Consider the following 72089-nt stretch of genomic DNA (forward strand, 5'->3'; position numbering starts at 1 on the left):
TCCTTTGGATACCACAGGCCGACATCAGGTGTTCCTTTTAGATACTTCAATATCCTCTTTGCGGCTGTGTAGTGGGATTGTTTTGGATTTGCTTGGAATCTCCCACACACACCGACTGCAAATAGAATGTCCGGTCTACTCACTGTTATGTATAGGAGAGAACCGATGATCCCCGGTATGCGATCTAATCTACCGATTGGCCCTCATCATTCCTTTCCAATTTAATCGATGAGCTCATTGGAGTAGCCGCTGAGGAGCATGTGTCCATCCCAAACTTCTTTAGAAGCTCCTTGGTGTATTTGGGTTGACTTATGAAAGTTCCTTCTTCGAGTTGTTTAACCTGAAGACCTAGGAAGAAACTTAATTCTCCCATCATACTCATTTCAAACTTGTTAGTCATCAGGGTTGAAAACTTATCACACAATTTAGGATCGGTTGAACCGAAAATAATGTCATCTACATAGATTTGAACAAGTAGGATATGTTCATTCTTTTCAAATTTAAACAACGTTTTATCCACCGAACCGATGGTGAAATCATGTGCGATCAAAAATGCGGTTAGTGTGTCATACCAGGCTCTAGGTGCTTGCTTTAAATCGTATAAAGCTTTGTTTAGCCGGTATACATGGTTTGGAAATTCAGCACTTTTAAAACCGGGTGGTTGTTCAACATACACCTCTTCACGTAGGTCACCGTTCAAAAATGCACTTTTAACATCCATTTGAAAAACCTTAAAGTTTTTGAAAGCAGCAAAGGCTAGAAAAATCCTAATGGCTTCAATCCTAGCTACAGGGGCAAATGATTCTTCAAAATCAATGCCTTCTTCCTGTTTGTAACCTTGTGCCACTAATCTGGCTTTGTTCCTCGTGACCAAACCGTCCTCATTGAGTTTGTTTCTAAATACCCATCTTGTTCCTATGACCGGGTGATCTTTCGGTCTAGGGATTAGGTACCAGACCTTGTTACTCTCAAACTGGTTTAGCTCTTCTTGCATTCCCAAGATCCAATCCGGATCTGACAATGCTTCATCTATTCTTTTCGGCTCAATCTGGGATATAAAAGCGGAATTAAAGTATTCCTCCAGCATTTGACGCCTAGTTCGAACAGGTTTTGAAGGGTCACCTATAATTTGCTCAGGAGGATGTTTAGTATTTCTTTTGAGGTTCAGTTCAGGGATGTCTACCAAATCACTGTTTACTTGATCAAGGCTAGACATATCGGTAGGCTGAACATGATTGTCAGACCGACCGACTTCCCTGGATTGGACCGAGGTGTCAGCTTCTTGTTGTGGAACAGCTTGATCAGGCTGGGTTTCAATATGACCCATTTGGTCATGGACAAACCGCCTGAAGACCGGAGTTTCATCTTCACTGTCAGAGTGGATATTGTTGTTTTCCAATCTGTTGTGTAGATCAAAGCATGATGCAGTGTTACTTTCAACCGATTCATCGAAAACCACGTGAAGTGATTCCTCCATGGTTAAAGTTCTATTGTTGTATACTCTATATGCCTTACTTACTGCCGAATAACCTAGCATGATTCCAGTATCGATTTTTGCATCAAAAGCAGAAAGATATGTTTTACCATTTATATGAATATAACATTTACAACCGAAAATCTTGAGGTACTTAAGGTTGGGAACCCTGTTAAAATAAACCTCATACGGTGTTTTGTTATGAAATTTGTTAATCAGAGACCGGTTTTGTGTATGACATGCAGTGTTGATAGCCTCAGCCCAAAATTTCTGGGTAATGCCCGAATCGGCTATCATGGACCGTGCAGCTTCCTTGAGAGTCCGGTTTCTTCTCTCGGCCAGGCCATTATGTTGAGGAGTCCTAGCACTAGACAACTCGTGTCTAATGCCGGATTCATCAAGAAATGCGGTTAAAGTACTATTGGTGAATTCGGTACCCCGATCACTTCTAATGCTATTAATGCGAGTTGATTTTTCATTTTGCAAATGTTTAAGCAGTGTGATCAGGTTTGATGCGGTTTCTCGTTTGGATGGTAAAAATATTACCCATGTAAATCTAGAATAGTCATCAATAACTACCATGGTGTACAGCATACCTCCTAGGCTAACGACCTGAATTGGTCCAAATAAATCCATGTGTAAGAGATCTAAGCATCGGCTAGATTGGATATTTCCTTTACTCTTAAAGGTTGATTTAGTCTGTTTACCCATTTGACATGCTGAACAAACCTTATCCTTGTTAAATACTATGTCAGGAATACCTTCTACTAGCTTTTTACCGCGAATGTAGTTTAAGGTTTTTATGTTTAGCTGGTTTAGTCTCTTATGCCATAACCAGGTTTGATCAGTCTTAACTATCATGCATATAGGATGTTCTACCTTAGTTTTCCAGTCTACATTGTAAATATTACCTAGCCTATTTCCGGTTAGTAATATAACACCTTGAGAGTTCTTAACTAAGCATGCATGTTTAAGGAATTCTACTGTGTATCCAGCATCACACATTTGACTAATGCTTAGCAGGTTAAAACGTAGGTTTTCAACTAAAAGTACGTTATCAATAGTTAAGTTACCATGGACAATCTTACCCTTGCCCACAGTTCTACCTTTTGAATTGTCACCGAAAGTGATTAGTGCACCGGTTTGTATTCTGATGTCGGTTAGCAAGTTGTTATTTCCGGTCATATGCCTGGAGTAACCGCTATCCAAGTACCATTCGGAATTTCCTAGCCGTTTCATTAAATCCTGCAAAATGTACATATTTACAACTATTTGGTACCCACATTCACTTGGGTCCACATGCGATTAGTCCCTTAGGTATCCAAACCTTCACAAACCGGACAGCCTTCTTTGCTAAGGTTTTAACCGTCCTTTTGGCATTCGGTTTTGGGTATCTCGGTTTTTCTACAAAGGTCTTAAATGGTGGTGATCTTTGGTTTGACCTGTGCGGTTCAGGATTGGCTTTCATATATTTGAGGATTTCGGCTTTTCGTTTCACAGGATCAAGCCATTTCTCAGAGTCGGTTGGACCAACATAGTCGTATTTTAGCTTTTCTTCCCTATAGTATGCGGTCAACTCTTCTTCAGCGGTCCAGGAGCTTTTAAGGAATCATATAAGAGGGAGGTTACTTCTTGTAAACCTTACTTTCTCTACGGGTTTTTGGTCTTTGGAGCTATCCTCTGTGTATCCTAGGCCAAACTTGCAACGGGGATGTCTGTAATGACTACACATTTTCTTTACTATATCACTAGATCTCTTATATGCAGCCATCTTATATTGGAGTCGGGCATTTTCTTCTTCGGTTAGTTCTCTAGCTGGTTCACTAGACTGTTCGGTACTAAGTGGTGGTTCGGTTTCTAACTCGGTTTCTATGCTAGGGATTTCATCAGGTTCTATGACCTCTGGTTCGGTTATAATAGGTACCTCTAGATCTGTTGGAATGGGTACTATAGGGTCGGTTTTAAGTTTGAGTTGCTTAGGTAACATGGCTAGTAGGTTCTTATACTCTTCTACCATGTCATTCAATGCATTATATAACTCTTCTTTAGTAAATTCTTCGCAAGGAGAGTCAAATACCTGTTCCTCATTTGCCATGAGACATGTGAGTTCATCATGACTGTCACTGTGAGCCCATAAGCTTCCTCCATCATCGGCTATCAATTCTTTCGGTACCTCACTCCCTTCACCGGTTTGTTGATAATTGTTTCGGTTATCTTGGTTATCCGGTTTCCGGGTATCCCTCCTCGGTTTCCTGCATTCCCACTTAAAGTGTCCCAAACAGTTACAGTTATAACACCTTACATTGGATTTATCACCATAGTTGTAGTTTGTCGGTTGACTTCTTTTCATGAACCTCCCAAACTTCTGTGCAAGCATAGCCATGGCATCCTCGGTTAACTGTTCGGCGGTTCTGATCGGTGCATGTGCAGGAGCAACCGGTTCTGTGGATGTGATCAGTGCTCTGGTTGAGGTTGAGGCCGAGACTTCTTCTTCAGTCCTAGACCTCATTTCGAACTCATATGCCTTAAGATCTTCGAATACATCATGCAGCTTCATCTTGTTTAGGCAGTTTGATTCCCTCATCACCATTGTCTTTATGTCCCATGCACTTGGAAGAGATCTTAAAGCTTTCATGATAACCTCCTTGTTGTCATACCTCTTTCCAAGTGTTTCTAGCTCATCTAACACACCAGTGAACCGGTCACTGTACTCTTTCATAGTTTCTCCCGGTTTCATCTTGATGCTTTCAAACTTCTGAGTAGCCACCATTATCTTGTTTTCCTTTGTTCTTTCATTTCCTTCAAAGATCTGAATAACCGTGTCCCATGTCTCCTTTGCGGTATTGCAGTCTCTGATCTTGCAGTATGTATTTCTGTCTACACTGTTGGAGATCTGGTTTCTAGCGTGGTTATCCAGGTTGTTTCTTCTCCTATCTTTAGCTGTCCATTCCTTTCTGTCCTTATCAATGATTATCGGTCCTTCGGCCAGAATGGACTCCATCTCATCATCCAAAGTGATTAAGTGTAGGTGCATGCGTGCCTTCCAGTTGGCAAAGTCATCACCTTCTAGCATTGGAGGCCTATCCTGAAACATGCTTGCTTGAGTATTGAAACTAACTGCTCTGATACCAATTGTTAGGATCTAGGACGCCGCTGGAGGACCGGGGTTAGACCGGTTAGCGGTTCTCACTCAAGGGTGGTGGTTAATCCGGTTAGAGATTAACACCGGGGTTTCAATACTACACAAACTGTCACAAACCCTTGAACTAGGTTCAAGCGCGGAAGATGTTTGTTTCAGGTTGAAGCAGCACACTAATGTGATAGGCAGATCCGGTTTCGAATGATGATAGTTAAATAGAAAGATGGGTCGGTTTCGGTAACCTGGTGATTCGGCTTGGATAGAGTTAAGTAGGTTAGAGCGGTACGGATCGGTTAGATAATGGAACCGACAGAAAGTAAATGACAAGACAAGTTTTATGGATGTTCGGAGATAAAACTCCTACGTCACCCCTTCCTCTCGAAACCGCGAGAAGGATATTCACTAAGGAATACAAGTACAATCCGATCAAGACTTATTTCCTGCTTGATAACACTCTTACAATTTGCACCGAAATTGCAAAAACACACACTTCAACTTTAGCACTTAGACTTTTCTAGAGAGAGAACACACTCTTGTCACTTGTGGATTAAATGCTCTTAGAATCTCTTGTTATCCCACTTGTCCCGCATTTACTCTTCTTCAACTGCCCCTTTTATACATGAAATATGTCAACGGTCATATTTCACTTCCTTGAATCTGATTGGCTGAGCAGAGGTGCAGAGGTTCAGTGATTCAGACCCTGCGGTCATCTTTTCAGACCTGACGGTCAACCTCAGACCTGGCGGTCAATCTCACAGACTTGACAGTCTGTTCTTCCGGTATGTAAGACAAACCTGCTAGGTTTGTCTTTTACTCAATATGGACACTGTCTGTTAGACAGTTGTCTGTACTTGGAAGATCTCCTTTCTGACTTATCCCGAAGTGGAAAGATCCTGTAGGACTGTCTTCTACAGTCTGCAGACTTTCCTCAGACTTGTATGGATATGGAAATGTTCAGTCTGTTCCTTTGGTATCATCCTCAATAAATACCCGAATTGTCTTCTTGTACTTGGTCGGTCCTTTGTCTTTAACCGGATGACTTTCGGTGTGATTGATTTAACCGGACATCTTCCGGTTACTCTTCTGCCTTGTGGCTGATCGGTTGTCTGATGTTTCCGGTTTTGAGCTTTGGCCGATCCTTTCTTTGTGCGGTCATGTTCCAAGTGTTCTTGGTCGGTTTCATAGCTTGACCGGCTAGTCTACTTAGCCGGTTCTTTTGTTTGACCGGTCCGGTTCCTTGTTCCTGCATAAAAGGTTTATTTATGTTAAGTTCTGTGAACCGGTCTAATTTTATCTAACAGCCGGAAATTTTCAATTCCATATCTTGCTTTGAACTTTCCAAGCCAACCAATAGAAAAAGTAAAGTCTGGAGCATCCACTAGATACATATCTTTCATGAACTTTTTCGCCTTCTCGATGATTAGTTCACCTGTCATATTCACATGTTCTTGATATTGAAGAATCCATTCATAGAGAGATTTTTCCAAGTTAGGAAATTTTGCCGGTTTGTGTCGCTTAACATCGCCTCTTTCGGGAGCAAGTGAGAGATACTCTAAAGACCGTTTAACTGTATTCGATATTGTCGCTTGACTCACCTGCAAACCATAGTTACTATGAACCCATTCTTGCAATTGCTTTTGAGTGAGACTTAGATTATCCTTGTTGTGCTTGTATAATGGTCTTCGAATCTCATCTGTCATTGTTGTTTTTTTCACACCTTTAAGATAGGAAGTCATGTTGTGTGTATGTTTTTTTGTGTTAACCTACAATATGTTGATCTTGTTTATATAGAAAATATTTTTAATGTCCATAAAGTGATACATTGAAAACAAGAAGCATAATAAGGTGGGAGATTGAAGGTTTCTTTCAAATTGGGTCATTCATTTGATATACAGTACATGCATTGTATACAATAATTAAGTGAAAGCTTAAATGTGTTTGTAAACTATGTATTTTACTATAAATTAATAAAATATTAATTAATATATAAATTAATAATTATTAATTTATCGATTAATTAATAACTATTTTAATTAATAAATTTTGATCGTCCCAAGTGTATTATTTTATAGAGTTTCTACTATAATCTTTATTTTCTTATAATTACAGATTTAATATTTCCAGTTTCAAACAAGATTTTATAAAGTTTATTCTCTTTCTTTAAGTTGTAATATTAGTTTAAGAACTCATTTATAGTTTTTACCATATGAGGATCGGATATGTCCCGATCCCCAATTCTTAGATTCATAATATAACAAAGACTTTGGGTTTTCAACAATCAATACATACCACTGTTCTTCATCTTTCTTTCTTAAATTCTTGTTTAATTTCTTGATTAAAGTTCAACATGGTAAATTGGTATCAGAGCAGGAGGCGATCATGCACCCTCAAGAACCTTTAGGAAGTGATGATTTATTTGATTTCGACAACGACGATCTTCTTGATGAGCTAGTGTGTTCTCTGAACCCTAATTTCAAAGCTCGTCAAGAACGCACAATTGATGCATTTCAAGTTCCTGTTCAAGTTTTTCACCAATGGTACCATTGAAGCGAGATTGCACAGATCCTCTTTATGTTCATCCTGGCGACATTCCATGAGCAATATTGACTCACACAGTTCTGACCCGCCAGAACTACTTCGAATGGTGTGCCAGCATGCAATTGGCACTTACTGCGAAAATGAAGATGTGTTATATTGATGGATCATTCATAGTTCCGACTGTACCTCAAGATTCTATTCACTGGAAAATGATTGATGCAATGGTCTGATCATGGATAATGAACACAATCGATAAGAAGAAGAGAATTCACTTTTAGAGCACAACTACCTCTTTAGAGCTATGGAATAAAGTGAAAGCGAGGTATGAAGGTAACAATGGTCCAAATTTGTATCAAGTTAAAAAGGATATATGTACAACAAAGTAGGACAATCTTGATTTAGAAGAATATTATTCTAAGGTACGTCTAAACTGGGATGAATTGTTACATCTTGAACCGCATCATGTATGTTCTTGTGATAAATCTCAAATTGAAAATTGTGTGGGATGCAAGTTGGAAAAACTAGTTTGGACTAGGTATGAAAAACATAATTTGTTGTTGTTCTTGATGGGTCTGGATGATTCTTATGAGAATCTAAAGGATATTATTCTAGTTATGGATCCTTTTCCGAGTGTATACAAGGCTTTCACGATGTTTTTAAATGTTGAATCAAGGAATCTGATAAATCGACAACATTAACTGTAACACCTCTAACTCTTACTTTAATTAGACCGAGTGCAGGATATTTTAAAACGTACATACATAAGCGGAAAAACAGAAACTTTTGCGGAAGAGTTATAAACATATAAGTGGCATTACAAAACCCGTCCCTTTAAAAACAGACATGGTCCTTTACATCAAAAACAATTAAAAGATGGTCCCATATTACAAAAACAGTGGTCTTTTAAGTGCTAGACCCTAAAAGTACTATGAACTTCATTTTGTCCCTCCCCCCCACACGCACCTCCCCTGCACCCTGCCCACCCTCCAAGCCTCACTTCATTAAATCAACATAAAGTTATGGTTGTGTACCTACACCACACAAGCATAGTGAGTCTAAAGATCCAACAAACATTTATAAAGAGTACAACAAAGGCTTTAAAAAACTTATTGTATTGATATGTTGGTTTATAAAATAATATTCCCATAGTGATAAAACAGAAACATTTTGAGCACATATTTGACCCTTGACCTTGAGAGCTGATCCTCAAGGTGAGGTATCCATTTTGAGAACATATTTGGAGGACACTCTTCGGAGTCTATCCCTAAAGTCCACAACCTGGTTAGACACATTCTGGGTGGGTAGATTTTCTGAGAGCTCATGTTCAGAAATCAGTCCCATAATAAGCAGCCATAACTTTGGATTCGGACTACCAGAGCTCATGTTGACTAGCCTTCCTCCCATAACCATCATACCTCCATATTCACTATGTTTTCCATAAAAACATATCATAAATTGAAAAACATATTATTCTTTGGGAAAACAGATCATAGCTTTGGAAATTAGATTATCATTTAAAAAAACAGAATATACTTTGGGGAAAACAGATCATAGATTGGAAAATATAATATACTTGGTGAAACAGATCATAGAATATATATGAACTATATAAACTTGTATGGGTTTCTAAAGATGGGTTGAGAAAAGAGCTTGCCCTAGATGATCTTGCTTCTATGTTATGATCTTTCTTCTAAAGGGTGTTATGAACTTGCTCCTAAGTGTGCCTTCAGTTTCTTAGTAGAGAGAAGGAGGAAAAGAATAAAATGAATGAAGGGGTGCCATATATATAGTACTTAATAAGGCTGGTCACCAGCTTGTCATTGGCATGGGTTAATCAAAAAGGGTTGGTCACCTGCTTGTCATCAGCTATGTTTAATATTAGTTTAATAAAAGGGCTGGTCACCTACTTGTCATAGGCATGGGTTAACAAAAGAAGGTTGGTCACTTGCTTGTCATAGGCATGGGTTAATAAAAGAAGGTTGGTCACCTGCTTGTCATCAGCTGGTTGAATAAGTATGGGTTGGAAGCATGAGGTGGCACAAGCATGAGGTGGCACAAGCATGAGGTGGAACAAGCATGAAGTGGCCTAAGCATGAGGTGGTCTAAGCATGAGGTGGCCTAAGCATGAGGTGGCCTAAGTATGAGGTGGCCTAAGTATGAGGTGGCCTAAGCATGAGGTGGCCTAAGCATGAGGTGGCACAAGTATAGGTTGGAACAATATAATCAGTCGGACTCCATCGGTCGAACCTCCTCGGTCGGACCCCCTCGGTCAGACTCCTTCGGTAGGACCCCCTCGTTCGGACCCCTCGGTCGTGACATAGATTTTCCCTCGGCCCTAACATAGATTTGTCTCGGTCCGGACACAGATTTGCCTCGGCCCGAACATAGACTTGCCTCGGCCCATGATTTTGGCTAGGACCGAAGTTACTCGTTTTAAAATGAAATTTTGGGTGTGACATCAACAATCCAGCTTACAATCTGCCATGACAATAAGATATTTCAAAGAAGGTAGTTCAAAAAGATTCAAAGGAAATGATGGCAGGGCCTACAACAATGACAAAAGAAGAAATCTCTCATGTCACTACAATATGAAGGGTCATTCTAAAGAAGGATGTTATAGACTAATTTGTTTTCCAGATTGATGGGATAACAACAAAATGAAGAATGCTGTGAATTCAGTATCATTTGACAACAATGACAAAACAGTCTCTTTATAAGATCAAATGAAGATGATACAGGACATGATGAAAAGCTTAATTGAAGGGAATAATAGACCTGAAGCTAACCTGTATACTAAAAATAAAGAAATCAACTTCGAAGCAGGTAAGTTTTCTAGACTCAATCTTTATTTTATAACTGATATATAATTTACAATGAGTTTAAATATTTCAAAGAAATTATGGTTAATAGATTCAGGGGCTAGTACACATGTTTGCAATAATAAAAAATTGCTTTTTGATATTAAGAAAACAGAACATGAAATTGATTTACTTTTAGCTGATGGATTTAAGAAGACAATAAATGAATCTGGTAGTCTCAAATTAAATGATAGATTGATTCTTAAGGATGTGTTATTTGCTCCAGATTTCAAGTATAATCTAATATCAATTACAAGATTAATTGCAGATGAAAAAGTTAAATGCATATTTTCTGAAAATGGATGTTTTATGTAGGGCCCTGAATTAGATGATATCCTTGAGCTTGACAAACGTGTAGGAAACTTGTATTTATATTCCATAGTTACTGATTTCCTTAAAAATTCTAATAGTGATGTTGAAACTTCATTTTCTACCTTAGATTCTAAAACTGTGCATTATAGATGTGGACACCCTTCTAATGAAGTTCTTAGAATATTGTTTCCTTCTCTTATCAATAATATGGATCATTATGAAACTTGTCAAATTTGTAAATCACATCGTTACCTTTTCATAATAGCACTTCATCTTCTAAAGAAAAATTCGATCTTATTCATATTGATATTTGGGGACCTTGTAAAGAAGAATCATACACTAAAACACCGTTTATTCTTACAATTATAGATGACTACTTTAGATGCACTTGGACTTTTGTAATTTCTGATAAAACTGTTGTTGAAAAAATTCAAACTTTTTATTTAATGATCAAAACTCAATATTTAAAGAACATTAAAATCATTAGAAGTGATAATGGAATTGAATTTGTGAATTCAAAATGCAATATGTTCTTTGAAGAAATGGGCATAATACATCAAAAGACTTGTGTATATTCTCCACAACAAAATGGAATTGTAGAAAGAAAGCACATACATCTAATTGAAGTAGCAAGATCTCTTTTAAAACATTCTAACCTACCGATCAAATTTTGGCCTTTTTATATCCTTACTACAACCTATATAATAAATAGAATGTCAACAAAAGTTTTGAATTTGAAGTCACCATTCTTCATGCTTAATAAGTGTGAAGCTAAATATGATGATTTTAATGTTTTTGGTTGCTTATGTTACATGAGAAATAATTTTCCACAAAAATCAAAATTTGAAGATAAAGACATAAAATGTGTCTTTACTGGATATCCTTCAAATCAGAAAGGGTATACTCTTTATCAGATTGAATCAGGTGATATTGTAGTTTCAAGAGATGTTGTTTTCTTTGAGAATATTCTACCTTTAAAAGAAGATATCAATGATCAATCAAAACTCAATAATATTAAAGAAATTAAGATAACAAATATTAACCTTGACAAAAATGATCAAAATAATGATTCATCTGAAATAATTCAAAAGAAAAGTACAAGAACTAAATATTCTCCAAATTGGATGCAAGACTTTATTGCAAATCATGTTAAATCAAAAGAAAATTTTGATCTAGATTACACTCCACAAACTTATCATTTTTATTCTTTGTACAAAGATCAAGAATATATAAACTCTTTATCTAACTTTGATCTAACCACAACTCCACTGGATTTCAAACAGGCATCTCAAGATCCAAAGTGGATAAAAGTAATGAATGATGAACTAAATGCGCTTGAATTGAATCAAACATGGGAGATAACTAAATGACCCAAAGGCATGAAAGCCATTGGTTGTAAATGGGTCTATAAAAGCAAACTTAATTCTGATGGTACTTTAAACAAATGCAAAGCGCGTTTAGTTGAAAAAGGTTTTAATCAAAAGGATGGTATTGATTTCCATCATTGTTTTGCACCAGTGGCTAAGAGTGTAACTGCAAGATTGTTAATTGCTTTAGCAGCCTCAAATAGATGGATCTTGAATCAAGTTGACATAAATAATGCATTTCTTCATGGAAACTTAGAAGAAGATATTTTTATGAAAATTCCGCAAGGTCTAAACAATGTTGATAACACAAACATGGTCTGTAAATTAAGAAAAAGTCTTTGCGTTTTGAAACAAGCATCAAGGCAATGATATAATGAAATATCTATTTTTTTTATTGATACCGGTTTCACAAAATCACAACATGATCATTGTTTATATTTTAAACAAAATAGTGTGAATATGATTGGTCTAGTAATATATGTTGATGACTTGTTAATAACAGGGAATGACTATGAAAATATCAAAAAGATCAAACATATGATTGATACTAAATTTCCTATCAAAGATCTTAAAAATGCAAAGCTTTTTTTGGGTCTTGAAATTGTACAAAATGATCTTGGTATTTATGTAAACTAAATAAAATATATTCTAGATTTATTACATGATACGGGTCTAATGGGTTGTAAACCCACAAACACGTCAATGATTAAAGGCATAAAATTTGAAGATGAAACTCAAGATATATTATGTGATCCTTCTAAGTATAGAAGGATAATTTGGAGACTTCTATATTTAAACTACACTAGACCAAATATTGCATATGTTGTTCAACAATTATCTCAATTCATGCAAAAATCTCTCTTATGTCATTGGAATGCAGCTTTGTACTTAGTTAAATATTTAAAAGGTACAACATCATTGGGTATTGTTTATCCATATGAAAATGATTCTTCCATAATTGCATATTCTGATTCTAATTGGGGATCTTGTGTTGAAACAAGAAAATCTATAACAGGTTATTATATATGTTTTGGTAAATCAATCATATCTTGGAAAGCCAAGAAACAAGCAACTATTTCTAGATCTTCTGCAAAATTACCTACAGTTTGTGAACTTCAATGAATTTCCTATATTATTAATGACATGAATTTTAAATTAAAGTTACCAATATCTTTATATTGTGATAATAAAGTTGCCATACACATATCTAAGAATCCGATTTTTCACGAAAGAATTAAGTATATTGACATAGATTGTCATGTAGTTAGAAATCAATATTTGGATGGTTTTATTCAACTTTTTCATGTGCAAACAAAGAAACAAGTTGCAAATATTTTCACGAAAGCATTGGATTTTTCTCAATTTCAAGACCTTCGCTCATGCTTATTTCTTCAAGATATTCATTTTGAGGGAGGAGTATTGAGATAAGTTATATATTTAGTTATTAGTTTATACTAATAATCTTTATTTTTTTTATAATTACAGATTTAATATTTTCAGTTTCAAACAAGACTTTATAAAGTTTATTCTCTTTCTTTAAGTTATAATATTAGTTCAAGGACTCATTTATAGTTTTTACCATATGAGGATCGGATATGTCCCGATCCCCAATTCTTAGATTCATAATGTAACAAAGACTTTGGGTTTTCATCAATCAATACATACCACTGTTCTTCATCTTTCTTTCTTGAATTCTTGTTTAATTTCTTGATTAAAGTTCAACACGATTGCTCAAAATGTCCTAAACTAATTACAAAAAGATTCTTCATATATACTATTTGATGCAATTGATAATCTAATTGCTATTGTAATTTGAGCAGTTTTCACGTGTGATGATATTTTGATGTTTATTTGTTAAGTTGTTGGGTATTGAAAAATAGATGGCTAATGCTACTATGTTTATAAGTAGAAATGAAAATAAACCTTATGTTTATAATTGTTTCTTAATAGCCTTATTTGATCATCTATCCAAATAACCAGGCTTTTTAAGTCACAATGAAAATAAATAAAATGGATGGCATTTGGGTGATGATTTGAATGATTCAAGAAGTGATTGTTATTTGGAAATAATCTCAAATAACCCACTTCAAACTAGGCCTAAACCCATTTCAATAGTTTGGAGCATCCGAAAATTTGTAATAAAAAATGGCTTGGTGTGTTTATTTGGGAACTATTTGCTCTGCTCCAAAATATGAATCAATTACACTTGACAGCCATTTGGAAATATCTATAGAAGATTCCCACTAGTTTAGAGATTGCTTCAAAGGGCAATAGATTGGACATGTATTGAGTAGGCAACTCTTTCCAGTTACTTCAAGTGTAGTTCGGTTATTGTAATGCTACATAACACCTTAAAATCCTGATGGTGATTGGTTTTAACAGGTTTGAAGGAATAATTTTTGGGGAGATAATTAGATGGATTTGTAGCTCAATAAGGTAAAAAACTACTGCGAGGACAAATATAATGAACTTTGTGATGCAATTAGCTCAAATATTTGTGCAATTAGTTATCCTTATAATTACTCTATGCTACTAATTCTTCAAATTTTGAGTTGTGTCATGGTAAAAGGCGAAGATGTTAAGGAGAAGACTAACTTCACTTCTGGAAACTTCCATCCACAATGCTTTTAACTCCTCCAACACACATCAAATCAAATCAAATAAATCCATTGGCCAAACCCCAACGATAATTTAAGATCCTTATTTGGGTCCCATAGTGCTAGCTGGAGCTTATAGCCTTTTGGCTCTGAATGATCTGAGAGATAATAAAGGAGCGACAAAGTAGAAGACACGCAAGGGTCGGGGAAGGGGAAGACTACTGGAAGAGGTCATAAGGGTTGTCAGAAAGTGAGAGGGACATTGAAATTTGGGTTTGAAGGTGGCCAAACTCCTCTCAGGCAGCGGTCTGCCAAAACGCGGTTTTAAGAATCCGTTTAGCCTCACCTTTCAGGTCCCTTTGTTTCTTCTTATAAACTTATGTGCTGATGGATGTTGTAATGTAGAAATGATTTATAGCTTGAGTAGTTTGGGTATACATAAGATATATAAAAACATAATATCCTAGTACATCGTAGGTAGTGATGTGTTCTGTAAGTATTGGAAAATGGAAAATGGAAAATGGAAAAAGAGGAATCAAATGAAACATTTCTCCATCATTTGCGAGTTCCAGCTTAAAAACTAATACATTGGTTATCTCTGAAGCTAAAGGTTAAGAATAATCATGTCTTTGGAAAATGTATTGTTAAAAAAAGAATTTGACTCAATTTTCTTCCATTAACAGAATTAGCTCTATTGTAAGAGTGTGTACTTATTGGTCGTAAGACACTTTCAATGTTTTTTTGAGACATGCGGTGATTGGTCGTTTGAAAAGTGAATTCAAGAGGTGATTGTGTGGGTAATCTAGGATTTACCTTTCTCATTCTTGCTAAATATTTGGAAAAGAGTCTTAAGATGCGTTTCTCCATCATTTGTGTTTCAGCTTAAAAGGAGGTCATATGTTGGTTATCTCTAAAGCTACAGATTTAGGAATAATCATGTGTTTGGAAGATATTGTATTGTTAAAAGAAGAATTTGAGAAGATTTTCCTAACCCTTATCAGAACTAGCTCTATTGTAAAGAGTGGGTACTAATTGGTCGTAAATTAGACAGTTTCAATATCTTCTGAAACATTTGGTGATTGTCTTTACGTTTGAAAAGTGAATTAAATGGCAATTGTGTGGGTTATCTAGGATTTACCTTTGTCATTCTTGCTAACTATTTGGAAAGGAGAATGTTAAGATGCCATTGATATAACTGAAAATTTAGTGTTGAATGTTGAAAACTAAATACCAAATGAGTCATGCATCTGAAAAATAAATGTTGAGTTAACCAAATAAGAATATAAAATTTCATGTATTTGTTATGCAAGTTGATTTGATCAAATGTGTAACTATTTTAAGTTGATTAATTTTCAGTGTTAAAGTTGTCTTTTGAATACTTTTACTTGATTAACGAGTTAAGTTATTTTTATACCTTATTGAATTAAGTCAAAATATCTAAGCTTAATTTTAAACTTCATTTGAGCTAAATCTAATTAACTTAATTCAAGTATCAAATTAACTTAATTCAAGTATGCACTTAATTATTTAAATTAAGTGATAAGTTGTGTTATCAAACACTATATTAGTTAAATTTATGATAACATAGTTTCCTTTGTTTAATCTTGTGACCTCGTAGCTTGTTCTTTAGGTGTTCAGCCTGTGGGATTGGGAAAGGTTGCAACACTTATAAATGCAGTGAAGATAGATTCTTCTGAGTTGATTACCATGAAAATCTTGAAGGTAACATAATTTTCTTTTGGTTATGGCATGTTTGTTTTTATGTTCTTTTTTCTGGGAGAGACGAGAGTTTCATAATTATCACAATAATAGGATGCTTTCGCCGTAGGAAAATAGATAAGAGATGGTGTCAAACTGATGGGACGTGGTGCTAAACTTATTCAATGGCCTATTCACTTGGAGATGATTATCTGAAAACTTCTTGTGTGCTTTTTTTTCTTTTGTAACAAAAATGTGAGTTTAATGCAAAACACATGAAAACACCATTCAATCAAGCTTTCTCATCTGGGTGAGTTTTGGTTTCAAAACAGGATGATCTGAAGTTAGTTGGGTCTGGATTTAGAAGTAAATTTGAGTTATTATGATGATCCAAATGTGGTGGTTAAAAAGAGAAAGAAAACAAAGTAATATTGTGTGTAAAGATTTCAAGAGTGACTGAACGGGCAAAAGGTGTTGTTGAGGAAGCTGGTGGAACAGTGATGAAAGTATACTAAAACGAATTAGGGTTTCAAGCACTTATGAAGTCGGAGTGGTTTGAAAAGAAGGGAAGATTGTTGCCTAAAGCGGCCAGACCACCTCATAAGCAGAAAGATAAAGTGGATAGCATAGAAAGACTCCTAGTCCCAACAAAGCCAATTCCTTTTCCACCCAAGGAGAAAAAAGTTGATCATCCAATGGCTAATTGACAATAACAACTTCTTTCTATCAATCAAAGCCTTGTTTCCATTGAGAAACTAGGATGATGAAGTAATGGGATTTTGATTTCTCATCTGAATTACATATTTTCATCGTTTGTATTTAAAAATAAAAAAAATGTGACAACGGATTAAGTATATATAATGCGAAAACATACTTAACCAGGCGCAAAATTTGTCACCTGACGGATGCGAATTCAGAACATCAGGGCGAGTAGAGAAATTTGACGAAATAACCCTGATAATAGGGTTATTTCCAAAAATAACAGGGAAATTAAATTTTGCAAAATTAACCTTTTGCCCCTGGCAAAAGACCAATATACTCCCTCGCAAAAACTTCATTCTTCTCTTCTTTCTCTATCCTTTCTCTCTTCGGCCACTCTACTCCCCTTTCTCTCTTCTTCTCCCTCAGCACGCAATGGCGCAACGAGGCAACGAGAGGACCGCAACGATTCGTCCAAGCAAATGTCTGCTTCTTCTACTTCCCCTCCCGATGTCTGCTATCCCCATCCGTCGAACTATAGACCCCGACGACTTCATCAAACTGCATCTTCAACAAACGCAAATGAGAATTGAGTGTTATCAGTTTGATATTGAGGGTATTGAGTTATCAGTTTGAGTATATTGAGTGTTATCAATTGGGATCGCATTACACAAAATACAAAGTATGATAGAAATAAAATTATAGATTAAAATATATTAGTAAAGTAGTTATAGTGTAGTGGTATTTATTCTCGCTTGTTACACAAGTGATCAGGGTTCGATTTGATCACTTGTATGATAAACAAGAATAATTACAACTACTTTCTTACCTATTTTAATTTATCATTTTATTTCTATCATATTTTGTGTGGACGCAAAGTATATAGTTTGCGCAGGCACAAGATGCATTTGCGTAGGCGCAAGATGCATTTGTGCAGGATGCTATCGTTCAACTAAATTTAGCGTGATGGAATCGTTGGGTGTTACAGTTCGGTGGATGGGGATAACAGACGTCGGGAGGGGAAGTAGAAAAAGTAGACGTTTGCTTGGACGACTCGTTGCGGTTCCCTCGTTGCATCGTTGCACGCTGAGGGAGAAGAAGAGAGAAAGGGAAGTAGAAGGAGATTTTTGCCAGGAGATATATTGGTCTTTTGCTAGGGGCAAAAATCAATTTTGCAAAGTTACTCCCCTGACATTTTGTTCAAATTTTCTTGTGAGTATTCACTCATTATTAATTTCTCTTTGTCCAATTGCCTTTCAAATACTGTAAACAAATATTTCACTTCATAAATGGGAATGAATGTGATTTTAATGAGATTCCAACCTCTTTGTATTCCAAATTTGTGATTTTGAATTATTTAAATAACCCAAAACTTAAATAACACAAAACATCAAAATAATGATGGTTGGTTTCATATAATAAATAAATAAAAATGGATTAGATATGTGACATGCTATTGTCATCTTTTTATTATGGTATTTTTATAATAAAATTGAACATGATATCTTATATAGGGAAATTTGACGAAATGACCCTAATAATAGGCCTAAATGCGGAAAGTGTGAGGGCGTATATTAAATAGCGCTGGTGACCCTATTTTTTTTAATCACAATTATATTCTTACGTAACGCAACTCCAGTTGCGTGACGCAACTCCAGTTGCGTGACGCAACTGAAACCCTATAAAATCATATATTTTTTTCATTTTTGATTCATTTTCTCTCTCATCTCGGTCTTCTCCACCGTAAACCCTAATGGCGGAGAAGACATTCTCTTCTTTTCATCGGCGAAGAACAAATCGAAGAGGCACCATTCCACTATATTTAATGGCGTAGAGCTGCGAAGAACTTCCAACGGCAAACTGCGGCTCCAACGGCGAACGACGACGGCCAAAGATAAAATTTCCACTATATTCGTTATATTCGTTTATATTTTGTGTTGATTTCGTTTACATATGATTGTTTGTGTTTATTTCGTTTATAGAACGTCATTTATTCGCCCTTATTCATTGAATGCAGGTTGGTTGCGTCATGCAGTTGCGTCACGCGGGTGTGTCACGCAGTTGCGTTGCGTCACGCGGGTGCGTCACGCTGGCACATGTCAAAATTATTTGGATTTTATAAAACCCAAATAAACCTCGACGACTATTCCTACTCTCTCTCTCTCTCTCGCACCTACCTCGACGACGCACCTGCCTCGACGACTCTTCCTGCTCGTCTTCGTCTTCTCGTTCATTCATCGACTTCATCAGGTTAGTGTTAGTTATGTTGGTTTTTTTTAGAGTTTAACTTTGTTACGTCTTCCGAAATGGTTTAGGGTTTATGTTAGGGTTTAGGGTTGCGTCTTGCTTACAAATGGTTCATGTATGGTTTATGTTAGGGTTTAGGTTGCGTCTTACTTGTAAATGGTTCATGCATGGTTTATGTTAGGGTTTAGGGTTGCGTCTTTCTTGCAAATGGTTCATGCATGGTTTATGTTAAGGTTTAGGGTAGCGTCTTGCGGTTGCGTCACGCGGGTGACAGTTGTTTCTAGCTATTGACGGTTGATTATCCTTTGTTTATATTCATTGTAAAAGGTTTTCACAAACATTGTTGTTTTTATTATCCCTTTTGTAGATGGAAGACTCCATGGTTTCTAATTTTCTTGGTAAGATTTCATTGAAATATGTCATAGCCCTAAAAAAATATCTGATAGGTTTGTAACGATGGATCTTATGGAGAGGGCTCTAAATTCCCGATGTCAGTATTTATTGAAAGGAGTCCCAGACTTGTTGTTCTCAAGAACAATTTTACATCAGATGCTGCTTCAGAAGGTTAAGTCTAATTCGAATAGGATGATTTTCAACTTGAATGGGGAGGAACATACTTTTGGTATGAAAGAGTACGCTTTGATTATAGGCCTCAACTTCGACAGATTGCCTGAATACAAAGATGAATGCCGAGGTTGTCCATCCTTGCTGATAAAATATTTCAAAAGGAATATGACAGTTCGAATGCATGAGTTGGAATCTTGTTTTATGACATGCACCTATAAGGAAGATGCATGGAAGATCAGGCTGATATGCTTGATTTGCCAATAGCTCTTCTCATTTGACCCAAGACGGATTTTAAATGTCAAAATCATCCATATGGTTGAAGATGTTGAAGATTTCCTCCGATTTCAATGGGGAAAGTTGTCCTTTAGATTCACCATGAGGGGCCTTGACTAGGACATGAAACGCCACAGGTCCTTATATATGTCCAGGAAAGGGAGTGGAGTTACTAATTCTTTTTCTTATAACGTTTATGGGTTTGTACAAGCACTACAAGTGTGGAACTGTGAGGTTATCGAAAACTTTGTCCCTAGATTCGCCACAAGGAAGAATGTTGATGGCCCTTTTTGCCCAAGGATACTATTGTATCAATCCAAAAGGAAGAACACATTTCAGGAGGTACAATCTGCCCTTAATAGCTCTATGTTGTCTACGATGGAAGAGTTCTCCATGGAGAAGAGATTGTACAGTGGGGAGGATTTTAAACAAATTGACAATTCATTCAATGATTTGTTTGAGGGAGTTACTGATGGGGGGAGAAAGAGAAAGGCTGAAGCGGAATCAGATGAAGATGAAGATGTTGATGAAGATCAAGATGAAGAACTTACTACTGTCCAACCTTCCAAGAGGAAGAGAAATGTTGAATATGATGTATCCCCCAGCAAAGCAGCCACCAAGCATCGTAGGCGGCCTCCCCTAGTTCCATTAGTCCTCCATCCGCAACTTCAGAACCTGCATCATCACCAACATCTCTTGTTCGATGTATACGTCATGAGATAAAGAAGGATGTCGAAGAGATAAAGAAAGATGTCGAAGAGATGAAGAAAGATGTAGAAGAGATGAAGAGAGACATAAGAGACATCAAAGTGAATCAACAAAACAACTTTATTCTGTTTGAAAAGATGATTCTCAGTCTGAGCAACCAGTTCGCCAACCATGTCACCAACCAGGTAAGTCGCCAGCCTTTTGAGCTTTCACAGAGAACCATTTGGTTGCTACAATATTAGATAAAAAAATGTTATGTTTGGTTGCTGCGTCATGCGGGTGCGTCACGTAGGTATCCAGAAATAACATTAACACTAACAAGTTCATTCTAAGCTAATGGCTCGTACAGTTGAGATGATGGCTCGTATAGTTAAGATGATGGCTCGTACAGTTGAGATGATGGCTCATGCTGCTGAGATGATGATGGCTCATGCTGCTGAGATGATGATTGCTCATGCTGTTGAGATGATGATGCTCTTACTCTTGTAGTAGATGGTACAGGCATCACTACTTTGCATGTTGCCCTATTGTGTCCTAGACCTGCACATGAGCTGTATCGTCTCGGGACCTTACGGACTTCACCTTGGGATGTCCTACGCTTAGTTTGTGGTCACCCTTTCTTAACCTTTACAGGTGGTTTTAGACACACGCGTTGTTTGATAATATCGGGAACATCCCAATTCTCTTCATCACCAACCGGATAACATGTCTCCGCATATGCATTCAACCAAGATACAGTTGTGTAATATCTATGAGAAGGAAAATAAAACGATTAAAAAATAGGTTAAATAAATTGAATTTTTGAGTTGAATAATACCTTGAGCATAAGTCATAAGAAACCACATTCCGGTGACGGGCAGCCACCAATGCATGCATACAAGGAAAATTAGAGACTTCAAATACCCTACAAGTACAGTCCTTGTCCTTCAAATTGACTTTAAAATGGGACTCATTATCATGCACATATAACTCGAATCGGTTAAGGGATGATATAGTATAGAATCTGGCCTTCTCAAAACCCTCACATAATAACTTTTCATACGTTGGAGATAAAAATTCTTGGTGGTTGGACGCTTTTTCTATTCTATCATTAAACCATACTTGTAATGTTGTTCTTAAAGACTCAGCCATTGCTGAAATGTGATACTTTATGGCTTCCCTGCATTGACTATTAAAATTCTCAGCATAATTGCTTGTGTGTTGATTGTATTGCTTACTGGGGAAATATGCTCTACTCCATCTTTGAAACCCAATTTCTTCAAAATAGGCAGTAATCCTATGATCTTTAACCCTGATCTTGTCAAAAAACCGATTAAAGTGGGGGATAGTGTACGCACGAGAAGTCATACCAAACCCCACATGACAACTATCTGTTTTGAATTTGGCCATAATATTCATATTTATGTGATATGTGCATGCACCGTGGTCTGCTTCTGGAAAAACAACACACAAGACATTGGCGATGATTGGGTGTCTATCGGATACGAAGACGAGATCATCAACTAATCCAATTGCTTCTATAAGTTTTTGCATAAAATAAGTCCAAGAGTTATTATTCTCTGAATCAACAACGCCGAATGCAACAGGATATAGTTGTTCATTCGCATCTAATGCAACAACCACCAATAGTTGACCTTCCACCTTGTGCTTGAGAAAACTAGTATCAACGCACAATACGGGACGACAAAAGGCTTTGAAACCCCTAATTGAGAGACCTAGAAACATGAACATATACTTGAAGTGGCCGAGCTTGTCTGTCTGAATATCTGTTATGGTACCCGGATTATTCTTCTCCAACATGTATAAGTATGAAGGCAATTTTCCATAGGAATCCTCTACCGTTCCTCGCACCGCCATTAAAGTCTCCAAGCCTTATTATAAGTCAAAAATATCCCATAAGCTGATTGCATGTCTTCAATTATTTTCTTAGGTAAGTGGTTATGGTGATGGTCCATGTACTTACTCTTCATGCACTGCCCAATAACCCATGCCGGTGTTTGTATTTTTTCTCCGACCTCGACAAAACTGAGCATTGAGTGTTGTTGATTGAATTTCCGAATCTCAAACATCTCAGAAAACTTACCTTTCACAGCACGCAAGTTCCAATTGCATGTCTCATCCATACATTTCACATACCAAAGATGTTTTCGTGACTTCATCACTTTGAATTCAAAATGATAAGTCATCGCATATTTATATATCGTCAGTTGAAGTTCTTTTTTATTATCAAACAACGCACCGACTTTCAATACGGTTTCACTAGTTAATTCCAATGCAAATGAAGGGTTTGTCGGTGATAGGTCTGTCGGGTCTGTTGATGGGGTACCCATAGATGCTCTTGCACTAGATAGTGTACCCATTGATGGTGTTGCACTAGATGATATATCCATTGATGGTTTTCCACTAGATGGTGTACCCATTGACGCTCTTGCACTAGATGATGTAGGTATTGATGATTGATGCGACGTGCGTGCAATTGCTGGTGCAGGACTAGTAGTAGCTTGGAAGTCACTAACCCGTTCATAATTAAAGTCACTAACCCGTTCATAATTAATCAGTTCATGATGAGCCCGTTCATCTTCTTCTCCTCCTCCTTCATTTTCACTTTCAAATAAAATCTGTTGAGAAACAACTCGAGAAACAACTCCAAGTATAGTTTTTTTAGTAAATAGTCGTAGTGCACTATCTTGACTTGGGTACTTCTCTACTAATGAGACACACAATGGTGATGAAGGTGACGAACTGCAACCCGAAATTAACCGTGTTAAATAGATGCCCACATCATTATCTCGCTCAATAATAACATGGAGAAGTTTTGCAGAAGGATCATACATGACTTCAATCACTAAATCATATGTAGACTTTTGCACGTTAATCGCCTCATAGATGATATCAACTAATTCGGCAAATATAGTACATTGGGGTATATCCATAGTTTTGCATGATTTTGCACAGAAAGACCTAATACCATCAGCTACAATTTTCCACTCTCCATTATACACAATAAATTCGTCAGCAAATACTTCAACTGCAATTGAAAAAAAATGATACTATCAATCGAGAGACACAACCGTAACAATGAAATGCAAGTACTAACTATAAATGGTCTGGTCGCGTGACGCACCTACGTCACGCACCCGGATTCCGCCGCAACTGTGACATTTACTTAATCAATCCCTAATCCCTAAACCCTAACAAACAATGCGTTCAAAGAAAGAAATTAAGGAAGGAGGAAGCATACCCGTAGCAGCAGACATCCTTCCTTCGTTGGGATTCCGACGTCTTCGTCGGGGGTCGTCATCGGGGGTCGTCGTCTTTTTAGAGAGAAGGAGAAGAAGGGGAGAAGGGGAAGTGAAAAGAGAGAACAAGGAAGAAAGAAATGAAAAGAAATGGGAAGAACTGGAAATTTTCTAATTATATAGCAAGGGCATTGTGGACTTTTCACAATGCACTCGGGTGCATCACGCAACTGGAGGATGCGTGATGCAATAGGGGCATTTTCGTCAAAAAAAAAGGGTCACCAACGCTATTTAATTTATGTGCTAACACTTTTCCTATTTAGGTCTATTATTGAGTTCATTTAGTCAAATTTCCTCTTATATGAACTATTTGATATATATATGATTTTTTTAAGAGAGAATTTTTTTTATTATATAATTTCTTTTATTATGATAATTTCTTTTTTAACAGATATTCATCCCATACTCTCCTATATTAAGACATTTATAGGTAGAATGATCAATTTTGATTTTTAAATAAAATTTTATTATCTTGAGTTATCATTGGAATATTCACGTTTTATTATCTATAAGACCATTAAAACAAATATATTTAACTATATCTATTGAAAATAAAAAAAAATTAAAAATAATATATATTATTTTTATATTAAATAAGTTAGAAATTAAATAATAAATTTAAATGTCATACTAGTGGTCCAAAATAAAAAAATAAATAATCTGTTAGTATAATAATAAATTATGATCTAAAATATAAATTATGTTTTAAAAGATTTTTCAAAGAAATAATATTTCAATTTTCAAATAATTCTATATTTATATATATATATATAAATTCCAAAAGTGCCTTGGCGCACCTAGGGCTGCACCAGCTAGCTGTGTGCTTGTACTAGTACTACTACTCTTGTGATTCATAAAATCTATTTGCCGGCGGCTGTGCCGGAAGTCCCTTGTACTAGTACTACATTCATCAGTGGCCACTGTAACTGCAAACCCCCCATAGAGAAGGAATGGCCGCGGCATCAATGGATCTCTCTCTCACAAGCTTTGTCCTACCTAATCGTGCTTCCATTTTCACCTCAAGGAACGCCCGGGTATTTACAATCAGATGCTCTTCTTCTCCTTCTCTCCCCATGGACGCCGCTTCAGCTCTTGGTAAGACTCCATTTTCTCAGACCCATTTCTAGAAATGCCTTCTTTTCCCAATTGCATGACTAATATTGCCTAAGTAAGTTAAATGATGAGAGTTTATGAATTGGTCTCCGTAGGGTTGGCTGAAAAGCCATGGAAGACGGCTGATGCGAGGCTTGTTCTTGAAGATGGTTCAGTCTGGAAGGCCAAGTCTTTTGGTGCTAAAGGAACCCAAGTTGGTGAAGTAGTATTCAATACTTCCTTAACAGGGTATAAACTCTGCCTTCACTGTCTTTGTTTTCTAGCACTTACTTAACTCGTTGATTTTTAATGGTTAATCATGAGAGGCTTTGAAAATCTCTAAAGCTTTGTTTCATTTAACATAGTTATTTTTCTTGGAGTTGAGGAATTCTGTTAACTGAGTAATATATTTTTCTGGATAGTGGAATTTTCCGGTATTAAGGTTTTGGAAGAATCAACATACAGTAGCTACAATTGAGACTTCTCTTGAACAAATCATTTCATCTTCTTTGCTTATGATCTTCTATTGGTTGATCCATGCTTTTTTTTGCAAATTATCTTTGAAACTCAGGGCTGGTTTGATGAAGCCTTATCCCATCATCAATCACTTTATCATACAAATAATCGATTAAACTACTAGAATACTCTTCTTCTATTTTTTTTTTTAATTTTCAAATCATCCACTTATGTGTTTTCACCTACAATTCAAAGGGGCATATTGGACAATACACAAAATACCCGATTATACTGTTTTTTCTTAACTAATCCAACTTTGATGTATTCTCCTTTTGACAAAATAAGTTTTGTCGTTACGACAGTTCATCACCTTCCCGTTTTGATTGATTTGTTGCAGATATCAAGAAATACTTACAGACCCAAGCTATAATGGACAGTTTGTGTTGATGACAAATCCACATATCGGAAACACTGGCATTAATTTTGGTGAGCAATATTGATTTCTTAAATCATTTAGATATAAACTGTTAATCTAATTGTAAACCATGACGTCGCAGATGATGAAGAGTCGAGCAAGTGCTTCCTTGGAGGTTTAGTAATAAGAAGTTTAAGTATCAGGTATTTATATGTATATATATATATATTATTACTTCCTTTCATAATTAATGTTCATCCTAATATCCATTCCAATATAAAATTGTCACATATTATAATCTTGTTATAGTTAAAATCAATTAACATAAAAAAAAAAAATGATTTTTCAGTACTTCAAACTGGAGATGTACGAAACCTCTAGGTGATTACTTGGCCGAGAGGAACATTATGGGAATTTGTAAGTAGTCAATTTTTAAGCCTTCAATATGCTTTGACAGTTTGTCGAGTCAAATAGTTTTAAAATTTTTATGGCTGCTGAATATCTCTATTTATGGGGTGGCTGCTGATGTTCAAAAGATGACGTTGATACACGTGCCATAACATGTAGACTGAGACAAGATGGAAGTCTTATAGGCGTGTTAAGCACTGAAAATGATAAATCGGACGAACAACTTTTGGAGATGTCTCAGAATTGGAATATAGTAGGTAAGGATTTTATTTCTTAATCAAAATGTTAGTAAAGATGTCTCCATTGTGTTTCATGATCATAGAAGATTAAGAGCTTGTTTCCTGTAGTCTTTTTATAAACAAAACCAATTTTGTTTTTTGAAAAGAACCTTGTTTGATGCAAAAGTGAATTATTTTGATAAATGAATAAAATTTTGTATTAATATTTTTCTAAATGTTATAAAAAATAAAGTAAGGGTAATTTGATATTTTGGTTGATGGTTTGAGAAATGATGGGATAAGGGGTTGTTTGGATTAAATCCAAATAGGCCTTCATCAAACAAGACTGAAGTTTTTATGGTGATGATATTCTTGGCTGTTTTCTTCAGGTGTTGATTTAATAAGTGATGTTTCCTGTCGGATTCCTTATGAATGGAAAGACAAAACTGATAATGAGTGGGACTTCAACTCTGTCGGGAGAGATGGAAAAACCTTCCATGTTAGTTTTTCTGTTTTAGCTTCTTTCTTTTTTTCTGTTAAAGTTAATAATCTCTGTGTGCCATTTCAAAAGAACAAGCTAATATAGATTAAGAAATAAATATATTGAACACATCACATAGATTTGAAGCAGACAGGCTTGATCTAATATAATGCGAAAAACTTAAAAAGATTTCACCACTATGTATTGATTGATCTCCTTTGTGCCCTTCACCAACCACAAGCACATCTTTTTTCCATGCCATTAAAGTCATTCTTTACAGCCAGATGTGTCATAAAGTATATAAAAAATCTGCCCCTTGAAATCTTCTTTCCCTTTGTATTTGAGAACGAAAAACATGTTTTGAAGAAAGTCTTTGAATGGTTGGTGCTTCTATCTTCCTAACACCCCTTGAAAACCGACACAAAAGACATATGCAAATCATCGTCTTCTTGTTCCTGACATAGATGACATATTTTTCATTTAACATTCCTTCATTTGGAGCATTTTCTCCTCATTGATAGCTTTATGTTAAACAAGACCAGAAAGAAAGGAGTTATCCTAACCGGAATAATTGGGTTCCAAAGCGTCCTATTGAAACTGGTCTCATTGCGCCTTTGTTAACAAATCACAGAAGCTCTTCACGCTCAAAACATTCCTTTACTCCCTCCATTGTGAACAATGTTTTGAACTAAAAAGAGTCTTTCTGTACCCGAACACTCAAGAAGTGCTGAATAAAACTGAAAATTAAGTAGTTAATGTTGAAAACAGAATTTTAAGTACTTGATCTGTAACTTGGTTTCATAAAATGTGGAACTAATGTCGGAAAGTACTTAAACGTTATTTTTATCTTTATAGTAACATAATTTGATTAATTTTTAAAGGTTAAAGTTGTCTTTTGTTAGATTTTATAATATTACTGAGTTAAATCATTCATAGGTTACAGATATCAACCAGATTTGTAGCTTAATTTGAGTTAAACCTAAACAAGAAGTTATTTAAATAACAATTATCAAATGAACTTAATTCAAATAAGGTGATTATTTAGATTAACGGATAAGTTGTGTTAACTATTGCCTAATATTCCATCCAATTCCCTCTTCCTAACAAAAATATTTAACAATTCCGGAATTTTTTTTCTGTATTAGTGATTGAACTGTAACAGCTTTTTTTTTCTTGCAAATGAAGTTCTAAATTGAACCATTCCATGACAATTGCGGTTCTCTTTTTGAGTATAGGTTATTGCTTATGATTTTGGAATCAAGCACAACATACTTAGGCGGTTAGCTTCATATGGCTGCAACATTACTGTAGTTCCTTCAACATGGTCAGCTGCCGAGACCCTGAAGATGAAACCTGATGGAGTTCTATTTAGCAATGGCCCAGGAGACCCATCTGCAGTTCCCTATGCTGTACAAACAGTCAAAGAAATAGTTGGAAAAGTTCCTGTTTTCGGAATATGCATGGGCCATCAGTTGCTTGGTCAGGCTTTGGGTGGTAAGACCTACAAGATGAAGTTCGGTCACCACGGTGGAAATCATCCTGTCCGTAATCTTCAAAGTGGATGTGTCGAGATCAGTGCCCAGGTAACTTTAAGTTTAGAAAATTACCATTCGGATTTTGTTTGTTTATGTCATTTAAATGACACATAATAGCAATAGTTCTAACAGTTGCATCTTATTTTAAAACCCAAAATATTGGAGGAAATAATAACATAAAAACAATTTTTACTTACCTAGAAGAATTTAAACTTCAGATATTGCAACACCTTCATTAAAGTGGATGATCATTGCAGTGTGATTCTGTGCTAGACTCCTATAGGTAAAGCTATGGTTTCCAAAAAAAAAACTTGACACCTAAGAATGAATCCCGACTAGCATCATTCCCACAAGATGCTCATTACAAACAATTACACCTAACAACATCCATCTCCACTTAGTCAATAACAGTCGCAACAACTATCACAAATTACGGTTATGAAACTGATCATTCAAGTAAAGGGAGATAAATTCCTGTAAATTCCTCTTTTAGAGCTTGTTTGATGTAGGTGGGGTTATTAGAAGGTTATGAAATCAAAATCTTGTTTGATGAAAAAGTAGGTGTTTGTGATTTGGATTAAATTACTGAAATATCTTTTTGTATTAAAAAAACAAGATCATTTTTTAATTTCGTTATTTTTCTTATCATATGATTGATTGAGCTATTAATCTTTTCTAGATTCAGAAATGTGGTGCCATTGGAATAGAATATTCTTGCATTATTGCCTTTTTTAATTGGTTGAATTGTTATAAAATCTCAACATGACCTGAGCAATATCCTCTCAAAGGCAATATCTTTCTAATCCAAGTCGAAAAAAATCCAAATTTTATTTATGTTTTCATATTTGGATTCAACAACATTATTGCCTTTTCTTATTGGTTGAATTGTTATAAACTTTCAACATGACCTGAACAATATCCCTCTCAAAGGCAATATCTTTCTAATCTAAGTTAGAAACAAGTTCAAAATTTTATTTATGTTTTTGTATTTGGATTCAACAACATTATTATTGTATGTTGTGGTTAATGTGCTTAGTAAAACAACAACTAAAGATGGACATGCATGGCTTTTAGACTTGTTAATGTTACATTTCCCATTTGGAAACGCTTATTGTTTCGGTATCTAGATCCATTTGAGTTTTCACAATTATAAATTAACGAGTGTTTTTGCGGACAGAACCATAACTATGCAGTGGACCCCTCATCACTTCCGGAAGGTGTGGAGGTGACACATGTGAATCTCAACGATGGAAGTTGTGCTGGTCTTGCCTCTCCTAAGCTAAAGCTTATGTCACTTCAGTACCATCCTGAAGCGTCTCCAGGACCCCATGATTCTGATTATGGTAAATATTCTTTTACTGTTGCTAAATTTGTGACATGATATTGAATATTTGTTATTCTTTTGTTGTTTTTTTGGCAGTTTTTGCTGAATTCATACAGCTGATGGAAAGAGAGAAGAGCGGTGTATGATCTGGGTTAAAATTGCTGGAAAAACATGGATGAATACTTTAGAAAAGAGTTATGTTGTTGAATTCAATTTTTGTTTTTGTTTTTGTTATTTGGTTATTATGGGATTGGATAAAACTGTAGAAGCAGCCTCTCTGTTGTGGGCCAAATTATGGTAAGTTTTTGGGCAATAAATATAAAATTTATTTATTTTTCAGTATTTTCCCCAATTCAAAAAAAGGAAACACATCCAAATTTCCAATGACAATATTGGTGTTCAGCTCACATATTACCACTACTATAATTTTTGTTTTACTATTATAATAATATATTGAACTTGTGTTTCCCAACTCACCCGATTTTCTAGCCTCTTTGTGTGGTAACTAAAGTTTTATGTACTTTTAGGTCTTGTTCGGATTGGGATTATTGTAATAACTTAGAGGGGAGAAATGAGTAATAATTTTGAGGAGATGAAAATATTTTTGGTAAAATAATAAAATAATAAATAGTAATTTAAAATAAAGGGTATTTTAGTATTTTGGGTAATAAATTGAGTGATGTGATTGATGAGAGGGGGAGTGAAAAAATGTTTAAATGGGTTGGATTATTTAAATAACTCCAACCGAACAAGGCCTTAGATGATAATATTTGTGATCATGTTTGATGGTGATTTTTTTGAAAGTTGTCTGAGTTGGTAATGAATATAACGTAGGAGAAATATAATGTTATAATTTGAATTATATTGTTTTTTTTATGAGTTTTTATTATTTGGTGCGATATTTCACGATTAATTTGATTAGTTGAATCATCTAAAAAAAATTAGATTGAATTTCATTTGATATTATGTGCAATTAAAGATTATGTCTTGACAATTGAAATCCCATAAACTTTGGAAAAAAAAAAAATAATGAAAGAGAACCAGAGTAGTAACAAGAAGATGAAGAATTATGAACATGATGGTTTTGCTTCCTGTTAATTAAATTAGAATAGAAATATCTTGAAGTAATTGTTCCACCTTACCTTTAATGAACATTCTTTTTTTTTCTTTCTTTTATCTCTTTTTTTATTCCTAAGTACAAAATCACGTACTAAGCATGTCTTAAAAAGAGTTTTTTTTTCTTAACATAGACATTATATAACAAAGGAGATGTTACACTGATGCCAATTAACAAAGGAAATACGCAAATAAAATAAAAATAAAATAAAATAAAGACATTAGAAGCAATAAAACATCATAGACAACTTGAGAAACAAACTTTGTTGAACCTAGCTACTCAATGAGCCGTCCACTAATGAGTCGTCCACTAATGAATCAATGAGCCGTCTACTAATGCCATTGGCGTAGATGGTAAGATATGGAATACGACTTTTGTGTAAGATCAAGATAATAAAACTTAAAAGTTCCTAGTAATGAAATGATTGGTCTAGAGTGATGCTGAAAAAAGTATAGTGAGTTAGAATTGAAACTATATATAGTTACAAATGTGGAGTTAATTTCAGTGTTTTGTATATATATATTATTTATTAGTTGTATATTAATTGTTATTATATTAAAGATTAAGTTTAATTAAATTGATCTATTAAATATAAAGTTTAAACACATGCTTAAACATGTATACTAAGTATGAAGTATATTATCCATTGATAAACAAAATAGTAAACGTGTATATTAGAGTTACGTCCACACACAGATAACCGAAGATACGAAAAAACATCTTCATCGAATATTCTTCATTAAGGATTAAAGTACGCCTTCTTCTGCAATTCAGAATATTATTTTAATGAAATAACATTTTATACGTTCCTTGAAGTTTTTGACCGATTACATTATATGATATTTAGCTAGGTCCAAACGCGATTGACATTCTCATTTCAAAAAATATAAATTGCTTGGGGAACATTCTCATATAATTTAAATTTTAATGTGTTTATGTTTTATCCTTGTTTATTAAGTCTACATCATATTGGAAGACCCAAAGTTTAGACCTAAAATATTGATCAACATTAACTTTCTTCCAAACATTTGAGATTAATTAATTAGTTAAACCCAAATCTAATTCTTAAATTCACATCATCATTAGTACATAACCTGTCTCAATATTCATCTTTTATATGAATTCTCATTCCAATTTAGTTTAGAATTAATTTCTCTCCTATTAAAGTCATTATGTTCCTAATATATTAGCAATCTATAATTAATTATTTAATCATATAACAATCATAATAATGAGCAGAATTTAATAGTCCTAGCTATCATAATCCTGCTTAAGTTATTCTGTCACAAATTTAATCAAGGGCTACTATAGAATGACAAACTCTAATTTACAATGGGTTCCTAGATTAAAAGCAAGCCGATCATCGAATGGTTGGGTTTTGCAACAACAAAACCATAGATTTTTTTAAAAATCAAACCCTGCTCTCAAATGAAAAAAGTGATTACACTATGAATGATTGAAATACTTCACAATAAAAGTTTTCCCAACCTCTCTCTCTGGATTAGCCAAAGAACAAGAGAATCAAAAAATCTTAGATTTGTTCACTCTCTCTCAACCTTACTATGTTAAGAGAAAATACCCAAATATGTATTTATATCCTAACCCGTTTTTATAACAGAAAACTCTAAACCGTTTTCATAATAAAAAATCCTGACCCGTTCACTTACCTAGAAGATAAAACCTGACCGCAATGGTAATGAACACCTCAACAATTCTCCCCCTTCCGAGAAATAGGAGAATGTTTCTACAAACATTCATCATTGTGACGCCCCTTTTAGAACTATTCTGGCTTTCGCACAACATATCTAATGATTGCTTCTTGGCAAACTCTTTGTCATCATATCTGAACCGTTCTAATCCGTATTCACTTTCTCCAAACATAACTCTTTCTTCTCGAGCACTGCACAGATCCAATGGTACCTTCTTTTGATGTGTTTTGAACGTGAATGTAAACTTGAATTTTTGCTCACATGTATAACACTTTGCGAGTCACTAAACACCACAAACATGTCTTGTGCTATACCCGTTTCCTTCAATAATTTCTTCATCAATCTCTTTTCCTTACAACATTCAGTAATATCAATATATTTAGCTTCTGTAGTAGACAAAGCAACACATTAATGTAGACGAGACTTCCATGATACATCTCCTCCTTCAAAGGTAAACAAATACCCTGAAGTTGATCTCATTGTGTCAATATTACCACTCATATCTGAATTAGAAAACCCTTTAACATGTGGCTTTCCAGTACCATAACACAAATCATACTTGGAGGTCCCTCAAAGATATCTCATTAGTCACTTAACCACTTCTCAGTGTGCCTTACTAAGATTTGAAAGGAAATGACTAACTACTCCAATTGCATGAGCTATATCCGGTCTTGTGCATACCATTGCATACATCAAACTGTATATTCTGAATCATATGGAACCTTGCACATTTCTTGTCTTTCCTCTTCATCCTTGGGAGATATTGTCTTATTTATTTTCAAGTGTGTAGCCAATGGACAAACAACTGACTTTGCCTTGTCCATATATAATCTTTATAGAATATTCTCAATATATCTCTTGAGACACCCATAAAATTTTCTTCACACGATCACGAATGACCTGTGTTAGATTATAATTTATGAAATGGTTTTGTAATGAATGGATAAAACTAAGTTTTAATTATATATATATATATAATTGTTAAGTCATATCAATTATATAAATATATATAAAGATAATAACAATGTGTTGTAGTACAGTGATAAGTACTTCCGCCTGTCACACTAGTAACCCGGGTTTGAATCTCACCAGGTGCAAATAATAATTAAAATTTTATTATTTCAGGGAAGCGTCCGATTGGATGTCTAAAAAGCGCGTCCGGTTCGGCTGGATGCAAGTTTAGTTGTACGTGTCCGGTTCGGTTGTCTCTACAGTGCATTCAGCTGGATGTCTGGAAATACCGAAGTTGAGAAAAACCGAAAGCGCCTCTAAACTACCGAAGTTGAGCAAAAACCGAAGCTTTCTTCCAACTCATCATCAGGCATCCGAAATGAAGTAAAGGCAGTTGATCTCAACAAATGAATGACTGCCATGTATGTGCTATTATTCAAATTGCCTGTCCACTATCTAGTACACCACGATCTCAGAAATATTCTCTGATGTACTATCCTGGAACACATCCAACGGAAGGAGGACAAGTGTCCATTGAAGAAGATTCGACTGTTATTGTGATTTAAATATACAAGAAGATCAAAGGAAAAAAAAGTAGACTTGGCTCCTAGGGTTCTCTTGAAAATTAAAAACTCTCTCTATACAAGTAGATTTCAAAAGCTCCATGTCTTAGCTCTTTTGTGAGAGGTTGTTTATACCGAAAATCATTGTATCACTTCTTTATATTGTGATTTCTTTGTAAGTTGATAGAGTGTCTATCAACGAGTGTTATGTGCTAGGAGTTCGAAAACAGGTAGTGTCTAAGTCCTGGTTGTTCGATCGAGTTTGTGTAGTGGTTCTATTCAAATAAAATCTTCTAGTGAATATCCTTCTCGAGGTCGAGAAAAAGGGTGACGTATGAGAGTTTGCTCCGAACATCCATAAATAAACTTTGTGTCTTGTGTTCTTTACATTCAGAATCTTCCAACCCTTTATCTGTCGCTTCAAGTCTAAACAAACAGTTTTGTACTTGACTCCGGTCAAGAGTTTGTGAAGACTTGTGAAGAATAAAAATAGAATCTAACCTTTAACAGGGTTATATTTATCTTGAAGTTAAAAAAGCGTACAACATAGTTAGACCCCATCTCTATAGTTGCACTCGATCCTAACAAGTGGTATCAGTGCAGATTCCTATTCTCAAGCAATTAGATATCATCATGTCTTTCTCCAATAAACTTCCAATGTTCTACAATAAAATTATGATGATTGAAAAATTCGTATACAAACACATCTTGCTGCTCAAGATGACGATATGTGGTTCGTTATCACTGATGACCCGATAAAAATTGAGAAGCCAAGATGAAACTGGACAACCGAAGATAAGAGAATGGACAATCTAGATAACGTGGTCAAGAACATTCTATACAAAACTCTTGACAAGAACATGTTTGGAAAGATCAAAGCGTGTTCCACTACCAAGGAGATATGGGAGAAGTTTACCCAACTTTGTGAGGGCAACGAACAAACTAGAGAGAATAAGCTCATGGTTGCCACTCAAAAGTTTGATAGCATCAAGATGCGCCCAGGGGAGTCGATCTTCAAGGAATACCACATCTCAGCTTCTCAAAACCTTCTTGTCCACTAGGTCATAACACTTGTACTTCAATTTTTATCACCATAACCCAAAAATATGCATTGCCTGGTTTTGCATCTATCTTAGACCTCTCATCTTTTGGAACATGCACAAAGGCTCTACAACCAAAAACACGTAAATAGTCATAATTAACATATTTACCTGACTATACGCTTTATGTACACTTATTTATTTTTGGGAAAACGGTTAAAACCATTTCATTAAAATCTCAAAAGTGGGAGGGTCAAGAATCAAAGCTAGACAAACTCTAGCTATGATTAAAAGATGACAATCAAACGACCCTAAAAACCTGATTAGTAGCAATCAAACATACGAAAAATAGAGATTACAAACAAAGATTATAAATTATATTAAATCCTAATTATCCCAATCGGGATTTTTATTTCCATACCAACCTAATGTTTCAACATGTTGTCTTTCTCTTCCCCTTGTCCTTCCCCTTCCCCTTCCCTTTCCTCTTGTAATGAAAGGGGGGTGAACTAAAGAGGTTAATGAATATTGCCTATTCTCTTTCGTATTTTTTCCTTTATATGAACCCGTTCTGATGTGATAAAAAGAATTATTCTTCAGAATTTTTGAGCTCTTCACCTTGTTGTTCTCAACTTGAATTTCGAGATTATTGTATTTATTTTCTTCAACTTCGGCTTTAGAATCCTCAACAATTTTCGATTCCTCTATATCAACCTTGTAATTCTCTTCTTTCTCTAGATTAACTTGAGTATCTTCTTCTCTGTTTTCATCAGCAACCACTTCAACTTGATTTGATTGAGAATCCTTAATTATCTCTTCAACATGATTGGGTTGATGTTCCACCTTCTTCGTACTACTTTCGTCTTGTACAAAAACATTTTTATCTTTTGTTTCTTGATCTTTAACCTCTGTTTCATTTTCCTGCATCTTTACTTTCTGCCTTTATGAATTTTTTGATCTTCTTCCTTAGCCAAATCACAATTTGGGCTTGCATGTTTCATTGTCATACTATTCGGTAGTGTGATTCTAGGATGCACATCAATGCTAATTTTAGCAAATGATAAGTGTTCTCCTCCTTTAATAATTGAGTCCATGTATAATAGTGTACTCAATAAACCTACAAAATGACTAAGAGTTTTTATATTATTCATGTGTGTAGAGATATTCCAAAGTTTGAACCATATATGAGTTGTTTCCTTAGGCTTGCTTAATATGTTCAAATCTTCAGATCATCTTTCCAACTTCATGCAGTTGAATCCAATATATGTATGCCCATTTTTAAGAATTTCATCTAGATTTGATCCCTTCTTAAATTTCAGAAAGTAGAGATCATGTACATTTGCTGAAATTTTCTCCAATCCCTTTTCCTCCCATTGCTTCATAAGTGCCTATTTGGTGACTATGAAGGAAACTCTATTCTTTTCTATGTAGTTTCCCACCACTATATTTTCCCATTCCCTAACACAATTTTCTTCTACTATAATAGGCAATTTAAATTCAATAGGAGAATTTAGTACCTCCACTTTTGTCTGTACATTGCCCAAATAGATTTTCCTTAGTATGCATGATCTTTAGCTTTTTTCTCAATGTTGTTTTTCCAAACTTCGTTGATTTTCCATGTATAATTATTTATGATAGTATAGGTTTTCGATTTAGGAGCATTCATTAACTCCCTCATTTTTGCAATAGACCATTTTACTATCACTTTATATTCATCATTTTTGAATAATTCTAATCTTGGAGATAGTGAATGTTAAGTTGGACTGTTGTGCTTTGTATTTTCTCCTTGCTAAGTATAATCTCTCCTTTTTTAGCATGCATCAGGAGTTTAGTGATTTGGTTTTTTAGTCCAAATAAATTGGCCATTTGATTATACAAACTCCTTATTTCTTCTCCTTGATCCATGCATTATTTTCAAAAGACTTTTGGGCAGCAATTGGGTCTTTGCTGATTTCCTGCACTTTTTTCGTTAATAATTTTTTCAGCTATTTTGTTCATTTCCTTCTCTGTAGTTTCTTTGACTCCTTTAGAAACAAAGTCCTACACTTCTTTGGCTTTGACTCCTTTAAGAACAAAGTCATGCACTTCTTTGGCCTTATTGTTTTCCTTTTACCCATATTCCAATAAGACTTCAGAACAGGGGATCAAAGTCAGAACAACAATCTTGAAACGACCTTATTCAAACCCTAGACGATTTTCCCAATGTGCCGAACGTGTCAAACGTACTTATCGTGTCGAACGTGTCAGACGTGCCGATGATCTTTACTCTGACCATGTTTCCCGTAACCGACTATCAAATCAACTGAATCATGCGACCGAGCAAATTTGCCGAACATGCTGAACGTGTTGATCGTGTCAATCATTCTAATTGTGCCGACGGTCTTGAATCCGACACGATTCTTGATTGAATATGAGAATGAGCTCGTATTTGGGGAAGATTTTCATTCTGCAAACTTATTATTCAATGGCTTGGAGGGAGAACGATTGATCACATACACTGTAGTGCTCATGGCTTCAGTCCAGAAATGCTTAGCTAACTTGGGATGGGAGATCATACTCCTCATCTGTTCTAACATTATTTTGTTCATCCTCTATGTCCTCAATTTTGTTGTGGAGTCTTGGGCACAGTCTGTTTATGTCAAATACCCTACTCTTTGTAATAATCATCAAATGAGCCTATGTACTCTCCCCCCATTATCTGACTGCACCCTCATCAGTTTCCTGTCTGTCTCTTTTTCAACTAGCTTGTGAAAGACCTCGAACCTTCCTACAACTTCATCCTTGGACTTTATAGCATAGACCCAAACCTTCTAGATGCATCGTCTATGAAGGTTACAAAATAAGAAGCATCACCTATGGATGTAATCTTCATAGGACCATATACATCTATATGGACCAACTCAAGAAAATTATTTTTCAATTCCACCTTCGACTTACTGAAGGAGACTCTGTTCTTCTTACCCTTCAAATAGTGCTCACAACATTCAAGATGAGTATCCTTGAAATTAGGTAACTCATTTCTCTTGATTAAAACATTCAACCTTTTTCACTAATATGACCTAGTCTCTTGTGCCACAACTCACAGGATGACTCCATCACGGTAGAATACGCTACATCATAGACAATTTTCAAATTTGTCTTGTATAAGGAACAACATTTCTTACCTCGTGCAACAATCAAGGAACCCTTGCTTAGCTTTCATGCTCCACCACTGAAAACATTACGGTAGCCTCCATCATCAAGTATACCTACAAAAATCAAATTCATTCTCAAACCATGAACATGTCTTACATCTCTCAATGTCAAAAACAACATATGTTTGTCTCAATTCTAACATCACCAAGACCAACTATCTTGGACACACCACTATTTCCCATGCAAACATCACCATGATCACCAGCTTTGTGAGATTGAAAATAACCTTTGTATGGAGTAATATAGAATGAGGCACATGTGTCAACAATCCATGTTGTTTCATTGAAAGACGTGCTAAAACATGAGTCTTAACATTTAAAAGCATATGTCAGCTTACCATCCGAAACAAAAGCAAATGTATCTGCACTCTGTTCTTTCTTTTCTCTAAGTTTCACCATACCCTTTACTTTATCATTTTTCAATTTACAGCACTCGTTTTTTCAATGACCCATTTTGCTACAGTAATGAAAATCACCATCCTTCTTCGGAGCTGTAGACTTCCCATACTCGAACCACTTCTTTATCATTTGATCTTCCTTTATCATTAACCAACATATCAGACTTAGAGGATTTATCCCCTTTTCGATTCTCCTCATCAAGTAAGGAACTGGTGACAAATGTCATGTTGACTTTACAATTTGGTGTTGAGTTGCTGAGAGTGATAATAAGTGTCTCCCAACTTTGTAGGCAAAAAGCCAAGAACTTAAAGTGCTTGCACCTCATCATCAAAGTTTATCTTTATACTACTCAACTGATTCAAAATATTTTGAAATTCATTCAAGTGCTCAGCAATTGATTTATTATCAATGTACTTCAAGTTCACTAGCCTTCGTACTAGTGCTGCTTTATTCCCTGTTGACCTTCCGACGTAGAGAGCTTCAAGTTTGCTCCACACACCATACGTCGTAGTCAAGTTCTCAACATGGTGCACAACATTTACACCAACCCACGAACGAATAAACCTGCACGATTTTCTATATATCTTTTTCCAATCAACCTCTTTTGTACTCTCAAGTGTAACACCCTCATTTTTAATTGCTTCATTCAAATCATCTAAAACTAATATATCACTATTCATCAGTTTCCATTGCCTATAGTTTGTACCATTCAGACTCACCATATTAGGTCTAGATTTCCCCATTATTATAGTCTTAACAACTGACAACCCCCCCCCAACAAAGAAACCAGTTGATATCCTCTTTGAATTTCGTCAGGTAACTAGAAGAACACTTTACTCCAATATTAAAACAGGTAACCAATCAATACTGCTGTGATACAACTATTGGGTTTTGCAATAGAAAAATCACAGATCTTCTTAGAAATCAAATCATGCTCTCAAATGAAAGAAGTGATTACACTAGGAATGATTGGAATACTCCACAATCAAAAGCTCCCCAACATCTCTCTCTAGATCAGCCAAAGAACAAGAGAACTAGAAACCCTAGATCTGTTCACTCTCTCAACCTTACTATGTTAAGAGAAAATATCCAAAAATATATTTATACCTTCACCCGTTTTCATAACCAAAAAATCCTAACCCGTTTTCATAACAAAAAATCCTAACCCGTTTTCATAATAGAAACCCTGACCCGTTTACTTATCTGGAAGATAAAACCCGACCGCAATAAAAAAGAACACTTCAACACGAACCACCTGGAAAAATCGAGGTAAATGGGACATATGTCGGAGGGTTGATGGTAATACAAAGTTGAGCTTGAATGCTTTCAAGGAGCTAGCTTATGCTCTTGGTTGAGTAAAATCGAAAGAGCGAAAGAAGTTGAGGATGAAAAAACTATGTTGAGAGATTATGTATTGTGAGATATAACTCTTCCCACAAAGATTTGTTTGAGATTTTTGAAGCGGTGTCAATTGAAAGACAATTAGTGAGTTTCATTGTATTGATGAAAAGATAATGTAAAATTATCAAAGCAAACAAGCTAAATAATGTGAAAGAAAAGACTACATGGAGGTGTTACATTTATTTATTGTTAATATTAAATAGTGTTAAATTTAACATAAAAAAATAGAAAAGACCAAATGTGACAACACCATCATTGATGAGTAAAGTTATAGTCAAGTGGAATTGAGTACTCTTCTTATCCTTACCTCGAGCATTGACAATTTGGTATGATCTTGTTGAGTAAAGTTAATGAAGTGAGTTGGAATCATCAAATCTTATAGGTTCCTTTGAAGGAAAGATAATTTGACATTATTGTTTTTTAATTATCTATTATTTCATGACAATTTTTGTATTGATTTGTACTTAAATTGATAATTATCTAATAATGTCAATGGAATATGTGAAAGTTCATATGGTCAAAATGTTTCAAGTTCGATCCTTAAATGAGATTTAAGCGTCATTTTTCTAGTTATCTTATTAATTCACGACAATTTTTGTCGTAATTTATAATTATTTTTTCAAACTTATGCGACAATTATGACAATTATGTTTATAGTTATTGATTTTGATAGGGTGTAAATTTTTTATTAATTCATATTTTTGTGAATAACATATGATTTTCGTGAAAAAAAAGTCAAATTAATATTAAGACTAGAAAGAAAAAAAAAATCCATTTAATACCGTTATTATGACATGAGCCTAAATAAACGTCAAACTTCATTCTCTTTGTTTAATAAACATTCAGAACTTTATAAATTTATTGGAGTTTATTGAAAAGTAGCATGAGAAAATCATTAATTAACTAAATTTTCATTCTCAATTGTGCATTAGTTAATCTATTTGCATATTTATATTTTTCCACTACCATTTAATTTTATTATCTCAAAACTTTACATGCAATTAGTTGACTAAACAGTCTATTGAATAAAAAAAAGACAAAATAATCATTAACAAACATTCTCTAAGATACTACAAACTTTGTGCCTTTGTTCATCTGTGAGCTCCTTGGGAAAATCCACCACGAAATGGATCACAAGGTTTCCCCTTCTTCCTAGCTCCTTCGATTTCGGCATCCCTTGCCCGACAATGACCTTCTCGAAACCGGTCTCTATCATCTCGTCGTCGAACTTCAATTTTATCTCCTCTCCTCCTAATAATGCAATCGTGATCATGCATCCAGTGAGGGCATCCACTAGTGGTATTTTGAATTCCATCAACAAATCATCGCCTCCTCGTCTAACATACATTGGGTGCTTCTTCTCCATTATGACTAGAATTATGTCGGCTTGACATGTCCCTAATTTTTCGTTTCCGATCCCTGGAAACGTTAATTTCGTTCCTTTTTTCCATCCTGGTTGCACTTTTATGGTAAGTTGTTCCTCCTCATGTGTCAAGAACCTGAAATAAAATAGTAGTGTTAAATCGTATTTTAAAAGTAACTGTAAAATTATTTGATAATTTTTAATCAGGACATACTTTTAACTGTATAATACCTAACCTAAACTAAAATTTAAAATACAAAAAATCTCAAATAACCCAATGAAAATATCAATATACCATAATTAGATTTTATCCTTATTAGTCTTTTGTATATATCCCTATTAAACATTAAAGATTGATGGATGTATTTCATTGAATCATTCAACCCATCCCTTTTCTGTTAGGTTTTATTCTCATGGTTAGAGAGTCCTAACTTGGTGTGATTTTATTTAAGTCCATATTATATAATGTAAAGAAATATTATTTTTTTTCTAGGTTTTCAGTAAGTTTTACATACCCACCAGAGAATGCAGAGAAAAAACAAATTCATAGTTTGAGGCAGCAGTTTGGAGAAAAAAATTTTTGATAGCTTGTTGGTTATTTATATGACTACGTTATGAATAGTTAAAATCTATATTCTAAAGCTTCTAAGTCAGTCTGATAAAAACCAGAATTACAGAATTAGTATGGTTGGTTGATCTTACTCTTTTTTGTCTTTGTTGTTATTTGTCAAAATTATTGTGTGATTTTGATGCAATTGATTAGACTATAGTTTGGATATATCTAAACTAAACACTTATTTATAAAAAAAAAATTGATGATAGTGAATTGTTAAATGGTCTATATAGATTCGTGGTTTTACTCTCTTTTTTTTTAGATTTTCCAAGCTAAAATTTGTCATTTCAATTTCTTAAGTTTGTTTATCTCTTAGAATTAATTAGGAAAATGTTATGTTTTTAAAAATACATTTTTCAATAATTTCCCTAAATATTATCAATTATGATAGGAAAATATTTTTATTCTTAAGCAATAGTGCATGACATACCATGGATCTTGGTGGGGAGTTTCTACTTTTCTTTTTCTCAAACATCACATCAAATATACTTTTAACTATTTTTTCATCATTATTTTAGTATTTTATGATTTTAATTTTTACTATATAAATTAAACATATCTTTATGAAATTTATAATAATTTGGCTTGGCATGTTATGCCACTTTACAAATACACTTTTATTTCAGTTGTCATTATTCCTACTTTAGTACTTATAAGTTTATACTTTTACCCGACATGAGAAGCTACATATCTAACTAAAACAATTCCAAAAAAAATAATCTAATCGGAAATGAGATGAAAGTAGCTTAGTTCTCATCATCCATCTTCTCATATATCTCTATACTCTTATCTTCTATTCTTCTTATTGAAATTATGATATTACAAGGTCCTTTCAAGTCATTTGGAAATTCTTTTCCAATCAAATAGAGATAATTTTATGTTTGTATTCATATCATCACTAAAGTTTCTCTAATGTGATTTTCTCTCAAAGAAAAAATATTGACAGCTTGGTCTTCCTTAGAGTTCACACATATACTAATATATTGTAGTTGTGAAATTTATGGACCCGTTGTTAATCCGTATACACAATTATATGAACCGTTAGTACTATATATTTAAAGCTTTTTACATCTCTTGTGATTGCTTAACACATGAATTTCAACATTAAACTAACAACTTTCAATTCAATCACTTTCTCAACTATGTCAAGTAAGTTATGTTCCCTCTTCATTCTAGCTACTTTCACTTCTTATGCATTAATTTGGAGGCTTTTTCGTTTAGAGACATTCAACAAGTGTAGAGTAAATATTCTAAACCTTAAACAATGACATGCTTAATAAGTAAAAGGGAGAGAAAGAACAAACCCGATATCGTTAATGGCATCTCTGGATACCGAGATCTTCTTGACGCATCCAAAGCACAATTCCTCGAGAGAGCACTCTAGGGTTTTCTCCATAGCCAATGGTTTTAGCAAACCATTAGAGCTCGAAAACATAATGGGCACGGTACCTTGCCTACTCGTCATACTTCTCGACATAATCTTCTCCTTTACCGGAGGACCTCCTTCATCAATGGAATGCAAATCCGTTAAAGACCCTTTTTGGCTATAATATTTTCTAGACATAGATTTTCCCATGAACCGATGGCTAGATGTTTGACTCAAACTCCGGGGAAGGGAATTTCCCATGGGAAATTTGTCGGACGATGAAACATCCTTATTTGGTAAATCGAATTCGCTGGCGTTTGTGGTTTCTTCCATGTTTTTGTGGCTCACGGCGGCGGTTAAAGGGTTCCGATGATTCCCACTCTTGTTTCTAGAGAGAGAAGATCCATCATCGAGGCTTGAACTTCTCTTAAGAGGAGATAACTTTGATTGTGGGATATTTTCCATTCTTTTGAAAAAGCTTGGCGAAAGAGAAGATTCATCTTTGTTGATGATCTCGGGGAGATTATATTCTTCGTTATGGTTAGATCCCTAAGAGAAATGAATAATTCAAGAAAGTCAATAACGAAAAAACAAAACAAACCCTAATATACTAATAAGAAGATCTAGCTAGAAGATCCAGATGTTTAATTTACCTTGCGTGATTGATGATCATGAGCAGAACGATGTGATTTTCCATGTGAATCATTTTTGTCACGAGAGTGCTTTTTTGAAACAATGGTTTTATAAGCTTTGCAGAAACCTCCAATGGCGAACATTTTGCGGAGGCGCTGGAACGGTGATTTACGGCGGCGATCTGCCAGCTTGGAATATCGGGGAGAGAGAGAAAGAGAGAGAAAGAAAGAAGAAGAGTTTTTTTTTTGATGATTGCCAAATATAGGGAAGTTACGAATTCTAAGGCTTTTATTAGGCAAAATCAAGTTTTTAAAGAAGACGATTAGTTTCTTACCGTTCGTCGTTTATGGGTTTTTAAATTAAGGTCAATTAATTTTAAGGAAAGAATATCAATTAACCTCCTTATTTTCTAAGTGATGATCATTTAAGTCCTCTACTTTGAACACAATCATATCTATATGGTAAATGAATGAATGAGGGACAATTACCTTAGATACCCTCCGCTGTTTCTACCTGAATTATTTTTGACGGCTGGGGTGGGGAGGGAATGATACATGAACACATACTCCGTTGAGAAGACTATTATTAAACATAATTCAATTTATAATATATGTAATTTATTTATTATTTAAAATTTTAATTTATATATATATATATATATATAACCTTGTATATTATATGACTAATGATAAAAGGGAGAGAATTATGTAAAATTATACATGTCAACATATAAATTGAATTTGAACCCATTTAATAATTTTTATTTCTTCAATTTTTTATTATTAAAAAAATATTTAATAATTTTTCTTTTTAATTTTTATTATTATAAAAAAATTAATTATTATGCATGACACTATAATAAGCATTTAAATTATTTCTCTATCTCAATAATTTATTCTCTCATATTTATTAAAAATTTAAAAACTAATTTCTAATAATAAAAATGAATTAAATTAAATAAATAATAATTAATTATATTATATTCAATTAAAAATATTTACTCAGGTTAATTTAGTATATTAAACTAATAAATTACACAATCTAATTAAGTAGATTAAAGAGTACATAAACATACAAAAACTATGTTACTCTTACAAAATTAAACAACATCGTGATATAATCAAAAAAATATTCTTAATCATCAAAAACTAATCATCAAAAACGAGTCTTTTATAATCAACACATTGACCCCCATACTTCATATTTATTGAAAAAATTAGAAATAATATATAATTTAGAGTAAAAATAATATAATTTAATATTAAAAATAATTGTCTAAAATATAATAAATCAATTTTTTTTCTAGGCTTTGTAATCGATCACAATTTGTTCAATAACTAATTATTTTCTATTTGTTGGTGGATGACATCGCGCTCGTACTTTTAGTGGAGAGTGTATTGTTTTTGTATTCAATATTGTCATTGCTTTAAGCTTTTCAACATCGATAGTAATTGGTATCAAATCATAATTATTTTCAGCACTTGAATGCTCAAAATCAATTACAACTAGTTTGTCGTTCGCATCTTTCGAAATATCCACCAAAATAGAACAAAGTCAATTTTTTTTTCAAAATGTCGAATCTCATATATCAATGGAGTGAGTATTGTGCGTCAATAACTGATTTCATTACAACTATGATCATCATATAAATTAGTGATACTTTGGTACCCATGCTTTATATTTTTGCCTTATTTCTCCCTAATATAATTCATAATTAAGAACATCAAGCACCCCATTCATTATCAACACGGAGATCACATGTCTACATAAAATTTCTCGAAACTCAAATAATCGGAATAAACACTTAACTTGACGATCTAATCCAGTGTAATGTACCATAAAACAAACTTTTCGTAGGGGTTCTACTTTCGTCCCCAATACTACTTCAAATATCAAAATTGTTTCTTATTCTTTAACTATTGAGACATTGCAAAATTTAAACAATTTTAATAACGTGTTAGTGTACACACTTTGAAACCGTCTCTCAATATGATATTATTTGAATGATGTTTTAGAATGTACATAATCATCAAAAAAAAAAAAAAAAAAATATGCATTCATATTTTCACTTCTCTAATATATGAACATAACTGTCCAAAATTTATACGTTTTTCATGCAAAGACATTAACCAAATATTATTGTTCAAGTTAAACTCCTTAATTATTTTCTACCCATTCTCATCACATTCATCAACTATAAGGGATCGAGTTATAGACAATGGTTTTTTTATTTAATTATTTTATTTTATATTATGAATGACTACCTAATTTAGTTTCTTTTCTATGTCAAAAACATAAACGACATTGAGAATTTGGAAATACCTCTACAATACTATATGATTATAGTCTTTGGAGCATGTCCAAGCATACACATAAACCAACATTTGAATAACCATATTAAAAAAAAAAGAAACAATTAGATGAGGAAACTAATTAATAAATTTTATATTTATTTTTTTTATATTATTAATATATTTATAATTTAATATATATATATATATTAAATATAATATATATTTTTAAAATACACATTTATATATTTTATTAAGTCTTCCAATTATTACCTATATGAAAAATAGATAAATAAATAAATTAACTATTAATTATATATATATATATATATATATATATATATATATATAATTAATAGAGAAGAGAAATAATTAATTGAATTAAAAATCATAATAATAATTTTATGTTTAATTTTTTATTCTCTTATACATATATTGATCAAATATAATATATATTTTATTGTTTGTATTCATTCTTACTGTTATTATTCTGAAAAATATAATATATATTTTTAAATATATATATATATATTTGTTTAATTTATTTATTTCCTTATTATTACTTTCAAAAATTTATAAATAAATAAATAAATTAACGAACAAAAATATATAAATATTATTTACAAATTAATATATAAAGATAGAAAAATTATTAATTTATAGAAGAAAGAAAATTTCTAATCAACTATAAAAAAAAAATAAATTATTAATAAATATTTTAAATTATACTTACCTTTTCACTCATTCTATGATATTCTTTCTTTATAAATATTTCGTTCTCTATATTACTCATATATACAAACTTTCAAAAAATATATATATATATTTTAGAAGGAACGGTATAAACCGAGATTTTTTCAAACTGTAAAAAGCAAAAATAATATTAAATTTTTTAACCATTGCTACTATGGTAATAAACTTCATTTCAAATTATTAAAAAAGTAATAATAATTAATTTAGAAGAGTAGCGCACACCATTCGAAATTTAAACTGCTACTCGAAGAGATGCCAAATATACCTAAATGATTGAAAACTAAATTAATGTGATTTGAATAATAACGTAGTATTAATTATGGCACAATATATTTTAATTAAAAATAATGTTTTGCCTAATATATTTTATTTTTCTTGATTTTGATCACTTTGACAAAATTGAATCTAGATGTGTGAAAAACTGATGACAATTATGTTAATACACAATTTAACATTTACAAAAGAATAATCTACAAACTAGGTTATTATTTGGCAACATAAGTGAGAGTACAAGGACTTCTTTTTTGTTTATATAAATTGTGGTTAGATAATGCGTTTATGTTGATATGGGCCCCTTACTATATATTAATCTATTCACTTATTATATTTTGCCATCACATGTTGTTGATGTTTGACCTAAATTTTCAATGAGATACATGTTATGACAGATAATATAGATTTAAGTCTACATAAATTAAAGGATGTGAGTGGGTGGATATTTTTGTGTAAACCTATATAGTTGAAAAGTCCATAATTTTTTATGTATTAATTTAATATTTGTTATAAAATTGTGATTGATTGATTTTATATTTTATATTTTCTTAATTTTTTTTTATATATTTAGTTTTACATTTATTCAATTAATATGTCTATAAATTCATTTATCACTCACAATTTATCAACTTTTTTTTTATAATTTTCAACCAACTAATTATTAAAAAATATTCATACAAGGACTCGTCTCATTAAATTAATTATATTATCTTATATTTTTCTAAAATTCTTTTTTATGTCAACCTATCAATCATTTCCACCTAAAATTCAAATTCAAATATCTCTTTCCTGAGTCATGTTAGTCACTAAAAACGAATTTAAAAATTAAAGTTACCTTGAGTTTGAATTTTCTTTTGATCGAGTTGATTTTATAAAAAATAATATAAGCTATATCTTTTGGTATTGTCACCAAATTTTGAAAGATTTGTAGAGTCTGTCAATGTATTTTCTTATTGACGACATGTTTCTTCTTTTTGATATTTATACATTTGTCGGGAAACTCTTTCGGTAAAATCTCATTTTACTAGTGATAGATAAAACATATGGATAAATGAAATTAAAACAAAAAAAATAAAAAATTAGGAGGTATATTACTCTCCTACCATACTAATAAAAAAAATCAGAGTGGGCTAAACACATGTTTTTCAAACACCCATCACCATGCCTTTAATTGCCATTAAAATTAGGGCCTTCAATTTAGAGCTCGTCTTATTTAGGCAAAATTCAATTTTTTTTTGGCTCTTTTATTATTTGACATATTTATTTGAGCATTGCGTAATTGCTATGCTGAATTATCAAACAACAAAAAATTATGTCATTCACTATCACAAAAACTCGAGCAATGTTCATTTACAATATTTCATCACCCACTATATTAAATAAATGATACTCAACAAATTTTTTACTACTTTGCGAGAATTTCGGCATGGAATTATAGCAATGATCCACAAAACCATTATTTTGGCATCACAACTGTAAAAACTTAAGCGTCGTCAATTTGCGACATTTCATTACCTATTTGTTGGAATTTATAGGTCACTATTATAATAAATAATTGTGCAAATATCATATTTTAAATAAATCAAAATAATTTGATCTAATGTGAAATAAAGTTTATAGGCTTATGAGTGTTTGTCATGAATATAAATTGAGGATACTTAAGTAAATATCAAATTTTATGAAATGGCTAAATTAAAAATGTTCAAACCAAAATAACTAACATTATAGTTATTTTGTAACGATATGGTCGAGTTTGATGAGGTACATTTGATGTATAGTCAATTTCATCTTTACGTCCCTATCAACCTAGAGAGTCCCCATCAACCTAGAGAGAAGTACTCATCAATTGGAAGATCTTAAGTCCTCTTATAACTAATCATAGTTTTAATTTCTCAAACAGATAAATTAAGATTTGATTATGCTAGAAATTATATCGGGTGTAGATATATGCAAATTTCTAATTATGTGAGAAATTATATCTTAAAAGCATTTTATTCCAAATACATATATATTTATATATTTTGATTTGTGATAATTTCAAATAAATTTAATGTAAAATACACAAATTTATGATAACAATTATCATGAAAACTAATAAATTTTAGGATGGAAGGAAGAATTATATGAAATTGATATAATATATATTATAAATTTAAGAGAGAATTGAGGAGTATATGTTTATTTTAGGTATTTATAAATTAAGAAAAATATTTTATTGTATTCTTTATATTTTATTTTATATGAAGATTAAAAGAATACAGTCAAATTTATTAAGATTTTTTTTTTGAATTTGGTTGAATGAAAATTTATTATTTATTTAATAAGGGAGTCCATTTATTTTGTTCAATTAATTACGATACTATTTTTATAATAAAATTAAATAAACATGTTATTTATCCAACAAAATTACTTGTTTATTCAGTAAATGACATTTAAACTCAAAATTAATGATATTATAGTTCATTAATTGAATTGATACAAATAATTATCTTTTGCTCAAATTGATAGTATTGTGTAATTCATGTGATTATATTATTTGATTCAAAGATTGATAATTAATTGATCGAATTACATAAATACTTAGTGAGGGTAAACATGTAATAATTATAAAGTCTTATTTATCTGAATAATTAATCTATCCAAAGACAAATTAAATTATTTGACATGTCTTATTATTAATGTTTGATCATTACAACATAATACTATAATGCCCAAATACTTGATATTAATGCTGTTAAGAATTTTGAGACGGGATAAATCATAATTTGAATTTAATTATTACTTAAATTATTAACATCAACATGTTATTATTATAATTTATTATTTTTTTAGTATAGTTGTTGCTACTATATCTACTAATGCTAATTCAGTTTGAAAACAATTTTAATGATTATATAAGAAGTGATAATGTTACATGGCTATAAGGAATTATATTTTCCTTAATTTTCTTACCTTATTGTTTTGGGATTTTCGTGTTTCTCTAGTCAACATTCTTCTGAATTGGAGATTGTACAATTTCACCCGATTCAACTGTCTCTACTTTATATTTCCCATTTCCTTCACCCATTTCCCCTTTCTTACTTTCTCCCACGCTTTCCCTTTCCACTACCTCTTTAGTATTGATTCTTGTTTCCAGGTCAAGTTTCTTTGTTAACTCTTCATTTTCAGCATTTGATTCTAAATTTCTTACAACTCTATCTTCCTTCCAATGTTCTTTAAAATAATGTTCTAAATTTCATTTCTTATCTCGATCCTTCTACTTACTCAATACTGATTCTTTAGTAATCTTTTTCTGCCTTTTAATCTCAGCCTTTTCCTTTTCCAACATTTTCTATTCTTCTTTCTGTTTCTTTTCTATCTCTTTCTCGATATTCTTCTTCCTTTCTTCTTCAATCATTTTCTGGCACTTGTAACAGACATGTTCAAATGTGTTACATTCAAAGTATCTACTCGGCCTCCACTCATATGAGATTCTCATAATTGCGGGTTCGCCTTTTTTGTCTATTATCGTCATCTAGTATGGAAGATTTGATCACGGATGTATCTTAATGCACATCCTAGCTTAAATCATATTCTCACCTTTTTCTGTAGTTGGGTACATGTAGAGTGGACTCACCAATAGGCTCACAAAGTGACTTAATGCTTCAGGGTTATACATGCGAGGAGGGATGTTGCGCAATCGGAACCATATTTGTGCAGTTTCTTTGGGCTTGCTGAAGAGGTTCATACCTTCTGCCCATTTTCAAGTTTCATGCAATTATTCCTAACAAATGTGTCCGTTGATTAGAATACTTTCGAGATTTAATCATTTTTTTAATTTGAGAAAGTACAAGTCATGATGAATGTTTGATGTTAACTTTTCTAGACCATTTCCCCCATTGTTTCATTAGGGTTTTTTTGGTCACTAGAAATGACACATTATTTCTTCCGATGAAATTTCCCACTATGACATTCTTCCATGACTTTACACAGTTTTCCTCAACTTCTTGGGGTAGATTGAATTCAAACAGGGAACTGGTAATTTCAACATTTGACTTAAATATTCCAAGGAAAATCTTTTGCCTTTCCTTAACTGGGTTGTTAACTTTTATTTCCCCTTTGTTCTTCTATCCTATATTCTGTTTTTGTTGTTCATTCTACTCATTACTATGGTTTTTTCATATTTTCTGATATTTACTCTAATTTTGCTATGTTTTCTGATCATTCCCTTGAGTTTTTCTCTATTCTTCAGCTTTATTCCAGACCTGGTCTACATTCCAATTAGAATTGTTCTCGATGAATTAGACTATGGTTTTGGGGCATTTAGAGAACTCTCTCAAAGTTTCAACAGACCAGCTTATCATACTTCTCTTTTTAGGAGATTCCAGTCTTGTAGATAATGCATATTGAGCTGCTCTGTGTACTGTTGACTTTTCTCTTTGCTTAAAATGATTTGGACTTTCTTGTTCAGTATCAATAACTTTGTTATCTGATTTCTAAGCCCTTTCAAGTTGGCCGTATCATTAAAACCGACCATCCATTTCCTCGGGTCTGTTTCTTTACCCAATGCTTTCGCTGCCGTTCTCTATGTTTTTCTTGTTTCTCCCAGATTTTTTGCATTAATTCTTTATCTTTTCAATTATTTCTAGATTACATTCCCCGCTTCTTCGTCTGTGTCAGGTATCACAATAGTCTCAAATTGAAATTGATTCCCATTAGAATCCGAGTTAATAACCTGTGCATTTTTATTTCCTAGACTATTTTTCTGCACCACTCTATCTTTTCCTAGAGCATGTCCTAGACTATCACAATCTAGGCTATCAACATGTATTCCACTAACAGTTCTATTATCATTTACATTCATCTCATGAGTATTATTGGGATTGGTAGAAAATACACCTGGCGTGTTCACTACAAAATTCTTATAATTGCTCTTGCTCACGTTAGTTTGATCTCCACACTTTCCTCCTAACTTTGAAGTTCCATGATTTTCAAGAAGGATATTCGTGAGATTCTCTGCCGAGCCTTTGTGGAGGTTAATTGCATTCGAATTTTCTATCTTAGGATCATGAGAGCATGTGTTGGATTCACCCATTGCCCAATTAAGAGAGTTGGCCGTGCTTGTACCAACTGTTGACAAAGAGTGAATTGTCCGTACTGCTGAAGCTACGATGTTTGCAAAGGTCATATTTAAAGTGGCCGACACGGACAAATTCATGTCAGCAAAGCTTTTAATAACTTTACACTACACATAGGTTTGAAATTTGTAAAATTTCAAGGAAATTGATTTCCTGATGTACTCTAGTCTTGACCGAGAATAGTATCAATTGTCAATCGAGAGTGATTGACGGGGAGATTTAGTAATTTTCAGCGAAACGAATAACCTTCCGACCGAGAGATGAAATCGTGATGCACACAACACACGGATCGTAAAGATTGCACAGATGACACAGTTCGCACGACAACGAACTGTGTGTGATTTATTTGCGACTATGACCAAGGGTTTGTTCAACGACGACTACGACAATATTGTCGGCATATCGTGGTGCACACAACACACTAAATGCATAGATTTCATAGTTCGCACTTCACTTAAGGTTTTGCCGTGCTCAGGATATTAAAACGGGACAAATGATTAAGTATGTAGCCCGCAAACACACTTAATCATTTAACTAGGCGTAGAACTTGTCGCCTGACAGGATCGAACCCAGGAACTTAGGGTTAATATCCACTTCTTATTGCTGCTAGGCTAGAAAAGGGATCAAAATGGGACAATAAATTAAGTATGCAACCCGCAAACATACTTAACCATTTAATCGGGCGCAGAACTTGCCGCCTGACGAGCTCGAACTAGGAACTTAGAGTTAATATCCACATCTTATTACCACTAGGCTAGAAGACGGGATAAAATGGGACAACATATTTAGTATGTAGACCGCAAACACACTTAACCATTATGCTAGGCGTAGAATTTGCCGTTTGAAGGGCTTGAACCCAGGAACTTAGGGTTAGTATCTACCTCTTATTACCGCTAGGCTAAATGAAGGGATATTTAAATGGGATAACAAATTAAGTATGTAGCACGCAAACACACTTAACCAATTAACCAGACGTAGAAATTACTACTTGAAGGGCTCGAACCCAGGAACTTAGGGTTAGTATCCACCTCTTATTGCCGCTAGACTTGAACATGGGATAAAAATGGGACAATAGATTAAGAAAAATGGGAAACGAATTAAGTATGTAGCCCGAAAACACAATTCACCATTTAACCAGGCATAAAACTTGCCGCCTGACGAGCTCAAACCCAGAAACTTAGGGTTAGTATCCACCCTTATTGACGCTAGGTTAGAAGATGGGATAAAATGGGACAACGAATTAAGTATGTAGCCCGCAAACACACTTAACCATTTAACTAGGCGCAAAATTTACCGCCTGACAGGCTCGAACCCAAGAACCTAGAGTTAATATCCACCTCTTATTGCCGCTAGGCTATAAGAAGGGATAAAAATGGGATAATGGATTAAGTATGTAACCCACAAACACTTAACTAGTTAACCAGACACAAAACTTGCCTCATGACGGGCTCGAACCCAGGACCTTAGGCTGAGAATATCCACATCTTGTTTCCGCTAGGCTATAAGAGGGGATAAAAATGGGATAACGAATTAAGCATGTAGCCCGCAAACACACTAAATCATTTAATTTGGCACAGAACTTGTCGCCTGATGGGCTCGAACCCAGGATCTTAGGGTGAATATCCTCCTCTTGTTGCCTATAGGCTAGAAGAGGGGATAAAATGGGACAACATATTAAGTATGTAGGCCAAAAACACATTTAACCATTTAACCAGGCGCAAAACTTGCCGACTGATGAGCTCAAACTCAGGAACTTAGGGTTAGGATTCACCTCTTATTGCCGCTATACTAAAAGAGAGGATATTTTAATGGCACAATGAATGAAGTATGTAGTCTGCAAACACACTTAACCATTTAACTAGACGTAGAACTTGTCGTCTGATGGGATTGAACCTAGGAACTTAGGATTAGTATCCATCTCTTACTGCCGATAGGCTAGAAGAGTGGATAAAAATGGGACAACAGATTATGTATGTAGTCCTAAAACACACTTAGCCATTTAACTAGGCGCAAAGCTTGCCTCCTGACGAGCTCAAACCCAACAACTTAGTGTTAGTATCCACCTCTTGTTGCCGCTAGGCTAGAAGTGGGGATATTTTAATGAAACAACGGATTAAGTATGTTGCCCGCAAACACACTTAACTATTGAACCACACGTAGAAATTGTTGCCTTACGGGCTCGAACCTGGGAACTTAAGGTTAGTATCCACCTCTCATTGCCGCTAGGCTAGAAGAGGGGATAAAAATGGGACAACGAATTATGAAAAATTGGACAACGGATTAAGTATGTAGCCCGAAAACCCACTTAACCATTTAACTAGGCGTAGAACTTGCTGCCTAACAGGCTTGAACCTAGGAACTTAGGGTTAGTATCCACCTCTTATTTTCGCTAGGCTAGAAGAGGGGATAAAATGGGACAATGGATTAAGTATGTAGCCCGCAAACACACTTAACCATTTAACCATTCGCATAACTTGCTGCCTAACGAGCTCAAACCATGAACTTAGGGTTAATATCCACCTCTTATTGCCGCTAGACTAGAAGAGGAGATAAAATGGGACAACAGATTAAGTTTGTAGCCCGCAAAAACACTTAACCAATTAACCAGGCGTAGAACTTATCGCCTGACGGGCTCGAACCCAAGACCTTAGGGTGAGAATATCCACCTCTTGTTTCCGCTAGGCTAGAAGATAGGATAAAAATGGGACAATGGATTAAGCATGTAGTCCGCAAACACATTTAATCATTTAAGTAAACACAAAACTTTTCGCATGACGGGCTCGAACCTAGGATCTTATGGAAAATATTCACCTCTTGTTGCTGCTAGGCTAGAAAAAGGGATAAAAAATACGGTAAAGAATTAAATATATAGTCCGCAAACACATTTAACCATTTAACTAGGCGCATAACTTGCCGCCTGACGTGCTCGAACCCAGGAACTTAGGGTTAGTATCCACCTCTTATTACCACTAGGATAGAAGAAGAGATTAAAAATGGAACAACGGATTAAGTATGTAGCCCACAAACACACTTAACCATTTAACTTGGAACAAAACTTGCCGCCCGACGGGATCGAACCCAGGAAGAGGAAGTAAAGCTAGAACATCTTCTTTTAATTAATGAACTTATTGACATGAAATATTAGAGGGTTAAAATGACTCTATAAATTGAAGAGAGGTTAGAAGAATAGAAGAAATGAATGAAATCACATTATTTGGAATTATTGAAACAAAAGTCAGACAAAGTCAAATAGAGAACGTTGCCTAGGGTTGCTTCAAAGAAGAATGAGAATTTATTCATAACTTTTATGGGGTTAAAAGCAGAATCTAGAAAGGATGGGATAAAAGAAGGGTTGAAGTCAATAAATTTTTTGAAAGCAAACAAGTTATTTTGACAAAGGTTATCATTCTGGTGACAAGGGAAAAAATCTTCTTTACGGTAGTCTATGCAAGCAACTTTGGCACAAAAAGGAAGACACTTTGGAATGATTTAAGAAGAAGCATTACGAACGACGAACTGTGCGTTATTATGAGAGATTTTAACGTTACAAGATTTAACAATAAAAGAGAGCCTGAGACAGACATAACACAAGACATGCCAAATTTCAATGAATGCATTCGAAACATAAGTTACATTGAATCGTCTTCCTCAGGTAATCTATTTTCATGGTCAACGTTAAGAGGGGTGGATAACATGAGAAAGAAAAGAATTGATAGAGGCCCAGTTAATGAAAAATGGGTGGAGTTTTACCCAAGAAGACAAATCTAGGTTTTGCAACCAGGTATCTCTAATCACTTCCCTTTGAAATTCTTTTGGGAGAGGGAGAAAAACAGAAAAGTCCCTTTAAGTTCTTCAACTTCTGGATGAAAGATGAATATTTTAATGAAATTCTTAATAAAACTTGGAACATCAGAATTAATGGAACAAAGATGTTCAGAGTTTGTGAGAAATTAAGATTACTCAAAGGGAAGCTGAATAAACTAGACCGAAATTTTTTTTGTATGATTTCTAAAAGAGTAGAGGAAGCTAGAACAAAATTGGAGGAAATACAAAGCAAGACATTAAGAGCCTCGAATCTATCTTATAACAGGGAAGAGAAAAAAAGGCTCTTACGCGATTTAGAGACCTCTATTCTAAAGAGGAAAATTTTGCTAAACAAAAATCTAGAGAAAATTGGATTTCATTAGGAGACAATAATACTTATTTCTTATATAAAAATGTTAATCAAAGAATTTCAGAAATCAGGTCATAAGGCTCACAAACTCAAATGGAGATGTTTTATAGAGACAAAAGGTCGTTCATGAGGAAATAATAAATTTCTATAAAGAGCTGATTGGAATATAAACGAGCACAATAATAGAGGACAACCAAATATTGCTTCAACAGATTGTGCAAAGGAAAATAAGTGAAGAAAGTGGTAAGCAATTGATTGTAAGAGTTAGTATGGAAGAAGTTAGAAAAGTAGTGTTTACGATGAAAGGGGATAAAACAATGAAAGGAAAAGCCAGATGGTTTCAACGTGAACTTCTTCAAAGAAAACTAGGAAATAGTGGGTAAAGATGTAAGCGAAGGAGTTTTAGAATTCTTCCAAAATCGTCACAGTGGGTAACAGATTGTGCAAAGGAAAATAAGTGAAGCAATGGAACGTCAAAGTGTTGAATTTGATTCCTAAAATTCAATTCCGGAAAAAATTCAGGACTTTCGTCCTATTTCATGCTGCAATGTTATTAACAAAATTATTTCCAAAATTATTTCGCAATGTTTGAAAACAGTTATTGATAAGCTTGTAGGATTAGGGCAATCATCATTTATTCCTAAACGCTCTATTTCTCTTTACATCCTACTCATGTAGAGATTATTGAATGAACATGGCAATAAAAATATATCGACACGTGTGACTTTCAAAATTGACATTAGAAAAGTTTTTGACTCGATCAGATGGGGATCAATCCACGAATTCCTCCTTGCTGCAGGTTTTCCAATCATTTCATTAATTGGATTATGCAATGTGTTTTCACTCCTCAATTTGTTGTGAGCGTGAATGGTATTCATGGAGGATTTTTCAAGGGTGAAAGGGAAGTAAGGCAAGGAGACCCTATATCTCCTTACCTATTCGTCTTAATAATGGAAATTATTGACTGCATTTTTAAAATGCTTCTGAGAAGTCATCATTTCAAATTTCACCCGTACTACAAAGAAGAAGCAATAACCCATATATGTTTTTCAGATGATCTATTGTTTTTTGGATTATGCAGATATTGAATCTGTTAGTATAATCAAAGAAGCTCTAACAATCTTTTTGAGTATTACTAGTTTATACATCAATGAGAACAAAAGTCAGGCTTTCTTTGGAGGGGTTAATAAAGAAAGGAAGGAAAACATATTTAATATTATGGGAATGAAGAAAGGTGAACTACAAGTGAAAATACCATGGAGTACCCCTGTCATCAAAACAGCTCTGATATAATCACTTCAAACAATAGAAAAGGTTAAAAGTTATGTCTTGGGTTGGGCTACGAAAAAATGTCTTATTCTGGTAGAATAGAGCTCGTTAAAAGAGTTATCTTTGGCATTATTGGCTATTGGGAACGATAAATAGTCATCCCAAAGAAAGTAATGGATGAACTCGATAGAATCACGAGAGATTACATATGGTGAACACAAGGCAGATGAGGCAAAAAAGTCAAATGGGAGGATGTTTACACTCTTATAGAAGAAGGCGGACTAAGAATAAAAAGTTGTGTTGAATGAAACAAAGCGCTCACCATCAAGAACTTATGGGAGTTAGAGTAGAAAGAGGACTTCATGTGGGTCAAATGAGTGCATACAAGATTTATGAAAGAAGAGGGAGTATCTGGACACGAAGCATCAATGAAAGAATGGCATGGTCATTGAAGAAGATCCTAAAAACAAGAAAAGATGTGTTTCAAGTTGTGCAAACCACAATTGGAAATGGAAGAGGGATATTATTCTCACATGATCTTTGGCTGGATAATATTCTCATTATATTCAAAGAATAAATTCAAGGAAGCAGAGTTAAAAGAGAATACATCAAGTACTCATTTAGAGACGTTTATGAAGTTAATGTGATTCACTTTTGAGGCGTATTCTAGAAGGTGATAGAATCCTAAACCTAATGAGGTAGAAGAAACTCAATGAAAAAAATGATGTAATAGGCTGGAAAACATAAAGCAATGAGAAGTTAATTACAGGAAAGACATTGGAAATGGTTAGAACAAGAGGACAGGAGGTAGATTGGCATAAATTGGTATGGTCTCCAAAGATTATTCATCGTCACCAATTTATTCTCTGGCTGATATACAAGAAAATTTTGACAACAAAAGACAGAATTCGAAAATACATAAACATTCCTAATATCAACTATGTCCTATGTTCGAGAGTTGAGAAAAGCATAAACCATTTATTTGGGAAATGCTATTTTGTAATAAAAATCTATAGGTGGTATGCTGCCAATATGAACATCATCAACTTTACAAGAACATGGGAAGAAATCCAAGAGTGGATGAATAATAAAGCAAAAAGAAGATCCTTCTATGTAAGTATGTTGAAATGCTACTTTGGAGCAGTAATCTACAATATCTGGAAAAAAGAAATTCAAGAACTCACAGTGGAAGAAGTAGAACTATTGAAGATATTTGGGGAGATATAACTTCAGATGGAAATGCACTCATTCAATCTTGGACAGGAATCGAAAGAAATGAAGAGAATAGAAAGCTCTTTTAGATATTGGATATTTCGTTTGAGAGAGTCACAAGTAGAATCAATGTAAAAATACTATATGCGCTAATTGATTGTTGTTGTTATCTGTAATTCAATTCTTGATTCATTGTCAAATCTAGAAATTGTCTAGAGCTGATCTTAAACTTTTGTATTTTTTCCCTCTTTTGGTTTTTTTTTATTGAAATGGCACTAATCTATTTTCCCGAAAAAATGAAGTGAGAATGTTCTAATCGTTTGAGTCTTATGATCATAAAACATGGAATACCTAAGGCTTTTAGGGTTGTGATATCTGATGTGATCATTAATCCAAAGATTTCATTGCTGAAATTAAATAGTACTTTGAGAAAAGTGATAAATCATAAACTATCACTCTTTTTAAAGAGACTAATTTCAATGAAGTTTAAAGGAAAGTAAAATATAAGGGAGTACATCATGAAAATGTCTCATGTTATTTCTAAGTTGAAAGCACTCAAAATCGAGATCGAGATATCTAGAGACTTAATCATGCACTTGATGCTTATATCTCTTCTTGTTCAATTCAGTCAATTTTATGTCAATTATAACTGTTAAAGGGAGAAATGGACTCTTAATGAGCTCATTTCATTTTGTGTATAAGAAGAAGAGAGATTGAAGAAAAACTAGACTGAAAGTGCTCATTTGGCAAGCACCTCTAAAGAAAAGGGTATAAAGAGGAAAAATAAGGCTGCTAAATATAAAATTTTATCACAAAAAAAACGAACTCAAGCTCAACCTCAATTTAAAATTGATATAAATTATTTCTTTTTTAAGAAGGATGGACATCAAAAGAAAGAATGTCCTAATTACCGTATTTGACTTGCTAAGAAAGGTATATTTTTTAGTCTAATTTGAAATTAATTTAGCTTTAGTACCAAGAAATACTTGGTGGTTAGACTCTGTTGCTACTACTAACATAAGTGTTTCATTGTAGGGTTTCCTAAATTACCGAAGACCAATTGATGTTGAAAGACACATTTATGTGGGAGATGGGAAATCGATAAAAGTGGAAATATGGCATTTTAGATTGTTATTAAATACTGATTACTATTTGGATTCAATATATACTTTGTTGTACCGTCATTTAGACCTAATTTAATTTATGTTGTTTGTATGGACAAATTGGAATATCATTGTTCATTTGGAAGCATAAATTTAACTTTATCTATTAATTCTAAAGTTGTAATCGGTTCACTTATAACTTATGATAATCTTTATTTGCTTGAAATAGTTGCTTCTTATAATAAAACCTTGAATGTGTAATCACATTGTACTAAGCGTATAATAAATAATGAAAACTAAAATTATTTATGGCATAAGCGATTAAGATATAGGAATAGAGTTGAAAGACTTGTTTTTGGAGAAATTTTGGATAAAATTGATTTTTCAGACTTTAATGTATGTGTTGAATGCATTAATTGAAAACAAACTTGTAGACACCACATTTTTACACACTAGATACCTAATAAAAAAAACCCGGCCCGAAATAATACTCATGTTTGTTTATTGAACCGGGAAAATAAAAATAGAAATACCTCGTGGAAAACCGACCTAGAAAAGCTTAAAAGATAACGATCCAAAGGTCGAATATTATAACGACTCTGTTTTTCCAACCCGTGACACGTTCAGGTTGTACGTTTTGAAAAATCTTGAATTTTGAGTGTAATATTACTATTTGCAAATTTGTGCAGAAATTACTCGAAAAGAGGGAAAACAAGAGAACGGGTCAACCGGAGTCAACCAGCCAACCGACGAGTCAACCCGGGTCAAAGAGGGATTAAAAACATGTCAAGAAGAAGTGGGATAGAGTAGACTAGTCTCCTAAAGTGGGAAAAACAAATTATTTGAAAAGTGGGTTATTTGAAAAGGGGGTTATTGGAAAGGAAAATCAAGAATCCTTAAGTTTGAAGTCCCTATGGAGCTTCCATTGGAACCCTAGACTTCATGAATTTATCCCGGCTTCAATACTGGATGAAATTCAATTATCTTGGATGTTTTGAAAATATAAATTAGTCCTATTTCATATGGTGTAGCCCAATCCCCATTGGTGCCCTATATCTAGACGAAATCCGGTCATGAGTGGAAGGTGTTCTTGAAAGGTTTAAACCAAACACCCTTTTACTTTAAAATTCGTAACTTGATCTGTGCTCGATGGTTTTGAATAATTCAAGTTGGGTTGGAAAGATAACTCGCATATCTTTCCAATGCCACAATCCCCGAACCGTGATTCGAAGGTTAAGGCCATTATTCGATCTATACAAGAGAAGAAGTACTACCGATTCAAATCCTGGGAGCTAGTTGAAACTGTGCTGCACTTCCAAAAATCATATCTTTTGAACCAATGATTCATCTTCAGTGTATGAGTTACCGTTGGAAAGAACTTTGACTTTTCTTTCCACCTATACCAAATAGTTCTCTCAGTTTTCCCTGAAGCTCAGTCCAAGTCGCCTGCAGTGAAGGTGATGCGTGAACTGACACGTTTCTGTGAGGCTAGTCTCCTGACCAACGAGGACCATTTCGTGAGAAAAGGAGAAAATGGGGATGTAGGAAATAGTCTTTCCTTTCCAATGGTACTAACCTCATTGTGGGGAAAGCCCTGTGCACAAAGTTATGGGCTATTAAATTTATGAAAGTGAAAACCGCGGGATTGAAAAAATTGAAATGGAGGGGTGACTTCAAAATATCATAACTTTGGATAGAAAGGTCCGTTTTGGTTCATTCAAAAAGGAGATTCACGTTCACGATGTTAAGAATTGACCCTAAAATTTTCACAATTTTCTGAGCAAAAACTAGGCCAGAGAGATTTATTTGGGATGATGGTGCAAATAAAGGGTAAGAAAAACGAGAATAAAAAAAAGCTGAAGAAATATATATATATTTTTTTCCCAAGCGTGCCCTTGAGTTTGTGGCGTATTTTCAATTTAACCCCTGAAGTTAAGAGGGCGATTTTTCAGCTGTAAAGAAGAAAAAATAGATTGTGTTAGACAAAATTAAACCGGTTAAATAGAACTAAACAAAAACAAACTTCCTGTGCAGCATCGGTTAAAGAACCAGGATCGGTCAAGTAATCCAACCGGTCAAGTAATCCAACAGATCAGGAAAACAAGACCGGCTAGAAGACAAGGCAAAAGATGTAACCAAAACCGGAAGTCATCCAGTTAACCTGAAGCTATTAAAAACCTGAAGTCATCCGGTTAACCTAAACAATCGGTGGACATCCTAAACCGAAATGCATCCAACCGGAAAACCGATGAAGAAGCTACTTAGAGAAAGAAGCCAAGAACATCAAACTAAGTACAATCTACAAATAGGTGCAAACAGATACTTTGAGTATCTGCGGAAGATGATACCAAAGGAACATATTGTAATATTGCCATATCCATACAAGTCTGAGGATACTCTGCAGGCTGTAGAAGACCGCCTGAAGAGATCTTTCCCTTCTGGGATAAGTCAGAGGTGCAACCTTCCAGGTGCAGGAAACTGTCCAACCGACCGTTGCTACATTAAGTTAAAGACAAACCTTGCCGGTTTGACCTACGCACTGGAAGCCTAAACCGCCAGGTCTGAAACACTGAACCTCTGTTCAACCAATCAGATTCAAGGAGAAAAAATGTGACCGTTGGCACATTTCACCTATAAAAGAAGGAGCTGAAGAGGAGTAAATGCAGTTACAAGAGTTACCAGTCCTAGTAGTTACAACAACCGAAGCTATAAGTTGCGTTTATCTATCTAAGATTTAAAAGTCTAAGTGTGCATTTGAAGTAAGATTACAATTTCGGTGAGAATTGTGCGAGTGTTTATCGAGCAGCAAATAAGTCTCGATCGGATATTGTGGTTGTGTATTCCTTAGTGAATATCCTTCTCGCGGTTTCGAGAAGAAGGGGTGACGTAGGAGTTTTATCTCCGAACATCCATAAAAACCTGTCTTGTTCTTTACTTTCTGCCGAGTTTACATTCTAACCGATTTATACTAACCGACTCATACCGCCCTAACCGATTAAATATTACCTAAACCAATTTACTGAATCCTAAACCGACCCACTAAACTCCAAACCGACTTTATCCAAATCTGACCTTATTCATCGCGTGTGCGTATTGCTTCAGTCTGAAACAAACCACTTCCGCACTTGAACTCGGTTCAAGGGTTTGTGACAGCCTGTGTAGTATTGAAACCCGGTGTTAATCTCTAACCGGATTAAACATCAACCGTTGAGTGAAAGGCGCTAACCGGCCAGACCCCGGTTCCCCAGCCACGACCTAGATCCTAAAAATTGGTATCAGAGCAGTTAGTTTCAATACTCAAGCAAGCATGACTCTCGATAAGCCTCCAATGCTAGAAGGTGATGATTTCGTCAACTAGAAGTTACGCATGCACCTGCACTTAATCACTATGGATGATGAGATGCCGTTCATCCTGTCTGAAGGACCGATAAAGATTGATAAAGATAGGGAGGATTGGAAAAAAGAAGATAGGAGAAGAAATAATCTGGACAACCATGCAAGAAACCACATCATCAACGACTTGGACAGGAATACCTTTTGTAAGGTCAGAGATTGCGAAACCGCAAAGGAAATATGTGAAACGGTGATTCAACTTCATGAGGGAAATGAAAGAACCAAGGAAAACAAGTTAATGGTGGCTACCCAGAAGTTTGAAAACATCAAGATGAAACCAGGAGAAACCATGAGGGAGTACAGTGACCGGTTTACAGATGTGATAAATGAGTTATCAACTCTTGGAAAGAAGTATGATAATAAGGAGATCATCATGAAAGCCTTAAGATCTCTTCCAAGTGCATGAGATATAAAGACGATGGTGATGAGGGAATCAAACTGCCTAAGCAAGATGAAGCTACACGACGTATTCGAAGATCTTAAGGCATATGATTTTGAAATAAGATCTAGGATCGAGGATGAAGTTTCAGCCTCAACCTCCACCAAAGCCTTAGTCACATCCATGGAACCGGTTGCTCCTGCACCGATCAGAACCACCGAACAGTTCACCGAGGATGCCATGGCAATGCTTGCACAGAAGTTTGGCAGATTCATGAAGAGAAGCCAACCGACAAACAACAACTATAACTACGGTGCTAAATCTAATGTTAGATGTTATAACTGTAATTGTTTGGGACATTTCAGGTGGGAATGCAGAAAACCAAGACGGGATGACCGGAAACCGGATGATCAGAACCAAAGAAACAACCACTCACAAGCCGATGAGGGAAGAGAAGTTTAGAAAGCACTGATAGCCGATGATGGAGGAAGTTTATGGGCTCACAATGACAGTGATGATGAACTCACCTGTCTCATGGCAAACGAGGAACAAATATTTGACTCTCCTTGTGAAGAATTTACTAAAGATGAGTTATTTAATGCACTAAATAACATGGTAGCAGAGTATAAAAACCTATTAACCTTAATACCAACCCAACTCAACTTCAGAACCGACCCCATAACACCAACCCTGTCCGAACTAAAAACCATCCAACCTGATGAAATCCTAGAAACCGAGGCAACACCTAAACTATCCTCTGAGACCGAACAACTCAAGGAGTCAGTTCAAGAGTTGACCGAAGAGGAAGATGCTCGAACCCGGTATCGAATAGCTGCATGGAAAAGATCCAGTGAAATGGTGAACCAGTTGTCTAGGTATAAGAGACATCCCAAATGCAAATTTGGTCTTGGATACAAAAACAACAAATCTGCGAACCGGAACCATTCGGACAAAATGAAGCTCACAAAAGACAAGCTTCCCTTTGTAAGATTTGTCAAGAGCTCTTCCACCGACGATGAGGAACAGCCTATGTAAGTCCAACTAATTCAGAAAAATGGCTTCATCCTGAGAGAAGGAAAGCCAACCGGCCAAAAGGTAAGCAAGCCGACCCACGACCACATAGGATAAACCAAAGGTCACCATCAAACAAGGCACTCTTAAGAAAACAGAAAGATGCCAAACTGAGTACAGGAAAACTAGTTAGAACCATAACCGGGAAAATTGTTCGACTTATTAAAGTCTGGATACCCAAGGAACTAATCAATTGTGGACCCAAGTAAATGTGGGTACCAAATAGTTGTAAATATGTATATTTTGCAGGATATAAAGAAACGACTAGGAAACTCTGAGTGGTACCTGGACAGCGGTTGCTCTAGACACATGACTGGAAACAACAACCTTCTAACCGACATCAAAATAGAAACCGGTTCAATGATTGTTTTCGGTGACAACTCAAGAGGTAGAACTGTGGGCAAGGGTAGATTGTCCATGGTAATTTAACAATTGATAATGTACTTTTAGTTGAAAATCTACATTTTAACCTGCTAAGCATTAGTCAGATGTGTGATGTTGGATATACAGTAGAATTTCTCAAACATGCATGCTTAGTTAAAAACTCTCAGGGTAACATACTACTAACCGGAAATAGGTTAGGAAACATATATAAGGTAGACTGGAAAAGTGAAGTAGAACATCATGTTTGCATGGTAACTAAAACCGATCAAACTTGGCTATGGCATAAAAAACTAAACCATCTAAACCTCAAAACTTTAAACTATATCTGCGGTAAAAAGCTGGTTGAAGGAATTCCTGATATAGTATTCAATAAGGATAAGGTTTGCTCAGCATGTCAAATGGGTAAACAAACTAAGTCAACCTTCAAGAGTCAAGGACACATTCAGTCTAACCGATGCTTAGATCTTCTTCAAATGGATTTATTTGGACCGATTAGGGTGATCAGTCTAGGTGGTATGCTCTACACTATGGTAGTTGTTGATGATTATTCTAGGTATACATGGATAATATTTTTGGCATATAAACGTGAAACTGCATCAAACTTAATTACATTGCTTAAACGTTTGCAAAATGAAAAATCAACACGCATAAACAGCATTAGGAGTGATAGAGGAACCGAATTTACAAATAGTACTCTAAATGCATTTCTTGATGAATCCGGCATCAGACACGAGTTGTCTAGTGCCAGAACTCCTCAACAGAACGACCTAACCGAGAGAAGAAACCGATCTCTCAAAGAAGCCGCAAGGTCTATGATAGCCGATTCGGGTGTTGCTCCAAAATTTTGGGCTGAGGCTATCAATACTGCATGTTATACACAAAACCGGTCTTTGATCAACAAGTTTCACAACAAAACACCTTATGAAGTGTATTTTGATAGGATTCCTAACGTTCAGTATTTTAAAATTTTAGGTTGTAAATGTTACATTCACATTAATGGCAAAAACTACTTATCTGCCTTTGATGCAAAATCCGATATTGGGATCATGCTAGGTTATTCAGTAGTTAGTAAAGCATATAGAGTATATAACACTAGAACTTTAACCGTGGAGGAATCTCTTCATATTATATTCGATGAATCGGTTGAAAGTAACACTGCATCATCCTTTGATCTACACAACAGATTGGAAAATAATAATATCCACTCTGATAGTGAAGATGAGGTTCCGTTTTTTAGACGGTTTGTCCATGACCAAATGGGTGATGATGAAACCCAGTCAGATCAAGCTACCACACAGTAGGAAGCTGACACTTCGGTTCAAACTGAGGAAATCGGTCGGTCTAACATTATTGCTCAGCCTACCGATATGTCTAGCCTTGATCAGACAAACGGTAATTTGATAGACACTTCTAAACCGAATCTCAAAAGGAACACAAATCATCCTCCTGAGCTTATTATAGGTGACCCTTCAAAACCTGTCCAAACTAGGCTACAAATATTAGAGAAATACTTTAATTCCGCTTTCATATCCCAGATTGAGCCGAAAAGGGTGGATGAAGCATTGTCGGATCCGGATTGGATCTTGGGAATGCAAGAAGAGTTAAACCAGTTTGAGAGTAACAAAGTCTGGTACCTAGTCCCTAGACCGAAAGATCAACCGGTCATTGGAACAAGATGGATATTCAGAAATAAACTCAATGAAGACGGTTTGGTCACGAGGAACAAAGCTAAATTAATGGCACAAAGATATAAACAGGAAGAAGGCATTGATTTTGAAGAATCATTTCCTCATGTAGCTAGGATTGAAGCCATTAGGATTTTTCTAGCCTTTGCTGCTTTCAAAAACTTTAAAGTTTTTCAAATGGATGTTAAAAGTGCATTTTTAAATGGTGACCTACGTGAGGAGGTATATGTTGAACAACCACCCGGTTTTAAAAATGCTGACCTGCCTAATCATGTATACCGCCTAAATAAAGCACTGTACGGTTTAAAACAAGCTATTAGAGCTTGTTATGATACACTAACCGAATTTCTGTTAAATCATGATTTCACCATAGGTTCAGTGGATAAAACCCTATTTAAATTTAAGAAAAAGGGACATATCCTACTCGTTCAAATATATGTGGATGATATCATTTTTGGATCAACCGATCCTAAGTTGTGTGATAAATTCTCAACCTTGATGACTAACAAATTTGAGATGAGTATGATGGGAGAATTAAGCTTCTTCCTAGGCCTTCAGGTTAAACAACTCGAAGGAGGAACCTTCATAAGTCAACCCAAATACACAAAGGAACTTCTGAAGAAATTTGGGATGGACACATGCTCATCCGCTGCTACACCAATGAGCTCATCAATTAAGTTGGACAAAGATGATGACGGTCAGGCAGTAGATCTGACCGCCTATCGTGGAATCATCGGTTCACTCCTATACCTGACAGCAAGTAGACCGGACATACTATTTGCAGTCGGAGTGTGTGGAAGATTTCAGGCTAATCCCAAACAATCTCACTATACAGCCGCTAAGCGAATCCTGAAATATCTAAAGGGAACCCCTGAAGTCGGTCTGTGGTATCCGAAGGACTCATCTTTTAATCTTACAAGTTACTCTGATGTAGACTATGCAGGTTGTCAAGTTGACAGAAAAAGTACCAGCGGAACATGCCAATTCCTAGGTGACCGGCTTGTTTCATGGAACAACAAAAAGCAAACGTCGGTTGCTACGTCAACCGCAGAGGCTGAATATCTAGAAGTCGGAAGTTATTGTTCACAACTACTATGGATTCAACAACAACTAAAGGATTTCGGTATCACCGCCGAAGAATCTCATATCTTCTGTGACACACAAGTGCCATAGCAATCACGTACAATCCGATTTTACACTCTAGAACCAAGCACATCGACATAAGGCATCACTTCATTCGGGAACATGTCATGCTGAAGCATATCCGGCTGGAATACGTATCAACAGAACAACCAGTAGCCGATATCTTCACAAAGCCTCTGCAGGAAGCTAAGTTTTCTCACTTCAGAAACATTCTCGGTTTAACCGATATTAATCAACTCATTTCTTAAACCTCTAATCTCTAAAAGGGAAAATCGGTTCGGACAGACAAAACCGGCAATTCTTCCTAAAATGTCGGAAACCGAATTTACCATCGTATTTATTGAAGAACTGCTATGTCTATCAGTCACAGTAAACCGACCGGTTACTTAGTGCTTACACTAATTAACCGCATCGGGACCAATGACTGAAAATCGACCGGTTTGAATATAATATATTCTGGATTATTTCGATTCCGAACAAATATGGAACAACTGTCTGTGTTTAGATGTATCTGTTCTTAAAAGATACCTTTTCAAAACAAAATAGTCATACCTCAAAAGACGTGAAGATATGATATCTTTCACCGTCTAGACCTATGACTCACACCTTAGGCTGTAGACATACCTAATTCATGCAAAATGCTCTATCCTATGATTAATAAACTAAATTAACTGCTACCCACTGGATAATACTATCACCCCTCAACTAATATATAATTTAGATGGACATCAACCAAATATTCACAAATATCAACTTATCATCTCACTAAGACAAAATGTCTCAGTTCCAAAGCATTCTCCAAGTTGATTTTGATTCTACTCAAGGGACAAAACACTATGAGATATTCAAAATGATCAAATCTCTAGAAGACATCGGTCTGAAACCCTTCTTAGATGACAAACATGTCATCTTCCCTAAGACCGTACTCGAATTTTTCCACAACGCAAGGGTCTTCCGTGGTACTCCATACTTTGATACCTTCATACAATCTAGGATTGGAGGAACCGTGTTTGATTTTTCTGAGCGTGATTTTGCTAGATGTTTCGACCTTCCGAAGCAAGGTCTTACCGATCTGAATGTTCCGAACGAACTAAAGGCCGAAATCTCTTTGAACTTCTCTCGATCGAACCGTCCGGTCAGTGACTACGGAGCTCGGTCATCATTGAGGGCTGAATACCAGCTACTCAATGACATCATCGGTCGGGCCATCCTAGGAAAGGATGTCACGAACACCTACTACGCTACCGTCTTGAATATCATGACCGCTATCACAACTGATACTCCGGTCAATTGGTCCAGGGTGTTGTTCGACATCCTAATCTGGATGATCACCACTCGTCATACCGGTTTCATTCCCTAGATCAGCTCCCTACTCATGGAACTTGGGGTTCTACTATGTCCGAGCGAGGGGCTGAACCAGTCCCAAGTCATGATTAGGGAATCCGCGGACTCTTTCTATGAGCGATTTGAGAAGGCCTGGAAGAAGAACTGACCCCTCACCTCCAACGGAAATTAGTCACTCCCTCTTACAACCGATCATTTTGCTGTACGCACCGGTTGTATTTTTAACCTACCCGATTATGTCTCGTTCGGTTTCACTTATGTTTCTCAGTTTATTGTAATCCGATCTTCCTTAATGAAATTTTAGTAACGTTTGAATTCCAACAACATGGGAAATTACACAAACCTAATTACTTCCCAACTAGATTCTCAGCATCGGTCTCCGCAACCGGTTAAAAAGTAATCCCTTCCCAATGCGTTTTTGAAAATATAAATATTCCCAACATTAATAAGACAAAACGGAATATCAACATTAAATGCTCAAACTTTCCCTCCAATTTCAAATCTATTTAAGAAACCTCTCCTTCTCACTTCGACACACTTTCAAACAACTTATAATTTTTCAAACTCTTTCTCTCTTAGCAAGATTTGAAAATGTCTAATCGCACTCTAAGGAATTATCTATGCATCGACTTCGATTCTGTCCTCAACATGGAGGATGTTGAAGTAAGGGAGATACTCTTTGAATCCCTTAACGACACCGGTCTTCGCGATTTCCTCGAAGAATCCGGACCTCTATTTTACCCAGAGGTGTTGGAGTTTTTCGATAATGCAGCCATGCTCGGCGATGTCATTACTTCCGTCGTGAAAAACCATATTATCATTCTTCCCGAGAACGGATTCGCTGGGATGTTCAATCTGCCCACTGAAGGGTTCTCCGACTTCCCATCCCTGGTGGGCAGTGCAGCAGTTGACTATGCTGAAATGTTCTCCGGCACCGAAGTGCCGGTGGAGAAGTACGGCCTGAAAGCCAGACTCGCCCCTCACATCCAACTCCTGCATGAGATCGTCAACCGGTCGATCATATGCCAATCCCCAAACCAAAACTATTCCAAGAAGACTTTTGATATGATGACCTACATCGTCAGCCATACCCCCATCAACTGGGCGTCAGTCATCTTCAACAACTTGAAGACCATGGTCGAAACAAAGAAAGGTTTTGGCTATGCTCCCCACCTGAGCGGATCCTTCGGACCTACAATCCAAATCTTGGACCGGGTACCCCGGTGAACCTCTCGAATGTCCTCAACGAGGAGGTGGTGGATGACAAACATTCTAAAATGATCGTTATGTAATTTTCTATTTCTTTTGTGTACCTCAAACCGATCTTTGTATCGGTATCAATTATGTCTTTCTTATTCAATCAAATGATCATTTAAATTACTATGTCCGAAAATCGGTTCAAAATCGCAAAGTTAAAATATCGGTTTAAATGCTCAACCGGTTAAAATCGCTAACTACTTTCCTAAATCACCGGTTAAATAACCGATTCACTAATAATCGGTTACAAAAATAACTGCATTAAATGTTTCCCGCTCAACGCTTTCCCGCCCAAATTTGCCGCCCAAAGTAACTTTGGAGGGAAATTTCCCGCCCGTTCCTAATGTGACGGTTCACGGCGGTTTGCATTCCAATCCGCGACTATAAATACCCCTCTCAGTCATTTTATTTCTTTCTTCCGCGAAATCGCTTTCTCTCTCTAGTACTCAAATGTCTTCAAAGCTCTCAATCTCTCGATCTTTCAGTCTCTCTAAGTCAAAATGGGTCGCGAATCTGTGCTCTTTATTCACATCTTTCAAGTAGATTTTGAAGAAATTCGATCCAACGGATTGAGGGAGGCTAAACAAATGCTAGATCTAATTTCTTCCTCCGGTCTTGAACACTTTCTGAGCGGACCGTTCATCCTGTATCAAGATGCGGTCATGGAATTTTTCCAAACCGCCGTACACAGCGAAGGAACTATATCTGCAAGAATAGGCGGAAAACCGTTTCGACTCACAATGGAGTCGGTTGCTGAGGTTCTCCGCTTACCGACAGAGGGGAGCGACTTCTCGGTTCTTACAGACGAGGATACATTCCAAGTGATCTGCCGCGATGTCTCGGATACCGAAGAACCGATAGCAGTGTCCGGTAAGAAAACCTCCTTCAAACCGGAATATAGGCCACTTTGCGAGATTCTCACAAAGTCGGTTCAAGGAAGGGGAGGCAACTACGATAGCCTCACCCGCTCTAAGATTGAGATGATAGCCGGTTTGGTCAACGACATTAAAATCAACTAGGAAAAGATAATTTTCTCCAACTTATGTGAAATGGTGGATCCATCTTCAAAATGGTCATGGGGATACGCCGTTTCACTTGGAAAGCTAATGCGCCACTTTAATGCCGAAACCGGCCCGGGCGTTTTTACGCCTCCCAACAAAATCATAAAATCCCATCACTTTCTGAAA

At 34.9% G+C, this 72089-nt stretch overlaps 2 protein-coding genes and 2 pseudogenes across 3 annotated transcripts; 2 read left to right on the forward strand and 2 right to left on the reverse strand.

The window, feature by feature from the left end:
• Positions 1-6349, reverse strand: part of LOC124917804 — a 15158-nt pseudogene extending 8809 nt beyond the window's left edge.
• A 3543-nt stretch (positions 6350-9892) lies between these two features.
• On the forward strand, positions 9893-16690 carry LOC124917805 (annotated as a pseudogene).
• Positions 16691-24613: 7923 nt separating this feature from the next.
• On the forward strand, positions 24614-30047 carry LOC124917807 (carbamoyl-phosphate synthase small chain, chloroplastic-like). Of its 2 annotated transcripts, XM_047458113.1 has the most exons (11): positions 24630-24680; positions 24715-24871; positions 24985-25117; positions 25722-25810; positions 25882-25942; positions 26089-26156; positions 26276-26404; positions 26755-26864; positions 28082-28429; positions 29559-29724; positions 29802-30047. In XM_047458113.1, exons 2-11 carry the CDS (start codon positions 24727-24729, stop codon positions 29849-29851), a joined length of 1299 nt encoding a protein of 432 aa, XP_047314069.1. In that variant the 5' UTR covers positions 24630-24680; positions 24715-24726; the 3' UTR covers positions 29852-30047. The 2 variants fall into 2 exon arrangements, with proteins under 2 accessions (XP_047314068.1, XP_047314069.1); XM_047458112.1 differs by having other exon boundaries at positions 24614-24871.
• Positions 30048-41103: 11056 nt separating this feature from the next.
• On the reverse strand, positions 41104-43963 carry LOC124917810 (dnaJ homolog subfamily B member 4-like). Its single transcript, XM_047458116.1, has 2 exons — positions 43360-43963; positions 41104-41578 (listed from the first exon to the last, which is right to left on the reverse strand). Exons 1-2 carry the CDS (start codon positions 43884-43886, stop codon positions 41128-41130), a joined length of 978 nt encoding a protein of 325 aa, XP_047314072.1. The 5' UTR covers positions 43887-43963; the 3' UTR covers positions 41104-41127.
• Between the last annotated feature and the right edge of the window lie 28126 nt (positions 43964-72089).

Source organism: Impatiens glandulifera, unplaced genomic scaffold, assembly GCF_907164915.1.
Source record: "Impatiens glandulifera unplaced genomic scaffold, dImpGla2.1, whole genome shotgun sequence".
In the NCBI taxonomy this organism is placed as follows: domain Eukaryota; kingdom Viridiplantae; phylum Streptophyta; class Magnoliopsida; order Ericales; family Balsaminaceae; genus Impatiens; species Impatiens glandulifera.

Excerpts from the sequence above, each read along its gene's own strand:
- LOC124917810 (XM_047458116.1), bottom strand. The coding sequence starts at position 43,886 with ATGGAAAATATCCCACAATCAAAGTTATCTCCTCTTAAGAGAAGTTCA. Across the intron at positions 41,579-43,359 it reads GATGCCATTAACGATATCGG|GTTCTTGACACATGAGGAGG; the intron begins GTTTGTTCTTTC and ends ATTTTATTTCAG.
- LOC124917807 (XM_047458112.1), top strand. The coding sequence starts at position 24,727 with ATGGCCGCGGCATCAATGGATCTCTCTCTCACAAGCTTTGTCCTACCT. Across the intron at positions 25,943-26,088 it reads ATAAGAAGTTTAAGTATCAG|TACTTCAAACTGGAGATGTA; the intron begins GTATTTATATGT and ends ATGATTTTTCAG. Across the intron at positions 28,430-29,558 it reads GTGTCGAGATCAGTGCCCAG|AACCATAACTATGCAGTGGA; the intron begins GTAACTTTAAGT and ends TTTTGCGGACAG.